Source organism: Anolis carolinensis, chromosome 1 (genome assembly GCF_035594765.1).
Source record: "Anolis carolinensis isolate JA03-04 chromosome 1, rAnoCar3.1.pri, whole genome shotgun sequence".
NCBI lineage: Eukaryota > Metazoa > Chordata > Lepidosauria > Squamata > Dactyloidae > Anolis > Anolis carolinensis.
In genome coordinates, this window is record NC_085841.1 from 120,258,017 (window position 1) to 120,330,105 (window position 72,089).

Sequence of the window (72,089 nt, forward strand, 5' to 3'; positions counted from 1 at the left end):
GTCCATTTCTGGGCACCACAATTTAAGGGAGATCTTGACAAGCTGGAAAGTGTCCAGAGGTGGGTGACTAAAATGATCAAGGGTCTGGAGAGCTTAAAGAGCTGGACATGTTTAGCCTGCAGAAGAGAAGGCTAAGAGGAAACATGATCTTCATGTATAAATATGTGAGGGGAAGTCATAGGGAGGAGGGAGCAAGCTTGTTTTCTGCTCCCTGGAGACTAGGATGCGGAACAATGGCTTCAAACTACAGGAAAGGAGATTCCACCTGAACATCAGGAAGAACTTCCTCACTGTGAGAGCTGTTCAGCAGTTGAACTCTCTTTCCCGGAGTGTGATAGAGGCTCCTTCTTTGGTGGCTTTTAAGCAGAGGCTGGATGGCCATCTGTTGGGGGTGCTTTGAATGAGATTTTCCTGCTTCTTGACAGGAGGTTGGACTGTATGGCCCATGGGGTCTCTTCCAACTCAATTATTCTATGATTCTATGATTCTATAATCATGGGCTCTCTCTTAAGCCTAGTTGAATTAAAATAGGACATAATAAAACTACCAAATAAATAAATTTCAAGCAAAGTAAGGGCCCTTCCACACAGTCCTCAATCCTAGGAGGAACTGGGGTATTATATCCCAGTTCCTCCCGGGATTGAGGCCTCACAGCCACACCAAACCCTGGGCTTTCCCTGAGAGGGAAGGGGTGGCCACATGTTCTCTTGCGTCAACCAGAAATCCCTCCTCTCCCCTCTCAACCTCCTAAGGAGTCATTTTGATGCTCCAGGAACTTTCCATGGAGGGGGCTGTTCATGCAACCTGATCCCCCATGTAAATTTTTGGGTGAAATGGGGGCTAGGAGGGATGGCCATCCCATTCTTTCGGGTTCCAGGAAAAGCAGTCCTGGGATTCAATCCCCAAAGGACCCACACCTGGAAACATCCAGACCTTACATTAAGGACTGGATCTTTCCATGTGTTTTATTAATTCGAAATAAATTGGGAAATCATTTGAATGCTCCAAGTAAACTCGGGACAGGTTCCACATTTTGGGCCTATCTGGATGGGCCCTAAGGTAAGTCTGGAGACAATGGGGCAAACAGTGTTGATGTGTATTGGAAAATACATCAACGCTGTATAATAGAACATGCTGTCTTAGAACTAGGACCCTTCCCCTGCACTCAACCTCAGAAAATAAAATACAGCTAGTTCTCAAGGTATGTGATCAATTTGGTATTCAAATATCCTATTACTCATAGTTAAATATTTGTTTGGAGAAGCTTCTGTCCAGCTGACTTTTTGACTCCATTCAGATTTGCAATGTGGAACCTTGCAATTTCCAGTAATAAATCTCCACCGGACAGACCCCAGCTCATTACTGAGTTGGTAATATCATCCTTGTGAAATCCTTATGTATCTTTATTAGCTTAGAGATACAAATAAATCCTGCAAAACTGGAGTAGCTTGCTGCTAACAATTGACAATTTTGGCCACTGAACTGATGCTGCTAATTTTTGTCAGCGCTGCAGTAAAGAAGGCAGTGGTCCTTGTGGATATTTTTAACCTTGAAAACCTTAATTTCAGAGGCAATCTGAAGGGAAGCATTGTTATTTTGGTTTGGAAATCAGTAGTGTTCTCTGAAGTGAGTTTTTCTTATGTCTCCATTTAAAGATCCTTCTGTTTTTAATATTTGCGGGGTGTCTAGTACTTTGAGATTGAAATGCTGATTTAGACTTGGAAAACTACAGTAATATCCCTTTCAGAAAACACAAAAGACAAATCCTGCAATGGAAAATGTGCCCAAGGTGCCCTACCATTTCTGATATTGCATTATGTGCACAACACCTTACAAAAGTATTTCAGCTCTGTCTAGAGACTGTGCAGATACCTGCAGTGTAAGTAAATATAATGTCTGCTTGCAGATTAGTTTGAAGCATGTAGAGAATGAAAAACGGCTATTTTAAACGTTTGGAAAAATAACTTGATCAATGAAATCGATCCTCTTTTTTGAGTGATTACCCCACCCAGGGAAACACTTTGAATAAAACCAATGCCAGATGTTTAGATAAAAATCCCAAAAGTACCTAAAAATTGGATGCCATTTCTGTACCAGCAGTGACCTTTTATTTCAGTTCAGTTGGAATACAGTACATTAGAAGGATTTAAAAATAAATAGGACACTTCACATGTCCACATGCAGTGTGGATCGCTATGGTGGAATGGAGCAAACACTGTATATGTGCCTTCAAGACACCTGAAACATACCCAGAGACAAGTGATCAAGATTATGAGAGGTCTGAAAACCAAGCATTATGAAAAATCACCCAGGGAGCTGGGTGTGTTTAGCTTAGAAAGTAGAAGCTGAGAAGAGATGTGATAGTCATCTTCAAATATCTGAAGGTATATCTCATGGAGGTTGGAGAAAGTTTTTTTTTTTTTTGCTGCTCCAGAGACTAGGGTAACACCTACATTGTAAAGTTAATGCAATTTGACACCACTTTGGGTGCCATGGCTATGGAACCCTGTGAACTGTTGTTTTACAAGGTCCTTAGCCTTCTCTGCCAAAGCATGTGGGTGCCTCACCAAATTTCAAGTCCCAGGATTCCATAACATTAAGCCATGGCTATTAAAGTGATGTCAAACTGCATTTATTCTACAGTATAGGTGCACCCTGAAACATGAACCAATGGATTCAAATAATGAAAATGAGGATTCCACCTAAACATTAGGAAGAACCTCTTTATTATTGGAATTATTTGATATTAACTGGTTCCCACATCCCCTTGATTATTGCAATATTTTCAATTTTATCTATATTATTCCATTTGCAATTTGTGATTTCTACATTTAACATATCAATTATATACTTATACCAATTCGTCAGAGTCCATTTTGTTTTATCTTTCCAACCGCTCACTAAAACAATTTGTGCACATGCTATTAATTTGTCAATCATTTTTTCTTTTTGTATATTCTTCACTTCTGTTATCCTTGCATGTAGTACATTTCTATTAACTATTACTATTTGTAGATTTAGCATTCTATTGATTTCTCCTTCAATCATTCTCCAGTATTCTTGCACCCGATCGCACTCCCATATCATATGATTGAACACCCCTCTTTGTTCACAACCGTGCCAACACCTATCTTTCATCCCTGGTAAAAACCGTGAAAGTTGTGCAGGAGTTCTGTACCATTTTTGTAAGATTTTCCTTCTTGCTTCCCTTAATACATTGTACTTTTCTTTTGCTATATTACTTATTTCCCTTTGTATATCTTCCCTCTCAATTTCCATGTCCATTCTCCATGTTTGGAAAATTTCCTCTACTATTTCTTCTTTTACCGTTATAATTTGTTCATACAGATCTCCTGCCACCTTCTTTTCCTCTCTCAAACATTTCCTAATCACCTTCTCAAATGGACTGTCCTGTTCTCTAATTTTTTCTCTCAATCTAAAAATTTCCTGTCTTATAGCCCAGCTTTGAATCCAATTCCCTGATCCTATCCAATTCTGAATTTCTTTTTGTTCTACAGGGTCTCCATCTATTGTGTACAAATCCTCCACTAACCTTTTCCCTCTACTTTCAATTGATCTCAATGTTCTGCCTATAATTTCGTTGTTATTGTAATTAATTTGCCATATAGTTGCCATCTTATTCTCATTGCCTGGACTTAGCTTCTTCTTTCTTTTTTTCCACACTTTTATTGTTCCTTTAAAAGGTTCCTTAAATTCTGCTTCTTCTCTCCTACTCCATTCCCTAAATATTATTTCTTTTTCTTTAGTATTATTTATTATCTTCTCCATATTTGCCCATTTTTTTTTAGTATACTGTATTTCCAATAATCTTTGGATTTGAAACGCATCGTGATAGACTTCTAAACTTGGAATCCCCCAGCCTCCCTCTTCCTCTTTTGCATTTAACCATTTGTCCCTTATTCTGGGCCTTTTTCCTCCGACTGCCCATTTTCTTATTCTCCTGTCCCATGTCTTTAGTGTCTTCCTATCTACTGTGTTCGGTAATGTTTGAAATAAATATGTCAATTTTGGTATTATAAACATTTTTAGTGCCCTTATTCTGTCCACTCTTGTTAATGTTTTTCCTTCCCAATTCTTAAACTGTTTCTCTATTACCTTCCATTTTTGTTTATAATTCCCCTTGACTATACTCTTTGGGTTTTTATATATCCATACTCCTAAGTATTTCAGCTTCTTTAATCCTAATCTTAACCCTGATATTTTCCTAATCTCCAGTTGTTCCCTTGGTGGGGTATTAAGACATAGTATCTCTGACTTTTTAATATTAACGAATAGTCCTGATATATTTTTAAATTCTTCCAGTTTTTTAATAATATCTTTTACCATAATTAACGGTTGACTTGTAATAATCATTGCATCATCGGCAAAGAAATTAAGCCTTATTTCTTCCTTTTGTCCTCCTTCCTTTTCTGTTTAGAGAACTATTTAGAGAATGTACTAAGATGTGGAGTGGAAAAATTAAGATTGAGATTGATATTTCAAATGTAACTTCTGTAGTTTGTTGTATAAAGTGTATGTACAAGGAGGGGAGGGTGGGAGGGTGGGAGTGGGATAAGATGACAAAACAACAATAAAAAAATTAAAAAAAAAAAGGAATTATTTGATATTGGATTAGACTACCTCTGGGGGTGACCTCTTCAAATAAAAGTTGGATTGGCATCATTCAGAAGTACAGTAGAGTCTCACTTATCCAACGTAAACGGGCCAGCAGAATGTTGGATAAGCGAATATGTTGGATAATAAGGAGAGATTAAGGAAAAGCCTATTAAACATCAAATTAGGTAATAATTTTACAAATTAAGCACCCAAACATCATGTTATACAACAAATTTTACAGAAAAAGTAGTTCAATACGCAGTAATGCTATGTAGTAATTACTGTATTTACGAATTTAGCACCAAAATATCATGATATATTGAAAACATTGACTACAAAAATGCGTTGGATAATCCAGAATGTTGGATAAGCGAGTGTTGGATAAGTGAGACTCTACTGTAATTTGAAAGGGTCTGAATTGGTTCAATTCATTTGGAATGTAGTGTTTGCATTTTTTGTCTGACTTTCATCTAGGTCTATTTGTGGCTGGGGGATTATGCCTCTGTGGCCAGGGCCAGGTTACTGGCATCTTTTTCTAGATAAGACAGACAAATTTAGCAAAGTTAGGCAGGTCTCTATTGTGCCGGGCTTTGGCTTCCACCATGACTATTCCAGACAAATCTGTGAGCCTGTGGCTACTACTTTTGTTTTGCTCCTTGTTTCACAAATTGGGAGCTTGAAAGCAACAGTCTCAGGCTCCTTTGTAGAGAAGTGGGAGCTTGACAGCATGAACTTGACAAATTAGGAGCTTGACAGCAAGCCAGGCCTGGCCAGACAGGCCTACATCCTGGGATTTGTCTCAGTTCTGCCACAGTATCCAGACAATGCTTCTGGTAAAACCAAATTAATTCTGAACAAACCAAGGTAAGGTAAGATCTGGATCTTACCAGGTGTGGGCTCTATGGAGATTGGACCCGAGGACTGTGTCATGTGGTTCCTTGCCCAATCCATACAGCCATCTTGGCACCCACCCCCTCCCCAAGCCCCAAATTTTCCTCTAAAGGTTAAGTAAAATATACCTGGCCACAAGAAGTTCCCTCCTTGTGTCCTCCTGGCATGAGGAAATGACACAACAGGATAGGGATGAGAAGGGATTTTCCTCCTCATGCCCCCCCCCCCCAAAGTATCCTGACACATTATTTCCTCACATCAGGAGGATGTGAGAAGATAAATTATGGAGTCCAGGTACATTTTACCTAATTTTAAAGGGGAAATTAGGGGGGCTTTGGGGGGGGAGGGGCTTCATGCCATCCTGATTTTAATTGGGTTTTGGGGGGCAGTGGGGACTGGAATCTGTGCCAAAGCAGGTTTTTAAAACCTGCTTTTGTGCAGGTTTTAGTCTGTTTGGAAGCACCCTCAGACTCTTTTGTAGAGATATATATGGACACTTTTGGCCAACCAAAGAGCGGGTTCATTAAATGTGTCCTTGTACTTCTCTATAAAAGATTCTGAGACTGTTGCTGTCAAGCTTTTGCTGTTGATCTCAGACCTAGGCTTTTGCCAACCCTCTCCTTGGGATGCTGATTATACATTGGGCAATGCCTTTTTATAATCCAGTCCCACCCTATTCTTGGCACCACTGTGATGTGCCACCATGGTTTGAGGGCCATGCTCTGTGTCCTATTTCTAAGGGATCTGCAAAGAAGAAGATTAGCCACCTAGGAAGGATTTAGATGGAGGAAGACAGATGCAAGATAAGACTTGGATCCTGTTTGTGGGTGAATGGTCTCCTTTTAATAAGTTTGTTACACCCTACTGGAAAAAGCATGCCCTCCGATACTTCCCAGAGGAAAACTGGGATGTATTTGGCCAAGCATCATCACAGTGTGATCAGGTTGGCAAAAGTTATTAATGAGGAAGGACACACGAGTTAGAGGAGTGTTCAGCAATTTGTTTTTACATGAGCTACTGTTATACAGAGTATAATGTTCCAGAAAACTAAGGAAGTATTTGTCTAGGGTCATATTTACAAGATTATTAGAAAACAGGATCATTCTTTTTATTCAGCCTCTGTCAGCAGCAGAGAAACTGTGTGTGGCAAGACATTGGAAAGAGAATGAGATCCCTGGGGTGAAATTCTCATTGAAAAGTCTCTGAGAGGTAGAATTAATGGAGAGAAAAATTATCTCTTCGACCAAGATAAGTAAAGCCAGAATTATAATGAATGCCTTTAGATCCCTGAAAAGACACTTTAGAACTTTCTGATGCTTTGGGTTTATAATTTTGGAAGCAGATATTTTTAAAAAGCATTTTTATTTTTGAACATTTTCATTGCATGTCACAAAATAATACTTTTTAAAAATCTGCTACCAAATTATAAAACCAAAAGCATGATTATGAAATGCTTATGTGGCATTCTAATAAATAAGAATATATATAAAAAAATCAAAACTAATAACAAATAGCCGATCTCTAACCAATAAGGTAAATTTGTGTTCCCTTAGTTAACTTCACTCTTCCCTCTCAGTTACTGTGTTATCAGGGCTCAACCAACATTATGTTCTGCATTCTGTAACTCTCTTCTACTAGAAATGTTTATTAAAAATAATAAATAAAGTTTATTATTATTATTATTAAATGTGGAGTCTTCATTAAGAACCTCATCATGTTGTAGATGACGGGAGAGATAACGCAAGAGAGATCCTTTGAGAGGCCAAAAAGTCCGGTTTATTATATTCAGCTGAGTCTCTGGAAGTGGAATCTCTTCCAAAAAGCAAACCAGAGCCTCGATCAAGGCATTGACTTGCTTTTTATACATTTTCAGACAAAGAACATGCTTCTACATACATCTCATCATCAGTACGTCACTTCACATGTTTACATACATGGGCATAAATATGCACAATTAGCATTTTTCTATTTTAAGCACTCTTAAAAGCTTGTAGCAAGTCACAGACAACAAAAAGAGAGATCCATCAAGAGGCCACTCCTGTCCTGTCAAAAGTCTGCTCTCCCTCTAAATGGAATGTATAGATAACTCTATAATAATTCTCCCAGCTTGTACATTTACACAGAGCCTTTGCACTTCCTTTGTGCCTGGTACAGAAAGAGCATGATTTTTTCTGCATTTCAGTGCTTCTAATGTGCATACAATATATGTCTAAAAATCTATATTTTTCAGTTCCTCATCAATCAAACATCCCATTTTGTTATCTTTTTCCAGCAATCAACCGCATTTCCTCCCTCCTTTCCCCATCACATGGGGGCATTGGGACAAGGCACATTGTGTCCCTGTCTCTATCAGATGAGGGAAAGGATGGCAATGCATGTTGTCCTTTCCCCCATCACATGGGAGACAAGCCCAAAAATGTGGGTAGCTCTGTAGGAGCTACCCAAAAGTCACTTAACTTACTGTCATTGGAGAGAAAGCTTCTTGCATCACTTCTTCGCTACTTCAGCCATGAGTGGGGTGGGCCAAGCCAGCATCATGTGTTGATGCTTGGTAGGTCCCATGGCCAAAGAGGAGCAAGGGGCCAAAAAACCCTTGTGTGATAAGGTGTTGAGTGCTCATTATCCCTAAGTAAGTGAGAAGGAATAACTTCACTATTTTACCTTGACATGGAAACACACCCTTAAGTTGAGACTTCTGTCTTATTTTCCAAACATGAAAATATGTTCTCTGTGTGTACACATACACATGTTTGAATAATAAACTGTGGCTAATTTCTTGACTTAATTACATAAACTTAATGATATCACAAAGAGTCTTCCCTAAGGTTTAGACTTTATCCCATAAGGCCTGAGGTGAGCTGAGATGTCAACCCTATTACAGACTGCATATCCCTTTTCCAGAATTCCAAAATCTAAAATGCTTCAAAATCCTGAACTGTCCACATTATTAACATTTTCAAAAATATAAAATAAAACTGACAATAAAACAACATAGGAAAAAACAGGAAAAGAAATAGTAAAGATAGATACAAAGAGAGAGAAAAACAGAACGAAAAATATAAAAGTGACTTCCAAAGTTCTCAGAAGTGGTTGATACTATATTAACATGGAAGAAAAACATTTTCAATGCTTTTCTAATACAATAAACCACCAATCTCTTTTCCTTAAGATATACTGATTGATAATCAGACTCAAAATCCAAATAATAATGTATGTAGAAAGACCATCAAACAGTTCTATAAATTAATTAAAATGATTAACGTTTAGTAATAATATTCAGTTATTTGTTATTAATTCCCAATCAAGTTTTCTATTTTCATTATTGTTCCGAGATTTCATTGGTTCTTCTGCTTTCCCCCATTTCATCCTTCAAATCCTCTGTAATGATATCCATCAAAGTAGAAGCCTAACTGTTTCTTTAAATACATTTTCAGCCATTTTACTTCTTTGTCATAACCTCATGCTAACGTAGGGAAGTATTGACTCACCAAATTCTCATTGATTCAGTCTGTGTACTGTCGTTGGGATGGACTTTAAATCCTATAGTCTCCTCAACTCCTGGGATTCTATTCAGATTTATTAATAAAAAGCTGAATAAAATTTAAAAATATTTGGGAGACTATTTTCCATGTAGTGTGGCTTGACAGTTCCTTTGCAGTTCTGAAAAGTCCATACAAAAATTCAGGGAATGAACTTAATCCCTCCTGCTTTTTTGAGTCCTTCAAATACCGATGGCACTGAGCAATCTGTTCCCTCCGTTTCTCAAAATATTTCCCCAATTTCAAGGATTACTCAGCACAAAATTGTTATTAACTGCTATGTATTTTGCTTTTCAGTTATCCCTGTTATATTAATCCATTCTTCCTTTCTTGAAATGGAAACTTTTTTTTTCATTTTGGTTTTCTTTATAATCCCCAAGGGTTCTTTATGCTTGTAGTATTACTTGGGAACTATATGCTTGTAAAAAAGGTATTTTTTTTCAGAGATTACTGCTTTAGATTGGATTTACCCATTTTATCCACTTATAATCTCATAACTGAATAGCATCAGCAATTTTAGAAGCAGTCTTCAGACACATCTAGGTCAGCCTCACCTTTTGTGAGACACACATTACTTCCAAAAGTTGCAGCAACTGCTCGACTTCTTATTTATATTCGCAACCTGCACTTCTGAATGTGGCTTTGAATGCCTATTATAAAGAAAACTGCCATGGAAATGAAAACAGCAAGCAGAGTTTGAAAAAGTTAAAGAGTATATATTCTAGAATCCAGGACGGCCAGTTTGAATAGCATATAGTGGATGGAAAAAAAGTAGCAATGAAATATTTTAGGAACATTTCGAGAGAATGCTGCATATAAAGGTGAAACCATTTCTGGGTATGAAATTCTTGTATAGAATTCTGTAGCTGCTCCTAACTATTTAATTTCTTAAACAAGTTACATTTTTTGGACAAGGGGCTTTTTATGATAAAAAAAACAAGACACTGCGTAGTTATCTTTTTCTTCTTAATAGATTTTTCTATTAAGAAGAAAAATGTAAGAAAAATGATTGAAGCATTACCTGTAAAACAAGGAGCGATTACAAGTAGAGAACAACACCATCTGATGAAGATCTTCATAAAATGCAGTGAGTGAAGCAAGGCGGTAGCATGCAAATATGTCATACAAATACAATCTCATCTGACCATCCTTGTAAGCAAATATGGCTGGATCCTTGGGGGCAGTGTGAAAATATAACAACCATGACAATAACTCCTTGCTTGCTATTAGAAAATTAAATGTTAGGTCAAAGGGTACACTACAGAAGAACAATGTTATTTCAGTATTTGAAAACAATAACAAAAGATTGACAAATAAAGAACTTGTACGTATCACATCTGGGGGTTGCCAGATTACAAACTGTAAAATTGTGGCATACTTTAGCTGTCTCAGTTTTAAAAAAGGATAAGAGTCACTATGGCATTATTAGAAAACCTAACATATTTATTTATTTCATTTCAAAAGCATTGCATAAATAAGTATAAAACTGATAAAAAATAAAGGGAACACAAGGGGCTAAATAAATTTTGATTAAAAATGGGCAACAGCGACTGCAGTCTGTAGTTTTCAACAATTCTTGCTCTGTACATTGGGTAGGGCATTGTGGGCAAGCATACAGATGCGGAGTTGTTTGTTCTGCCCCACAATCACACAAGGTGGAGGATTCTTCTAGGTAACGCTGTTTTGCCAAGTTGTCTTTTGGTCTGCCCACTCTGCTTCTGAGTCTGTTCAGGGACGGCCAAGTTGCCGATTCTTGGTTTGCTCCTGGAGGAAGACCCTTGTAAGGGGCCATCCATTTGGGATTTCCTGGTTTAGCTGCCCAGAGGGTTACTCTGCTGTTTCACCTAACATATGAAAAGAGAATAGCAAGAGGAAAAATAAATGTGGACAAAATGAAGAAATTTGAGGATCTTCATAATAATTAATAATATAATATGGCCCCTTATTCACGGATTCAGACACCATGGTTTCACTTACCCATGTTACAAAAAAATATTCCTTACTAGAAGTGATTGTGAACCTCTCTAGGTCCACTGGTGCTATTTTATGATATCTGGCTCAGATACAGTAAAAATATAGGGCTTCTTACTATCCACAGTTTCCTGGGTGGAGAGAGGAATCAAGGAATGTAACTTTTGCAGATACAGGGGTCAGACTGTACTTTTTTGAACCCTGAATTTTAAAAACCACCTGATCAAACTTTAGTCTGAAAAAGTGAATTTTGAATGCTAAGAACAATGTAGAACCCATCTCTTAGTACTCTGAAGATGAGTTAGATCTATGACTGTAGTCAAATATATATATATATATAAGTTTATTAAGATTTTTGAGGTCAGAGAAAGAGAGGGGAAATGAAAATTAATTAAAAATTTAATAAGATTTGTAATGAGAATGAAAAAATATGTCATGGTTTGCTCATTTTACAATTTGTTTTGCAGTCCTGCAAGCAGCCATGAACCCTGACACTTTTCTCTGTTTTGCCTTTCCCCAAACTATACCAAACTATATACAATGTCTCTATGAAGTCTCCAGCTAGCCAAATCTGATTGTCTATGTCTTACTATTATCAGCTATACAAATCAGGCTGAGAGCAACAATATTTTTTGCTACTGGTAAGATAAAAGAACTGTCTCCTACGCAAGAGTCATCAAATATAGCAAGGCTTCCTAATTTCCACAAACAGAGTAATGACGTGTGGTACCATTTGGAATATCGCTAATGAATTAACAATAGTTTCTGATTACCTCTTTTCAATTTTTATTCATTGTGTTAAGTTCAGCATTATGTTTTACATGGATAAGATATGATGCAGCCCAAGAAATCAATGGGCGTACCTTTGAACAACAGTCCAGTAATTGCTTCTGCAGAAAAGAATAAGGAATTGGCTGAAGTATTTCCTGGGACAATAAAATGTTGTTTACTCACTCTCAGAGAGATTTCTGAAGCATTGAAGCCTTTAAAAAAAGCTGCAATAAAGACACTATTAAGTGTAAAGTATAAAGTATATTATTAAGTGTAATTTTGATGTGGAATCTATTGTTCAATCTGGAAATTACATCTTCAATTGGTGTAATAAAGGCCCTTGTATATCAAAAACTGACCTCGTTTTCTTACTTCTCTGCTCACATTAATATAGATCCAGCAGGAGTGGCACTATTACTGCAATATGTGACAAAAGAGAAAGAAGCCTGGTAATGTGTTCATATGTGTGTAAAGTAAGTGTGAATGCGGCAACAAGCAGTTATTGTGTTTTATCATTTTAAAAGATTGGGAAATATGAGCTCTTTGGCACTGTGAAAGAACAGAAGAGGAAAGAATGCAGGCCTTTAAAAAGGGGGAAATATATAAAACAGAAGCATTTTATAAGTAGAGGGCTTAACCTTATTGACATTTGTCACACACGTTTTGTCAAGGGGCTAGATGGGTTGGTTCCATGTTGGAGAAGTGGTACGATGTCTATATATGGGATGAAGAACTTTCTGATTTCCAGGGTCTAATTGAGAAAATAATGGCTGAAATCCACAATGGTATTTATGAATGTGTAATCTTGAACTATGTACTCATGGTTGTTATGTATTCATGATCTTTATGTAGCACCTAATTCTGGGGCTATGTAGGGATTCTGAACACCTACCAATCCACAATTACCAGGCAGCAACTACTGTAGAACACAAGAGTCTATTCCCCTGTTCATCAGGTAACAGCTGGCTAGTAATCACCAGCAAGAGAAGGAATTGTGTCTGAAAGTCAACAGCAGTTTTTATTCAGCTGGTGGTTACTTAGGAGTTTCAGTCTTTGCTGAGCCCTCTTAGCCAACGTGGCTGTATGTGTGCCCCATGTCAGATCCTCTTTCACAGTGACACCCAGGAACCTAAAACTGGCCACCTGCTCCACTTGGTCTCCATTTATGAACAAGGGCTGAATGTGTGGTCTGTTCTTCCTATAATCCACTATGAGCTCCTTGGTTTTGTTGATGTTAAGAACCAGATTATTGTCCCTGCACCATGAGAGCAGCCAATATGTTCTGATGGAAATTTGAATCCTGGTTTCCAGAGTCCAGTACTAGTTCTCTGGCAGTAAAACTACCCCTTTTTATGCTAATAATTAGACCCATAATGTAACCAGATTGGCCCTGGGACATACACCCCCCCCCCCCCCCCCGCTGCTGTGGAAGTGGAAGGACATCCTGACTCTCCACCCTTACCATCCTTTCCATTCTTCTTGCTGCAGTGGTCTCTGGGCATGACATGGGTCCTGCCCATCACTTGTCACTTGGAGTGCCAATGGCTGAGATGCCAGAGCAACGGGAAGAAGATAAAGGAGCAATAGCCCCTCCTCTCCTCCTCCCTTCTCCGATCGTCTTCTCACTGGAGCCAATATCATTCCAGGTGATGCAACTGGGAGAACAGGAGGGGATTATGAGTGCCATGGCATGTTCCCAGGCTGCCTGAGCCCAAAGAAACATGAGATGGCCATGTAAATGGTTATGGTCAGTTCTGTCTCAGAACCAGCTCAAATGTTTACATTGACCCAGTTGTTCATATGGGCCCAGTAATGCAGCTTGCTTTGAATTCTGCCCCAGAATTTGGAGCAATCCATGACTTTGAGTAATGCGGGTCAAGGCTGTGTTAAAAATCTTTGTCCTGTGTTAAACCAGATAATCTCTGTACATAGTTTGATTCCCACAGAGCTGATTCGGGTACATTTTGCACTAAATGGTCAGTACAGATGTGCCTATGGTTATAACCTTTTTCTAGGACATTACTTCCCCTCTGTTGGAAATTCAGAGGATCTCTTTCAGTTAAAAAGTTATCACCTAAAAGATTATTTCAAATAAACAAACTGTTCATTGACCCTTTTTGTCTAGGCCTCAACACCAGGAAGAACTTTGACAGATTTCGATAGCTTGTCAGCATTCTGTAGTGGTTTCAGAACATCTAATGAATATAGATTACCAAAGATAGGCCAGCTGTCATTATCTGATAATGTCAAAGTCATGACAACTTTTAAAGTAGTTTGTGCCAGATAAATTATCCATGTTCCAAAATTGGGCTTCACTTTTAAAATTCTGAGAAAAAAGAGGAAACATGGAAATGTCCATGGAAACAGCTGCCTTAAGAGACTACATTTGTGTGCCAGGAATGTATGTGAAATTACTTTATAGAGTTATTTAAAAAGTTCTGGTTCTTCAAAACAGAATGGATATAGAGAAACCCTTGAACCTGCCTTTTGTGCTTTAGTTACAGAATCAAATTTCATAGTCTCATCTCTGCTTTCTTTTCTTTATTTGTGTCATGCTTACCTTCATGAGTACTACTCAAAAATTGAAAATACACATTTATACCACACATCAGAAATGGAACATTCATGACCCTCCAGGTATAGGGTACTTTCTACACTCTAGAATGTATGCAGTTTGACACCCATTTAAATTCCATATCTCAATGCTATGGAATCCTCGGATTTGTAGATTTACAAGAACTTCAGTCTTCTCTGCCAATGTGCTTGTGACTTCTCGAACTACAACTCCCTTGATTCCATAGCATTGAGACATGGCAGTTAAGGTAGTATCAATGCATTAATTCTACAGTATAGATGCACCCATAGTTAGACAGGAATTCCCATAAGCCCTAGTGAACATAACCAGTTGTCCTCATCTTCGATAACTAAAATATACTTACGTTATATATTTTAGTAGATTGATATGCCTTTAGCTGCCATGATTTCATAGCAAATTTGTAATTGGGTGTGGTACTTACAATTCTCTCTTAGAGCATTTTGATGCTCTAGTTCAGAGGAATGGGCTAGCTCTCTCAAAATACCTCTCTGAATGACAGATTCCAGGATTCTACAAGAGGGAGCTATGACGGTTTAAATGGCAGCAACCTGCTGTAACTGTGCAATGTAGATACCACTCAAATGCCATCCTGTTGTTTAATCCCAACTAGAGAGAACCCTTTCAATCTGTTGTTGAATGATGAGTCAGCATGTAGGCCAACCTCATTTTCAATGGGTATAATCTACAGGATTTAGGTTCCAAATTTTGTAAAAGATTTTGGAATAACAGCTTTGAGATCAATCTTTTCATATAAGCATCTTTAGTGAAGCCTGGCAGTTTTGCCCACCACCTCAGAACCATGAGTTACATGATATATATTTCTCCAGTTGAGTGCAGCTGTTTTGTGTTTCATTCTAGATAGATTCAGCCCTAGCTGCCCATTTGAAAGATCTCACATAACAGAACTGTGAAAATTCTGTATCTGGGATGCCAAAGAGCCTCCGCCAGTCAGAGTACACCAGAGATGGCTTTTCAGAGATTTTGGATTACAGCTCCCATGATTCCATGCTTTCTGGGAGCGGAAAGCATGGAATTATGGGAGCTGTAATCCAAAATCTCTAAAGAATCTCAGAAGTCCAAAATATTCAAAAAGCCAAAGATTACCTGCTTTTGCAGGAGACGATACTGGGCTGGGCTGATAATTTGACCTGGCACAGTTTGATCTGGTTCTTTCTAAAATGTTGTCAGTTGATTCCTATACCAATATTATCTAGCTCTCAGAGTGATGTCTGTGTAGGTAATAGAATAGGAAAATTGAATTTAAGCAAGATGCTATAACCTCCAGTGCCATGGCTGTAGTTTATGTGATCAAATGCAGTTGTAACAAAATAGAAACAAGAAAGATCTTTAGAAAATTGAGAACAGGGGGACCATGTCCCACACATATCGGTGAGTAGTATTTCATAATGATATGTTTAGTACTGTGTTCTCCTACAGTGAAGATAAAATATAGACTCATATAATATAGTTCAATACATTTAAACTGCATTATATGAGTCTACACTGACCATATAATGCAGTTCCAAACTGAGTTATATGGCAGAAAAAAGAAGAGTGGAGAGAGTTTTGCCTTTCCCAATAGACTCGGGGGGAAAAGCCAACTATTGTTACTTCTCCAAGCTTGTAGGTTCTTTCTTATTAATAGTTTTTGCCATCTTGAATATCCTGCTCATCCTGAGTGTGGTGGAGGGTCCTTCTTTGGAGGCTTTTAAACAGAGGCTGGATGGCCATCCTTGGGGGGTGCTTTGAATGTGATTTTCCTGCTTCTTAGCAGGGGTTTGGACTGGATGGCCCACTAGGTCACTTTCAACTCTGATTCTATGATTTTATGTTTAGCCACACACGTATCCTAATCTGCATCTGTGAAATGCTGGAGGGCATATTTTAAGTTCTTCATATTTTAAAGGACTAACAAAGTAAACATGGTATACTGCAATCTAAAAGATGTTTTTAAAGAATGTTTTCCTTTAAAGTCTTACACTTGGACTGGTTGTGCCTAATGGTATAAAATATTTTTACATGGGTTTCACACAGTTGTTATTACCATTCCCTTTTAATCGTTTGTTTTTGACATTAGTGCTCCATTTCTGCTTAGAAGTGCTTTTGATACTTTGGTAAATGTGAATAATAAAATTCCAATTTAGCAAACTGTCTGCAGAGTGTGTCCTAAGAAAACAGAGAGTGTTTCTATCATTACATTCATTTAAATCAATGTTAAAGGAGTGATTTATATTCTCTTGTAGTTCACGGAAGATTTGTAGATGGCAACAATACTCGGAAAGGCAAAATTGTTTCAAAGCTGCCACCAACTGTTACACTTGCAAATTGCAACGTAAAGAATTATTTCTGCTTTGAATGCCATATTGGCATACTTTTTAGCACTGCATACTTTTTGTCTTTTATTAAACTGCAAACTCACCCCCCTTTTTTTAGCAAGTTGGGTAGAGAAGCAAGGATAAAACTGTTTTGATGTTGTTCTAATGGAAACTGGTTATTTGCTTCTCTCTTCTTCCATTATAGGTTTAGGCAAAGGCAAAGGTTTTTCCCGACATTAAGTCCGGTCATGTCCAACTCTGGGGGCTGGTGCTCATCTCCATTTCTAAGCCTAACAGCCAGCGTTGTCCATAGATATCTCCAAGGTCATGTGGCTGGCATGACTGCATGGAGCACTGTTACCTTCCTGCCAGAGCAGTACCTAGTGATCTACTCACATTTGCTTGTTTTCAAACTGCTAGATTGGCATAAGCTAGGGCTAACAGCGGGAGCTCACAGTGCTTCCCGGATTCGAACTGCTGACCTTTCAGTCAGCAAGTTCAGCAGCTCAGCGGTTTAACTTGCTGCACCAATGGGGGCTCCATAAAAATATTAACCCTGTGTTCTATTCTACTTTCGTCAGAGCATAGAACACAGACCTATTTGACCTTGGATCAAGTGTATGTTATTCCTGGGTTAGGCTTTATTTTCTCTTATAATTAGTCTTGAATTGTTAGGTCAATTAATTTATAGCGGTTTCCATAAAGTTGTTTGGAATAATGTTTTTATTTCTTGCTTTCCCTGTAACACTGAAATATATGGGATCTGGAACTTTAGAACTTTGTTATACCTAGCAATCCTATTGCAGTATTTTCTGTTTTCTTTTTGGCTTGATTATCTCCTTAATGATCCAACTCATCTTCTGAATTTCTTTCAACACAGTTGTATTGTTTCACTCACAGGAAGGGTTGATAGAGCTGCTGTGTCCAGTTTAAAGGTGTGCTAAGGTTCACTTCAGATAAACAAGAGATCTGCGGCAATGCTTTCTGCATTTTACTTATTCAGACTGGATGTCAGGGTTGAATGCATGCCCATGGAAAACACAGATTTCTGTTTTGCATGCCAGAAACCTATAACACTTTCTCAGATATATGTTTTGTTTGTACTTTACATGTGTGCATATGCATGAGTGTACCCATATACATATAGAAAGAGCATGGAAACATTCAATCTCCCACTTGCTATCTGAAATGGTCCAAGAGATGAGCACCAGCAGTTTGTGTGAATTAAAACTGAAGGGACTTTAAATTATTCAGAAGAAATAGGAAATATTTTAAATTCATTTTCTTTTTCAAGGTTTTGCACATATTATTTGCTCTTGATGAAAAGGAATCCATGGCATATTTTAAAAATCTGTTTTAGGCTTGGCCTGTGTGGTTTGTGATCCTTCAATTTCAGGACAGTTCTACAGTCTACAGTCATGCTTGGTAAGCTTTCAAAGGCCAAATGTATTTTCTGGTTTAGACACTTTCATAGGTTGACTTGCTACAGAGTCGCTGGCAAGTGACAATATATGGTTAATGGGCTCCATTCAGCTTTGTGGATCAGAATTGCTTGTGCATGCCTGCTTTGGAAGGTTACTATTTCCCCCATAATTAATGACTGTTAATGCTTGAAGCTAGTAAAGGGAGTGCTGTCAGTATACCAGCTGAGACACTATGACTGTCCATAAAGGGCACTTCTACTACATGGCAAAATCAAAAAGTCTGCTTAGCGAATGAGAGGATGGCTGCTCATATACAGGACATATAAAAATGATATGCTGGATAAATCCATTTGATGAATGGATTTTATCAGACAGTTCTGCCAGTTAGGCTCAAGGATTTAGACTTTTACTTGGTACATAATAGGCATAAATTAAAAGTGTTTTAAAAGATTATCGTGTTTAGCTGGATGTTGTGTATTAAATCCTCTTTGATGTTTGATGCACAGGACAGCTGAACTGAAAGTTTTGAATTTAAACTGATCTTTAATTTATCCAATTCTGGAATTTCTATTCTTCAAATGAAGATCAAGCCTCCATTATATCCGGATATGTTCTCTTTTTGTATAAGTACAATGGATGTGATACCTCATTATAGCTATTTGTACCCAGCAACCCATTGGCTCCATTGAAGGGGATAGGGTTAAAGTTGCAGAAATATGAAATATAGCCACTGAATTCAGGAGTGCTAATTTTACAGAGGAGCCTCCGGTGGCTCAGTGTGTTAAAGCGCTGAGCTGCTGAACTTGCAGACCCAAAGGTCCCAGGTTCAAATCCGGGGAGCGGAGTGAGCGCCCGCTGTTAGCTCCAGATTCTGCCAACCTAGCAGTTCAAAAACATGCCAATGTGAGTAGATCAATATGTACCACTTCAGCGGGAAGGTAACGGTGCTCCATGCAGTCATGCCAGCCACATGACCTTGGAGGTGTCTACGGACAACGCTGGCTCTTTGGCTTAGAAATAGAGATGAGCACCAACCCCCAGAGTCAGACATGACTGGACTTAACGTCAGGGGAAACCTTTACCTTACTAACTTTACAGAAAATATGATCAAGCCTTAATAATAATAATAATAATAATAATTTTTCTTACCCACCTCTCCTCATGGCAGGTTACAACATTGCTAAAACACATAATCATTTAACATTACTCTGTAAAATACATATATTAAAACATGTTTCCCTAAAATACATATTAAAACACACACAAATTAGATATAGAACTGAAGTTTAAAATTCATCATTAAAACTATCCGGTTAGCCCTGCTGGAAGAGATAGGTCTACACTTCTGTCTTAAATTCCTACAGCTGATCTACCAGCAGGTTGTTCCACAGTCATGATGAAAAGGTCCTCTGGGTGGTGGTGGCCAGTTGGGTTCTGGCAGGGTGGAGCAGACCCCCCCCCCCCCCAAAGAGGATCTCAGTGTTTGTATGGGAGAAGGCAATCCTGTAGGTAACCTGGACCCAAACCATGTATTTATTTATTTTATTTATTACAGTATTTATATCCCGCCCTTCTCACCCAACAGGGGACTCAGGGTGGCTTACAATAAAACACATATATAAAAATTCTACAATACACTATAAAATAGTTTAAAATTATTAACTTACACTGGACATTCATAAAACACAGGGCTTTAAAGATCAATATCAACACCTTATACTTTTCCCAGAAACGAACTGGCAGCCAATGGAGTGACTTTAGGATAGGGGTGATATGCTCACTCCTGGATGTTTCTGTAACCAGTCTGGCTGCTGTATTTTGAACCAACTGGAGTTTTCAAACTTGGTACAAAGGTAGCCCAGTGTAAAGCACATTGCAGAAGTCCAACCTTGAGGTTACCAGCGCATGCACTAACATCTGGTCCTCCAAATCCAGGAAGGGAATCTAGGAAGGGGAGCAGCTGGTATATTAACTAAAGCTGATAGTAAGCATTCCTGACTGTTGCATCTACCTTGGTTGACATTTGGAGAGACAGATCCAGCAGCACCCCCAAGTTGCGAACACAGTCTTTCAGGGGGAGTGTAACCCCATCCAAGACTGGTTGACACAAATCCATTCCTAGATTAGGACCCTTGATGCCAAGCACCTCTGCTTTCTCTGGATTCAGTTCAATGTTTCTGTCCTCATGCAGCCCGTTGCCTCCTCCAGGCATTCATTCAGAGAAGACACACTATCCTTAGCTGAAGCTATTTTTGAAGGCATGGAGAAATAGATCTGGGTGTCATCAGCATGCTGATAATACCCTGCCCCATGCCTATGGGTGATCTTTCCCAGTGGCTTCATGTAAATATTAAAGAGCATTGGGGATAGAATGGCACCTTGTGGGACACCACCTCCTTCTTTGAGGAGCAGCTATCCCCAAGCACCACTATCTGGATCCTGCCTGGGAGGTACAACTAGAACCACTGCAGCACAGTGCCTCCAATTCCCAGCCCCTCCAGCCATTCTAGAAGTATCCCATGGTCGATGGTATTGAAGGCCACTGAGTGGTCTAGAAGCACCAACAGGCACATACTCCCCATATTGGTGTTGAGACAAAGATCACCCATTAAGGTGACCATGGCAGTCTCAACTCCATATCCTGCTCTGAAGCTGGTTTGAAATGGATCAAGGAAGTGTGTGTCATCCAAGACCACCTGGAGTTGAAGGGCAACAGCCTCCTCAATCGCCTTGCCCAAAAAAGGAAAGTTAGACCCTGTAATTATCCAGGGGATCCAGGGAAGGCTTCTTCAGCAGAGGTCTAACTACTGCTTCTTTCAAACAGGAAGGAAAGTTTCCCTCCCCGAGAGATGCATTAATAAATTTGTTGTATTTGAGATTGAATTGCCTCTCCTTCCTAGGCAGCCAGCCAAGAGGGACAGGAATCAGGAAAGCAGGTTGTCCTCCTTACCATTCCCAACAGATTGTCCACATCCATAGTTCTCACCAATTGAAACTGATCCAGTGTAGACCCACTCTGACCAGATTTCAGGTGATGTGTACAGCTGGAGTGGGTGGAGAAGTGGGAAGAACTTCCCATCAAGCTATCACATTAGATTAAATTTACTTTCTCCAGCTCAGCATGACTGTGGATGTAGTTCCATAACTCAATCCTAGCAAAATGCCATGCTTTGAATCATGGCAAAATATTGACAGTCCTGGGTGTTACAACTGTGCTAGTGTCTGGAAATCATTTGTGCACAAATGTGCTCTTCTCTCAGCCTTGAAATGGCATGGAAGGTATAAGACACACAGTTACCATTTTCTGTCCTTGCTGTTCTTGTGAACCAACTTGTTGGAGCAGTAGAAGCTGTTGCATGAAACACAAACTTGTGGGCTTGCAAGTTGATACCAGAAGTTGGAAAAGTTTCCTTTTTTATCACAAGCTGACAATGGTGGTTGACTGTGAATGTTTGTGAGCCCTAATTTATAAAAGTAACTTTTCAAGCTGTGGTTTATACCACTAAGGACCCCACAAAAGTGCCCAAGATACAATGTTCAGTCTCCCTTCCTTTTTCTTCTTCATTTCAATATAATATCCACTGGCATCATGAACAACTTACAATATGTTATGCTGTAGAACTATAATCCCATGGCAGTGCCCCATGGTCACAAACAAATCACCACTAGGCAACACATTTAACCATTAAATAGTCCTTTCTTTCTTTCTTTCTTTCTTTCTTTCTTTCTTTCTTTCTTTCTTTCTTTCTTTCTTTCTTTCTTTCTTTCTTTCTTTCTTTCTTTCCTTCCTTCCTTCCTTCCTTCCTTCCTTCCTTCCTTCCTTCCTTCCTTCCTTCTCTCTCTTTCTTCCTCTTCGTCTTCCTCTTCCTCCCCCTCCCCCTCCCCTTCCTTGTCCTCGTCCTCCTCCTCCTCCTCCTCCTCCTCTTCTTCTTCTTCTTCTTCTTCTTCTTCTTCTTCTTCTTCTTCTTCTTCTTCTTCTTCTTCTTCTTCAGACAATCTTTTTCTCTCCATGAGCTCTCTATATTTCTATCTTTCTTCCAAACATTTGAAGAGTCTTGGGGGGAGAGAGGACTTCCAGGTTTTGTAGAACTCAAGAAGTTTCCATTTTTCATTGAGCAGGTTTTTCAGATAACACAGTGCTCTAAATAATGTAGTTCCCTGTTGAACATCGTGAATAGATGAATGAGATTCTGTCCTGTGGTTTTTTTCAAAATGACATACACAGAAAATTTCTGCCACATTATTATCAGTCAACAGTGATGGGGAGATTTCAGCTGCAGTTTCACTGCCTAGTCATCCATCTGTAAAAGCTGCTTCCATAATTGCTTGGTTTTAGCAGATGAAAACAAAGGAGGTGGGTGGTGGGTCTTTGCAGATATTTTGTTTAGATGATGTTTACCTATTTTATCTTACCCTGCTTTCCATCTCTCCTTAATGCCACTAAGGATCTACACAAACTTGCTGTTGAATGAGCCTTGTGTCCCTACTGTATGGAAAATATTGCTCTATATCTATTGGCACTAAACAAGGGAGAGGAAGGAGTTTTATCAACAGCAAAAGAAAGGGTTATTCAAATCAGGTTATCCTATTTTACTGCCACATTAAGGGAGAAGGAAATCATTACTATCAAAATTAGTTAGGCCTCCACATGTTTCCATATTTTGGAAAAGGCTTTTCAGGAGACAGAACTTATTTATAGGTATTTCTGTCCTATATCCTGAATTAATATGTGTTTCAGCTTCCAACATATAAAGCTTAAATGTTTTTGAATAAGAAACTGGAAGCTAAAGTCTTCTACATGTTCTGTATGTCAGTCTCCTTCAATAAGTAGACATTTCAGCCATGTACTAACAATTGGAAAATCCCAAATCCAAACTGAATCTGCAGTTGATTAACCATTCAACAATTGATTCAGCACATCTATTCTGGTTGAGACTAACCAGTAGAAATGTAGTCTATTTGTTTTAAAGTATAACAAAATCTTGATAGACTCTTTAACTGATCGATGTAGAAATACTTGCTTTTGTTTGAGAGTTATAAGTTCCCAAATTGCTCTAGTAAAGTCAGTCAGTCTTACAATCTAAATTTCACTGTCTTACAGGCTAAAATGCACTAATCTCTGGTGGTGATGCTGGAAAAGACTGATTGCTGAGGACACAAAAGGGAAAGTAGAAAGTTAGTTGCTTTGAAGGTAGTACAGGTCAAGAAGAGTGTGGTCTGCAATAAAAGAGAAATCTCTTAAGGGGACCTGCATTAAAACTGAGAGTGAAATAGCAGACATAGCAAAGTAAAGGCTGCAGGATGCAAGATTTTGTTCAGATGTCTGGAGGAAACTTTCACAGGAAAAGCATTTGGCAAAAGATTATCTTCACACCCCCAAAATGTAATATAATTTTAAGAGTCCAACAGGGAGAGAATATAACAGGCTTCTCCTTGTGGTTATTGTTGTCTGTCTTCAAGTTGTTTCTGATTTATGGTGCCCTTAATGTGAATTTATTATAGGGTTTTCTGAGGCTACAGATGTTTGAAATTCCCAGAACCAACCAGTGGGCTTTCATGGCTGGGACAAGATAATAATAATAATAATAATAATAATAATAATAATAATAATAATAACTCAGCTGCTATCAGGACCTCAAGATTGAACTTCAAAGGCTCTGGCAGAAACCAGTGCAGGTGGTCCCAGTGGTGATGGACACACTGGGTGCCCTGCCAAAAGATCTCAGCCGGCATTTGGAAACAATAGACATTGACAAAATTACGATCTGTCAACTGCAAAAGGCCACCCTACTGGGATCTGCACGCATCATCCGAAAATACATCACACAGTCCTAGACATTTGGGAAGTGTTCGACTTGTGATTTTGTGATATGAAATCCAGCATATCTATCTTGTTTGCTGTGTCATACAATAAAATAATAATAATAATAATAATAATAATAATAATAATAATAATAATATAACAACAACTTTATTCTTATAACCTGCCTCCATCTCCACGAAGGGATTTGGGGCAGCTTAACATGGGGACCAAGCCCAAAAAACAAGATGTAAAACAAGATATAAAATAAAATGCATAACCACATTATAATTAAGAGCAATTAAAACACAGACTAAAAGCATCATAAAATCCATCAATGAGCATCAGAAGATCAAGATTAAAACCCTGTTCTCCAAAGTTTTAGTACAAAGCCCAGATTGTTACAACACACTGGCTCCTCACCAGACTTCATCAAGCCTTTACTTACAGCATTTGGCATTGCTCAGCACCATTTTTTCAGGTCTGTGTGTTATTTCTAGGAAACCATGGCACATTTTATTACAGTGATAACAAACATAAAAAAGGATACCTTACCTAAGTGAAAATGTGTACTGGGGCATCACCTATTGATCTTTTTCATTGGCAATTCTGATCATTGTTTCAGCCAAGAAAGAAGGCAATATGTCTGGGCTGTTTGCTTAGTCATCTGAATATAATTGTCTTCTTAAAGCATGAGGAAACTAGATAAAGGCATGTTTAGGTTATTTCACATCTCAAACAATATCTTCATTCATAAAAATGTGAAGCACCAAATTACCTCTTCATCAAAATGAAACATTTCAGGAGCTTCAGTGACTTTTCTTAATAAATGTAAAGCAAACACTGAAGATCATTTTTTTTTTATATTGACTAAAAAGTCTTTGCTGCCATTCTCTGTCTGGTCTAATGCATGAACATGCAATACAGGATTGTTAAAGCTACACTTGTATTTCTCCGGAGCTCTGATGTTAAGTTAGAACTGTTCTGCAACACTCCTCAAAAGACTGAACTGAACTGAGAGGGGTTTATATTACTTCAGGCTGTAAGAGAGGTTGGGTCATATTTTTAGAATGTTCCCCAGACGCAGACTACTTACACATGTGTAGGAGGACTGTGTGAAATTTTTTTCCCTAATGTGTCAATTGACTACATAGTAATGAGGATACAAAATACAGCTAAGATATTTTGCTGCTTATTGATTTCACAGGCAGGCACATGCCAAAACCCCACATCTGCAGTCTGAACAGGTTCAGTCTCTGTGTATAACATGTAGAACATTTCTTGGGATTCTTTGCCTTTAGGAAGAAAGATCATCCTGTGATTGGACCTTGGACCCACATCACTTCAAGACTGGGGCTCCTGATTCTTGCATCTGCAGCACAGAAATTAATAGACATTAGGCATGTGCGAGCGATAAAAAAAAGTTTCAAAAGCTATTATAAAATTAAGGGGCACTGGTGTTTCATGTCTAAAGTGTTTCTGAAGTATAGTTAGTAAAACCTTTGTTACTATAATGAGAGTAACAAAATTTTGTTACTTTTTCATGATAGTAATTGAACAAGTGGGAGAAATTCAGGGGCTCCTTTCTCCATAATTTTTACAGCTATTGGGGTGAAACTTGCTACAGTGGTAGAACACATTTACCACTGTTAGCCCACCAAATTTCAGAATATTTCACATATTCACATATTTGCGGATTTTTTTAAAAAAAACCCTACAAGAGCTATCTCCTTCAATTTTCTATACAATGACACTAGATAACAGGATAATTTTCCCCAACTTTCAGAAATATTCATACATCTACTGATTTTAGGTTTTTTAAAAAGAAGTTTTGACTTTTAAAGCTGTTTAAAAGAAGAAGCCACAACAGCTATTCCATTGAAAGTATCTCATATTAACCAATAGAACTTCCATTTAGGGATTTCTTCCCAGCCTAGTACAGAGATTTACTTACTAGAAGTATTAGTTAGTCTTCCTCTTTGAAGATTCAACAGTGCATTGGAACTCTGGCTGGTGGCTGCTACAGAGGGAAAATAGCTCTCCTGATTGGGGCTTTCTGATGCTGAGCAAAATTCTGGGAAATGTAGTTTAGGGCAGGGCCTTTTGAATTCTTTGGCATAGGGCTCCTTGCCTTCCCAAACTACATTTCCCAGAATTCTGTGCTTTCTCAGGGCACTTCCAGACAGCACTTAAATGTGTGCTGAAGAATGTTTAAGAAACTTGCTTAGGCATGCGTTTAAGTGCACACACCGCCTCCTAAAGGACACACTTTTCTCAGGAGGTGTCTCGATGCTCTCCCAGTACCTTTGCAAATGGAAGACATTAAACCGAAAGGAAGTACAATGGAATATAATGAAAGGATAAGCTTCTCATTCTGATTTTCCTTCAAAAGATCACAAAACTAACAGTGATAAGGGTAAGACATGCTATGATATTTTTCTTACTTTTAAGGTTTCTTTTAAAGATTCTGGAAAATTGTTTTTTTTTAGTTCTCTGATACAGAACCCTGGAGGCAAAATAATTTTTCTTTTATTTTCCTCTTCTTTCTTTATCTAACATTACACACCAAGAGACAAGAAGGGGGGGTGGGGTTAAAGAGTTATTTTCCTCCAGCTCCCATCTCTTGACATGTGATTTCTATGCACCAGGAGGACTCTGGCAGGATCTTAATGGTAGCCAGGTAAGTTCTTTTAATTTTAAAAGCCTTTTTGGGGGGGGGGGGGGAGTTGGTGCTTGAAAAGCCTGAGAGAGCTGTGTGGATTGGGCCTGGGGATCATGTGATGCGGTTCCCGAGCCTAATCCACACAGGGCCCATAGTCCATTAGACCTGTGTCTTTCACAAAGGTGTGGGTCTAAAGGGTCCGCAGAGTTCCTTCCAATTACAGCTGCCGGCTGTTGATAGCTCAAATGATTCCTTAATTGGGAGAGAAACTGGAAATATTACTCCCATAACTGAGCGAGATGTTCCGAGTTCCCCAGAGAAGGGAGTTTCTGCATCACCAGAGATCAGAAAAACAAGGGCTCTGAAGGAATAACCACTTGGCATCTCGAGGGGATAATGGATAGAAGATTCCGTTGGGAACCTCTGGGGAGTTTGGCTTCCCTTCGTTGTGATCAGATCTAAGTTCCATAAAAGTGTCTTGCACTGTGAACACTTTGCGGTGTCAACGTAGCTATTTCCTGAGAACAGTTCACCGACTCTAGCTCCTGATTCTACCAAGCCAAGTTTCCTGTTCCTGGCGGCCAAGCCGAGCCGTGACTCCCAAGTAGACCCGGAGTAAATCCTACTTCTTGCCTTGTTCCTGAATCAAGTTTGGTCTTAGCTTCGTCTTGTTCCTGCCTTGATATCAAAGACTTCCTAGTGACTTTGGACTTTGTTATTCAGTTTTGCTTCCTTGTTGTTCCCTGCTCAAGAACTTTCCAACAGTTTTGAGCGTGTTTCGGTTTCTGGACTTTGGACAATAATATTGGACATTTCTCTTCAACTCTTTGGACTAATTCATACCTTTTTACAAAGGACTATTATCCACTCATCCTTTCCACTTATTCATTCCTGAATTTATAATTGTTTTAATAAAGATATTACATGATTATTGGTTTCTGTCTGGTTTCCAGTGCTCACGCTGCCTTGGGGTGCAACAGGCTATCAAATTAATTCAGGACAAAGAAGGATTTTCCTGCTTTGTCTCAACTTAATTCAGTTTTACCGAAGACGTCATAAGGATGTCTCTGGTACAACTGCAGAAGTTCCTGCATTATGGACCCTGTCTGGATGGGCCCTAGGTCTCTTTCTCCCTGTTGCTTCCCTTTCCTCATGGTGAGAGGCCATTAATTTAAAAAGGAAAGGCAGCCTTTTTGGCTTTGCTTTGATTCCTTGTGCAGAAAATTAAACTGATTTTGTGTCAGGACCCAGGCTGCAGAGCACCAATAACCATGCGCAGAGACCAGAATCTATCTAATATCTTTATTAAAGGAATATATAAAGTCAATAAAAACAAGTGAAGAATAAAGTTCAGAAATAGACCTTTCAGGAAAGGTCAAATATAGTCCAGGAAAATAATGTCCAATAGAAGATATTAAGGTCCAAAGTTATAATCCAATAACCGAAACACACACTTTGCCGAGCAAAGTGTGGGGAAATGACAAGGTCCTTTAGTCCATTGGAGCTTGACAACAAGGCTGGAAAACAAACTAGATTCTTGGCAAACAAGACTTGATACGAGGCAACAAGAAGCAAGAACAAGGTCCGTGGCGAGGTCCGGGGAACAAGGCAGGCTTGGAACTAGAACAAGGTCCGTGGCGAGGTCCAGGGAACAAGGCAGGCTTGGAACTTGGTCCTGGAAACAAGGAACTGGAGTTGCGTAGTCCACACACGATCTCACTCCTCAAGCTGACGAATTGACTCCGCAAGGATCTCCTTGCGGTAAAACACCTATATAGGATCTTGTTTTACCGCCAAGGAACACTTTCCCTGGAGAACAAGAAGTGAAACCCAAACTGTGTCCAGATGCATGACTCCTTAGAATTTCCCAAGGGAAACAGGCTTAATCAGCTAATTGTCTGGCAGCGATTCTGAGAGAGCGGCGATTAGCCTCCCTCGCCCCTCTATCTCTATTATAATTGTCCTTTCGAGAAAACGGGGGAGAATTCTGCCCAAGGCTTGTTTGGCTGGATTCTTGAGGGCAAACATCCTGCAGGTGCAGGGGCTCCGTTTCTGGCTGAAACGGTGTAAATCCCATGTTTTCCTCTTCGTCTGCCACCATAGTACTAGGAACGGGACTACAAGGCCCATGAGACATCACATTTTGGGAGGCTTCTGAGATGTACAAAATGCAAATGAAAATACTGGGTTAGCTCAAAACACCTGGAAGGCAATACCTAGGAGAGATTGATTGAGTAATATGGATATCAGAGGCAGCTCTAGGTAATTTCACCTTGTAGGCGAACCTAATGGCTGCACCACCCCCCCAAAATTGCACCCCCCCCCCAGGCCCCACACATACTTTCAGCGGCGGCGGCAGCAGCGGGGACCATCGGCTCCCTCCTCGCCGAACGTGGAAGGCCTCAACTGAGGCCTAGCTCTTCTCGTGAGGTCTCGTGGGTCCTCGTAAGATCTTGCGAGAAGATGGTCCACAAGCAGGCGCTTACATTGGCCTCTATGTTGGGCTGGCTCTGACGGATACATTGTTTATTTTGAAAGACATCAAAATATTAGAAAGCAGGATTTATAGCTACTTTAAAAAAATGTTTTATTTACAATATTTCAAGACATCTGTGGTTTCAGAATAACCCAAGTAAAACATTACAAAGTAATAATTTAGAAACTTACACAAAAAAGCCACAACAAACATACACAACTAAATGTCTCACAAAGGAAAAAAGACTTTACCTATTGTCAAAAAAAAGTGAAGAAAAAAGAAAACTTTCTTTTCATGTAACAGGTACATATGCAGGCAATAAATCTTTAAAGGTCACTCATGTCCTGTCATAGAGGAATAATGAACGGTTTGCTATATGGATTAAACAAAGCCCTCAATTCTCTTTAGTCTGCTTTGCTCAGCAAAATCCCCAAACTGAAAACCTAAATGGTTTATATCTTAACAAGACTTTGGATAGAGAACTGAGAGGAAATAAAATGATTCTGCTGCTGCTGCCATCATGTTAAATAACATAAATTCTAAGACTTGTCATTGATATCTGAAGCCATGAGTAATAGCAAACATTGTTTTGACTATGCTTGGGCCGGAAGCTTGCCAATGGAAAACCCAGAGGCCCAGAAACACTTCTAATGGGGAGAAGAATATTTTATTTTTGGAGCATAGATAGGTAAGTGAAACCATGGATTTTGAACCCATGGATATGAGGGGCTGTACTGTAATTCTGTTCTTCTGAGAAAATTATCTCTTACTCTAGAAGCAAGAATTATGCTCTCCTTACAGTTGGTGAATGTGTTATATAGCTTAAGTAAACCAGCATACTGTAAACAATGGGGGTAGAGAAAATTAAAGATGGATGACTCAATTATTGTGAATAAATCTTGCAAAATGCCCTTATTTAATTGAATAAAACTCTGTGAAATCAATGTTTTTTAATGCTTAGAGATCTCTATGGTAAGCGCAATTACCTTGGTTTCCTAACAACCATTTGTTTCAGTATTTTTTCACAAAATATTATTTACCATCCTAGTCAATTGCCTGTGAAAATAACTAAGGCTTTGTGACTTTCACTGCTGGGTGCAGCTGAACTCTGCACATGGAAGCAAAGTGGAATATTATGGAACAACTGCAAAGTATCAATCAGCTACAGATTTTAACTCTGTGGCATATTATACCATCATAAGACTACTGAAGAAGAAGGCAGTAGCACATCTGTAAGCATGTCACTGCATACACATTGCAGACTGGTGATGCTTATGCTTATGTCATAGATGCCATCACATCTTTGCAACACTGCAATGCATATCTGAGATCTCACTGAACAGCATATTTTTATAGGAAATACTAGCTGTGATCAGCCACGTGTTGCTGTGGCAAAGTATGGTGATATGGGAATTGAGGAATTGGTGGTAGTTAGTATATATTATTTCCTAAAGCTTGTGAATATACAATATTTCTAGTTGTTCCTTTTTTTGTCTGTTGGAGACAAGTATGAATGCTGCAATTAGCCAGAATGATTAGCATGTAATGGCCTTTCAGCTTCAAAGCCTGGCTGCTTCCTCCCTGGGGGAGTCTTTTGTTGGGAGGTATTAGCTGGCCCTGATTGTTTCATGTCTGGAATTCCCGTTTTCAGCATGTTGTTCTTTATTTACTGTTCTGATTTTAGAGTTTTTTAAACACTTGGAACCAGATTGTGTTCATTTTCATGGTTCATAGCAACACAACAACAACAACAACAAAACAACAACAACAATAATGATTCTGATAATACACACTACTTTTCTCCCTACTCATCTTCCTGCCAGGGGGAATCCTTTGTTGGGAGGTGCTAGCTGGCCCTGATTGTTTCCTGTCCAGAATTCCCCTGATTTCAGAGTTTGGTTCTTTAATTACTGTCCTGATTTTTGAGATTATATGATTCTGTTTTATTATACCACAGTATTTTTATATATTATATTAATAATCTTATATTATTTGGTTTGAACTGGATTATATGAGGCCCCTTCTACACAATTGTAAAAAAAAATCCACATTGAACTGGATTATATGGCAGTGTGGACTCAAGATAATACAGTTAAAAGCAGATGCTGTGGATTATGTGCCTTGGCATTCTGGGTTATATAATTTTATTGAAGGGCCTTGAATCTACACTGCCATATAATCCAGTTCAAATCAGATAATCTGTATTTTGTAGGCAGTGTGGAAGAGGCTGCCATTTATTTTCCGGTCCCAATTCAAGGTGCAGACCATCACCTATAAAGCCCTAAATGGTTTGGGACCCACCTACCTTCGTGACCGTATCTCCTATCATAAACCTGCCCGATCCCTACGATCATCAGGGGAGGCTGTCCTGTCGCCACTGCCGATATCTCAGGCCCGCCTTGTGGGAACAAGGGAGAGGGCCTTCTCTGCTCTGGCCCCCCGATTGTGGAACTCACTGCCCGGTGAGATTAGGCAAGCCCCCACATTAGCAGCCTTTAAGAAAGACCTGAAAACATGGCTCTTCCGTTGTGCTTTTGGAGAGTAATCACTACATACATCCCTTTTGCTGCTCTCCTTCAATATCTGTCCTCCAGATTGCACCGCCACTTTATGACCCTGTCCTCTGTGGTTTTTACTCCTACTTCATTTCTCACCCCGAGTTTTAACCTAGTGTTCATGTGGCCCGCCCTTGGTTTTATTGTTCTTTTGATCTTGTTTAATGTAGTGTATATTTTCTTTTATTGTGTTGTTTAATGTGTTATGATTTGTTGTTCTATTATATTTTGTTATATTGTATTGTTCTGGGCATGGCCCCATGTAAGCCGCCCCGAGTCCCTGTTGGGGAGATGGTGGCGGGGTATAAATAAAGATGATGATGATGATGATGATTATTATTATTATTATTATTATTATTATTAAGAGAACCCTCAGCCATTATGGCTGAGAGGGTTGCTAGGACACGAAGTGAACGAGGTCTAAACGGGGCAGGGCCTACCCTTCTGACTTGCAGCCAGGGGGAGAATGGCTCTTCCTAATCCTCTGTAATTTGAACTTTATTTTTCTAGGTTTTTTTAATTGAAAGACATAGATTGGATGACTATGTCTTTTGTAGCCAAATTTGGTGTGATTTGGTTCAGTGGTTTTATTGTTTGCTCAATGGGAAAAACGCACATTAAATTTTTATATAAATAGAGATGGTGTACTCCTGAGATAGGGTTGCAAGATACACATGGCTACTTACCCACAGCTTTTGCTGGATCAGGGAGTCAATAACCATTGGAACTGGTCATAAGTCATTCCAAAGGCTGTCCATATACATTTCATAAGCATTAAGGTTAAGGTTTTCCCCTGACGATAAGTCCAGTCGTGACCGACTTTGGGGGTTGGTGCTCATCTCCATTTCTAAACCGAAGAGCTGGCATTGTTAGACACCTCCAAGGTCATGTGGCCGGCATGACTGCATGGAGCGCCATTACCTTCCCACCGGAGCAATACCTATTGATCTACTCACATTTGCATGTTTTCGAACTGCTAGGTTGGCAGGAGCTGGGGCTAACAGCGGGCGCTCATTCCACTCCTGGGATTTGAACCTGGGACCTTTTGGTCCGCAAGTTCAGCAGCTCAGCGCTTTAACGCACTGTGCCACCAGTATAAGAATTAGCCACCTATATTAAGAGTGGAATGTTTGTGCTTAAGAGCTATAACAATTCCCTGTGTAGAAAAGCCTGAAAAATAGCATTTTAGGAGGGATCTGATAACATTACTCATCCATCTGAGTTTTACATCTCCTCCTACTCTGCTTCTCAAAGTTGAAGTCGAAACCAGCTCCAGTTGTACTAAATAATTAATTTCCAGCACCTCTACCTAGGTGTTTTTATGTTGACAGGTGACTTAAAATGCTGACATTTAAACAGCTCCAGCTTTATTTCAAAATGAGCACTAGGGAACTTCACACACATACTGAAGTTTTTCTTCTGGCAAACCCAACAAAATACCAGTACATTGATTTACATAGTGAAGGTTATCCGAGCAAACTTAGAATTTCATTATTAAGAAAGTTAAAAGTGGAAGTCACACCAATGCAAGGGCACATGACTCTTAAAACTAAGTTGGAACTTTCTAAACTTTATCTCACAGGAGATTTGAGCAAACTAGCTATGGCAGTCCGTGGCTGGGTGGAGTCCTGGCATAGCTTGGTGCAGGCTATGACGGGCTTCTTTTCTTCTCTGTGAGGATAAGGAACAAGCTTGGCTGCAGAATCTGATTACCTTTTTTCAGAGTTGGTTGCTTTTCCTTTGGCTTTGAAATTGTGCATGGCTGTGCAATGTTTGGTGCTACTGCACTCAGTACATTTTACCGTTGACTTGCAATTCGTTGCAAAATGACTTTGGAAGCTACAACACTTGAAGCAAACCTTTGCTTTCTCCACTATCACAACCCTCTCTTCATAAGGTTTCTTAACAAACTTAATGCAGTCTGCAAGACTATGGGGCCTTTTGTGTAAAGGGCACAGAATCTTTTTGGTCTCTGGTGCACACTCAGGCCTTTGCTGTAAAACTTCTGTGGACTTAACAGCAAAGGCAGTTCTCTTAGTATCACTTAGCCGTTTCTTCTGAGCTTTGCTGCTGAAGGCCTTGATAAAGAGTAGGAAATCCAGTTTGAGGATCATTTCTCTCCTTTGCGGTTCTGGTTATGAATGCTACAAGGTGGATAAATGGTAGATATCTTTGCATGTTCTGCTCTTTGTAAGTGAAGACTTCTTTTCCCCAAGCTTCTTGGAGGAAAATGCAAAGCCAAGACTTCGCATGAGGATAGAATTATGTAGAAGTTGTCACAACTTGGTTTAATTTTCTACTCTCATTGTGGCTACATTCCTTGGTTGGATGATGTCTAAATCTGAATTTTGCCTCCTTTGTCACCCCACATGTTCTCCACTTTCTTGTGGGGAGGGGGATCACTCCACCTGCACCTTGGTGAGATTGGGCTAAAGAGGAGGGTTATGCTGGTAGAAGAGCATTCACAACAGAAAAAACATGCGAGACGAATCATAACCGCCTTTCTGCTATCTGATATTTCACTTAAGATTGTACAAAGGATGTAAACCTTCATAAATGTCATGCTCATTGACAAAACCCCTGGATATTCCTTGCCTAAGAAAACCCTATTAAATTCATAGGGTTGTTGTAAGTCGTCAGCCAACTAAGAATGCAGTATACAAATAACAGCCACCTAAAAAGCATCCTCCCCAGTGTGAGAAAATCTTCCAAAAATATTTTTCATCTTCAAAAAAAAATCTTTACAAGCAGAACAGAACAGTTTTCAAGGACTATTAGCTGTTAATTGTCAATTATTCTGTGCTATCTTTTGCACAGAAAACTTGGTTTCTGTGCAGACAATACAATTTTCACACAATAGAACTATATACAGTCCTGATTGTGCCTGTCAGGATTTCCTGATATCCAGAGACTTCCGTTTTTCATCCATTATTCAAATATGATAAATTTTATTTGTATCCCAAGATTGTACTTTACAGTATGCCCCCAATGCAACTCAGTGATCAGAATTTGGCCATAGAACTGTGTTACAGGACTTAGAGATTCCTAGAGAGTCTCTATAAATCAAAACTTCAAATAATCAGATCTGCAAAAGTTAAACCCACAAATGTGGAAGACTGATTGTATTTTACCAAAAAACAAATTTAAAGCTTAAGGAGAGAAAAATGGGTTCAATGAAATAGGATAAGGAAGCCAGGATCTTGATTGGACTTTTGAGCTAGAACAACCTGTGGATGCACTGACAGATTTTAAAAGTATTTCAAACAAGTTATCTCCAAGGATATCCATGAGATCATCATAAATTGCCAGGTGGCTTGCGGCACATACTCCCACAAACACAGGTATCTTATAATCTGTAGGTCAGTTTCTAAATATGTAGATTCAAAGGCACCTTCTGACATGAACTTAAATGGGTAATTAACCACGTTAAAGGTATTTATTGTACATTGGTGCTTTTTCTATTTATAATACTATCTGTAGTACTATATATTTTCCACATTATGTTGTTTTCATTAGCCAAATGAAAGCATATTGGTATCCCAAGGTGGATATTTCTATGAGAAATATATTAAAGAATCTAATGCTTCAGCCTAATTCAAAACCCGTGGTTGGCACATAAAAAAGCTTTTGGTTTTTTTTTTTAAAAAAAATAAAAGAACAAAACATGAGTTTGCAACTGATTTGGAATGGACCTTGAATAGATATTCCATAAATCCAGTGTCTAAACACTACTTTGTCACTACACAAAAACAAATTGTCCTAGTGATGCTAAATACATACAAAACTTTGCATAACTTCTAGAACAAGAAGAAGATATTGGTTCCAATGGTTGAAATTGTTGCACTGAAATGAATATATTAGGTCATTCTGAGATATTCACTCTAAAAGGACCATTCCAGAAGGCAATAATGGTAGAATGTACTTAAAATATGCCCAGTATTGGCACTGAGAGCTTTATAGGTCAGTAAACAGGCAGGCAGTACACTTTCTATGGAATCAGCTAGATGTGTTCACAGCTCCTATATTCTATTATTAGGAAGTACCAGATGCTTCTTGTAGTAGATGAAGTCACCATGCACTTTTCAGAGGTAGCCTTGAGCAGAGGATCCAGCTGTAATCAGCCCTAGAGATGACAATGTAGCATAGGCAAAATATCACCCTCCTCTCTTATCTCACACTTGCTCCAGAAAACTCAGTGTTTATGTATGATGGCTGCTCCCTTTATTCATACTTCGACCTTGTGGAATACCTTAAGCTAAAGGACAGAGTATGCCCACAACTCATTCTCTAGAGGGCACAGAAGGCTGAATATCCAGTAATTGTAGGCGGGTACTGTCTGAAATTCTGGAGAGTCTCTAGCATGGGAAAACTTCAACCCTCCAGGTATCTTGGACTTCAAGTCCCACAATTCCTAACAGCAGGTAGACTGTTAGGAATTGTGGCAGTTAAAGTCCAAAACACCTGGAGGGCTGAAGTTTGCCCATGCCTGCTCTAACCAGTCAGTGTAAATGAACTGGATTAGAAACATCAGTGGACTGACGATGCAAAACAGTGTCCTGTTTCGATACTGAACACATGTTATGAGGTTTCTGGCTGAATGAATATTCCTTTTTCCCAGATCTAACACACTGTCCTAGGCAGGGGGAGCAACAGTATTGTTCCTGCAATGACCAAAGTCTTCTGGAACATAGCTAATGTTCAAGGCCAATGAAAACAGTAGTCTAGCAAGTGTTGAAGAGAAACACTTTGTCCATGCCTACTCTGTATACTATGCAATACTGACACACTACATGGTAATATAAAAGCTTATCACTAATAAAAATTTGGGAAAATTATAAAAGTAGATTATGTCAAAGAACACCACAGTGGATATCCTCCATGGAAACTCAACAAAGAAGAGATTTAGGATAGAGTAATTGGCCAACATACAAGGATATTCTTGAAAAACAATTGGACACTTATACATTAAAGTCACAAGAGGAAATAAATTCTATATGTAAAAATGTCTCCTGGTTTCAATATATGCAATTAAAGGAATATTTCAAGAAAGATAAACAATTAGGTTTTTCAGATAAAGATACTATATGGGACAAAATACTAAAGACAAATACGATACTAATCACAAAAATATATAAAGCCCTGTTCCAATGGTCGGCAGAAACCGAGCAAGTACAAGATTGTATGGTCAAATGGGCCACCAACATTGGACATAATATAAAAATGGAAGAATGGGAAAAATGTTGGAATAAGAAATTAAGTTATACACACTACTATAATTTAAAGGAAAATTGGTACAAGATGCAGTACTGGTGGTATATGACACCAGACAAATTAGCGAAATGTTACAAAAACGTACAACCGAATTGTTGGAAATGCGAAAATCATATAGGCACTTTTTATCATATGCGGTGGACTTACAATGAAGCAAATAAGTTTTGGAGAAATATACATGAAAGAACAAAAAAATTAAAATTAAAGTTTCCAATGAAACCAGAATACTTTCTATTAGGTATAACAGGTTCAACTTTTAATAACCATCAAGATAAACTATTTACATACTTTACTACAGCAGCCAGATTAGAATATGCGAAAAAATGGAAAATTGAAGAGACACCAAACATGAAAGATTGGATTATAAAAGTTACAGATATTATGAATATGGATATTTTAACATTCCATCTAAAAAAATTATCAAGTTCATCCAATCAAAAAAACTGACTAAACATGTTTTAAAGACTAGATAAATTCAGAGAATAATAAATCATTCATTTGACAATGAAAAATTGTGAAGAGAGATTAGGTAAAGAAGGAAAACATTAAGGATACATCCCAAGAAGAAGAGATCAGAAGTCAACAAATACCCTTGTTTGTGTGATTCCTCGTGTTTTCTCTATTTTTTATTTTTTCCCCCTCTTTTTTTCTGTCTTCCCTTCCCCCTTTCCCTTTTTCTTTTCTTTATGCTTTTATTCCTACTATCCTGAAACCAAATTGTTCCACCACTTCTGGGTCTCTGGTGTGTTTAGTTAACTGTAATTTTCTTTATACCCTATATTTCTTGTTTAGAATAATTACTGAGGGAATAATTACTGAGGCCAAATAAATTCATCATGTTTTCCTAAAAGAGTTGGTGAAGATGCATCAGATACATCATTTACCTCTCCTGGCCGTATTTTGCAATTCCCCTTCCCCCAAAAAAGGAGAAAGGGAAGGACAGTTGTATTCTCCAAAGAGCTAAAACAAAAGATAGGTAGAAGTTATTGATAGACAAGCTGAGTAAAATTAGAGACTTAAAGAGACTGCAGGCAAGAAAGAAAAATCTGAATGCTGTACAATTGTAGCAGAAAATTTGCTATGCAAAACAATTCCAAGTGGAAGAAACCGGCTGCTGATGTTGCTGCTGCCTTATATAACCTCATCTTGTTAGATCAAGGTGAACAAAATGTATATCTCTTTATAAAATCCAAAACAAAATTATTATTTCACGAAAGGCCTTCCAGCACAACAGAGTAAACAAGCTGTATCTGTTTCTCATATTTGTGTTCTACTCTCTGAAGCCATTGTATCCCTTTGGATCCTACATAACAACACTGAGATGAGCTTGCTCAGTCAGAGAGCTCAAGGTCACCAAGTGATACACCATGATACTTTCATCCATAGGAACTCAATGTCCTGTCCTCACATAAAGAAATAGAGGAGGAAAAATGTTTTGCTGTAAGGGCATGTAATCATTGGGGCTAAAGGGCTATTCTCCTTGCAGCAAAGTATCATTCTTTGTAAATTAAGCAGGCAAGAGATGTGCAGTGCAGTGTGGAACAGAAGGGAGTGGCCAAGATTTTTTTTTTGTAAGGGATCTATTTGAAAGAAGCTAAAAATTAAGGGCCCCTCCACACAGCTATTTAACCCAAAGTATCAAGGCAGAAAATCCCACAGTATCTTTGAACTGGTTATCTGAGTCCACATTGCCATATATTCCAGTTCAAAGCAGAAAATGTGGGATTTTATTGAGCTGTGTGGAAGCGGCCTCAGTATCTTGAGGTGGTAGGCTATCCCTTCAAAGATAAAACAACAGCTTTGCAGTTGGTGGCTGCTGGTTTGTATATATCGTCTATCATTTTCCTATCTATATCTGTTTAGTGAGTATTAAGATTGCTGCATTTGAACTGGAATAGCACAGAATTTTGTGAATGTTTATAAAATAAACTAGCTGGTAGAAGTAATACTCTAGGTTCACTTATGATTGGAGTTCTCGTTCCACTCACTATTTGTGCATTTATTATACAATAAAGCAGTCATTTAGCAAGGCACACAGATGGGGAAGTAACTATAAAGGAAAAGGATTCTGTCATGTTAAATGTGAGGCACTTCTCCTATTGAGATCACTGTGATAAAAATTAATTGGCATGAAGTAAAGATGTCTGTTTCTGTCTTCTACAACCACTGTTTACCCAAAGTGTGTATGGCTACTCAGTGGGGAGAAACGGTTGCTTTTATACCTACCATGTTAAGGCTGTTTCATGTTTGTTCATGCTCCATAAAGCCATGAAATTGGAAGCTAGGAGTGATGCCTTTAGTTTTGTGATATAACCTGTGTTTGGAAATGATGTTGTACAATATCACAGGTAGTGTTTGTTTATAATTCTCCTCAATACTTAGTCTTGTTCTTTCAGGCCCAAACCTAGTTAGGAATGATAGAGTGCCTGGGAAATAGCAAAGATGAGAGGTGGGATAATCTAATGGAGATGGAAGATGGGAGTGTAATGATTGCCTGATATGGTGTAATGATGAGAAATGGGTAGGTCTGGTGTTGCAGCCAAAAAAAGGCCAATTCAATGGTAGGATTCAACAGAAATTAAAGACTGGTGCTTGTAGTTTGCTGTAGAAAAATGTTATCATAAGCAATAGCCAACACTGAGGGCTTTCCCTCACATTTCAGGTGTTCTATCTGAGGAATATTTTGTTGTAGAAAACTATTATACAAATAGCAGTCTTTATGCAGTAAACAGCCAAATGTAGAATACTGGCTGACTCCAACTGAATAAGAAGAGGAGAAAGAAAGGGGGCACTCTCTTCAGAACCAGCTCCAAGGGAAGCACCTTGACCTGTGGAAACTCTTATCAACCAGTCATACTGCATATATCAATTGCATGTGTAGGTGGTATGTGCATTTGCCATATCTACCATAGACATCTATTTCATCACCCACAATCAAATGCTTCCTCCACTCCATTACCCCCCCTTTTTTTATCATAGCTAAGATAATGATGGAAGATGAGATAACCCTGCATCCTTCAAGATACCAAGTTGGACTCTATAAATAACCCTGAAGTCCTTATGTTCCATGCTCATTGTACCATCTTTACTTGCTATACATCCATTGTGCAGAGCACTCAAACCACAAAAGAGCTCTTTGCTTTTCCAAAAATGCAAAGCAGCAGCACTGGACGAAGGGATCAAAGTATTCTCCCCAAGACCTAAACCTAAGCTTTGAATATAGAGTGGGACTAGCTCTGTAACCTAAACATATAACCCATTGCGTACTGAGTCTGTTTACCTCACTGTTGTTATTTATAGAGTGCAATCAAACAGCCTTCAGTGCTTCCTCATTATTAAGCTAATGAGGCAGAGGTCTTTTAGCATCTTCCTATGATTACTCTAGCTTCTCAGTTACAATTCTACACAGTGAAAAGAGATACATTGACACACACACACAACTGCAAAGGGCTCTACTCACCATCTCTGAGCTTGTATGTGAGTAATTTCACTGGGTTATATAAGAAATGAAGAAAATATGTTTTAAGTGATGACAGTACTCAAAGGCCTCTTAAGTCAAAAGTGTTTTATGGTGATCAGAATGTCAATTCACCTCCCAGTCTGTATTACTGAAGCCCTGGTCATTATTATGTGCCTGGAAACACATCTAAAATATCAGTTCCTCTTTTAATTTGAGGATTTTTTTCTCATCTTGCGGTTAATATTGATCAGCTCTCCTCACTCATGAACATGTATATCTATCCTCATGGGCTTGATTTTTCACTATGCAAATGTCAGCTGAGAACTGCTATATCTTTTCAGATAAACAATCACTATGATAATATACAGTAACATATCAGAATTTATTAGATCAAAAAGAGACAGTGAGCATTTATTTCTCTATGTACATTCTATCTTGTTTTAATTATACTAAGATATTTATTACAGATTAACAAATTGCTATCTATGAAAACTTCCTTCTTCTTGCAAATTTAGGAACTCAATAAACCTCTGCTAGAGCTTATTATCAAAGTAAAATAAGGCCAAAAACAGCTAAAGATTTCTAAATTGTGTAGTGATAGAAACTGCATATTTTGAAGTTTATTCTGGATATCTGGAGAGTCAAATGAACATTTAATTTTATATGTCTAGAAAATATATTCTTTCAATTAAAATGTTATTGGGCCAGAAATAGGATAAATTTGACTATGCTTTTCAAATCTTAGACAATTTTGCTAGTGTCATATACCAATGATACATCATTTTATAAATGTTCTCCTTAAGTTCTCATGACACAGAGTAAATTTCAAACTTTCTGACCACATTCTTTCACACTGCTCCATTTGTATATTTTAGTATGTCCAAAATTTCTAGCCCATTTTATCATACAATCCTTCACATATTCATCTTCCACCTTATATATTAACAAAATCTTCTAAATGTTACCAATTACTTGTTCATCGTTCACACATAATTGAGCTTCAAATTAAATGTTGCCATAGGGGTTTTTTTTACATAAATATGAAAAACATTTAAATTCATATCATTCCTCAATAGATGTCCTTTTGCTTTAATAATGATTTTTTCTTGACAATTCTCCAACATTAACACTGTACTTTTAGTTGTCAGGTATTGCAATTCTATATAAAAAAGCTTATTGTGTTGAGACCATAATACTATAATCTGGGTTTGAATCTCATCCATATTCTCAATAGGGCACGCCTCACAGAATGATAATTTTTAAAACACATTCACTTTAATCTTATTGTACCATAAAAACCTGTGCTTTCCAGAACTTAAGTCATACTGTTTTCATTTCTCAGCAATATCTATTCCTTTAACCAGAATGAACAACATGCAGAAAAATATGATCTCAAATTTGGAATTTCTGTAATTATGAGGTATCTCATTTTATATCTCAAGTTTTAAACTTCTCAACTGTTTTAGATTGATAACTTTAATATGATTGCTTACTTAATTTTTAAGCTTTTGCATTATTCATTGTTTCAGGCTTAGCTATGGGACAGAAATAGCTTTGACTGCCTTGGTGGATGACATATTCAGGGAACTGGGCAAAGGAAATGTGTCCCTCCCTATTGGTTCTGCTGGACTTCTCAGCAGCTTTCGATACCATTGGCCCTGGGTCACCTCACTACCATGGAACTTGAAGGCACTTTTCTTCAGAAGGGACAAACCCAGATGGTGGTGATGACAGATTCCTATTCACCCCCTTGGCTATTGGTCTGTAGGGTTCCTCGGGGCTTTGTTTTGTCCCCTGTGCTATTTAACCATGGGAGAAATCATCTAGAGCAGGCATGGGAAAACTTTGGCCCTCCAGGTGTTTTGGACTTCAACTCCCACAATTCCTAACAGCCTACCAGCTGTTATCAATATGTGGATGACACACAACTATACTACTTCTTTTCACTCCAAGAAAAGGAGGTTGTCCTGGTCCTAAACAAGAGCCTGGCATCATTAATGGACTGGATGAAGGCAAACAATCTTAAATCAGACAAGACGTAGTTGCTCCTGAGCATTAGAATGGGACAGAGATTCAGGCTGTGAAAGACTCTTTCTGAAGACAAAGGCTCACAGTTTAGGGCTATTCCTGAACTCAGTGTTGAACCTGGAGGCCCAGGTTTCTGTGGTGACCAGAAGTTCCTCTGCACATTTAAAGCTTAAGTGCTAATTGTGGCTGTTTTTTGAGATGCCAGATCTAGTCATGGCTGTACATGCCTTAGTTTGGATTACTATAACGTGCTCTACTTGGAGCTACCTTTGAAGAGCATTCAGATCTTCTGTTGGTTCAAAGAACTACAGCCAGATAGTTAATTGGGGTTAGCTCCCTCATTGCAACAACTCCACTGACTTCCAGTGTGTTTCTGGGCACAATTCAAAGTTCTGGTTATGACATATATAGCTCAGGTCCTGGCTATTTGGCAGAGCACACCTACCTGTATGAGTCCCCCCCCCCCCCAGGTCTTGAGATGCTCAGGAGAAACTCTCCTCTCTGTCCCACCACCATTGCAAGCAAACTTGGTGGGAAGAAGATAGAGGGCCTTCTTGGTGGCTGCCCCTTGCCTGGAACTCCCCAGGGAGGCCAGAATGCCCCCCTCCTTGTTATCCTTTCAGAGGCAAGCTAAAACCTTTTTAACTGGATAGGCTTTTAAAACAGAAACAGGGCAGGGAGTGCTATATTGTTTGAGAAGAATTGTTTTTAATAATTCTTTATTTTATAATTGTTTTTAACTGGATTGTTTTAATAATTGAATTAGTTTAATTATGTTTTGATATTTACTTTTTATCTGTTTTAACTCTATTGTTTTTTAAATTGCTAGCTCCTTTGGGTCTTCGTGCTGGGGGACAAAGCAGAGCATAAATCATCAAGATTAGCATCTTATATTGTGAAACACCTTAGGTACCATATGGGGAGAAAAGTGGGAAATAATTCAAATATATTGAATTATTTATGGCAGTTGTGATGAACTGGATGAGGGCTAACAAGCTGAAGCTTAATCCAGACAAAGCAGAGGTCCTCCTGGTTAGTTGTGGGGACGATTGGGGTATAGGGTGGCTACCTGTGCTCAATAGGGTTACACTCCCTCTGAGGAATCAGGTCCACAGTCTAGGGACTCTCCTGGACTCAGCGCTGACACTTGGAGCTCAGGTGTCAGTGGTGGCTGGGAGGGCCTTCGCACAGTTGAAGCTTGTGCGCCAGCTGAAATCATACCTCGAAAAGCCTGATTTGGCCATGGTGGTCCATGCCTTAGTTACATCTAGACTGGATTACTGCAATGCACTCTACATGGGGATGTCTTTGAAGATGGCTCAAAAACTGCGACTAGTGCAAAGAATGGCAGCCAGGTTACTAACTGGTGCTAGCTATGGGGAGCACACAATGCCCCTACTAAAGCAGCTCCATTAGCTCCTGATATGTTTCCAGTCCCAATTCAAAGTGCAGGTTATTATCTACAAAGCCCTAAATGGTTCATGTCCTGCCTATCTTCATGACAGCATCACCCCATGAACTGCCGCTGGCTCTAATATTGACTGGGTGGGTGGGTGGGGGGGCTCCTCTCTGTCCTACCACCATCACAAGTGCAGTTGGTGGGGATGAGTGAAAGGCCTTCTCAGTGGTGGCCCCCAGTTTTGGAACATCCTCCCCAGGGAGAGTAGGCAGGCCCCCACACTGTCCTCCTTCTGTAGGGACCTTAAGACCTAGCTATTCAAACAAGTTTTTGGGAATGCCTAGTCCCTAGCTGATCTACGAAATTGTTATGCAACCTTGCACTACATCCCATGCCATTGTCGCATGGTTACAACTTTGCACTTATTCCCATTCCTTTACCCCATTGTTTACAGCCTGGCCATGTTTACATTGGCCACCATTGATGGATGTGTGCTGTTTTAATCTCAGTTTTAAGTTGTTATTTTACATGTTTATATGTTTTATTCAATTGTATTTGATATTGTGTTTATTTTATGTTCTGCTTCTTAGGCACCTTGTTTTCTTGTGTAAGCTGCCCAAGTCCCTTCGGGGAGATCATGGCGAGATACAAGAATAGTGTTATTATTAATAAATTAATAAATAATATAGAACATGTATTCATAAAGTCAGAGAAAAGACATTTTTGCTGCTCCCCAGGACAAAGCATACCCAAGTTAACCCAGTTTGTATAGTGAGGGAGTTACAGAAGTACTGTCACTTTCTAAACTTGAGGAAGATATATACTTATTTATGTAATTTCCACTTCACCTTTTCCACTTAAAATATTACTCAAAGTAGCTGATGCCATTGCTTTAAAGAGAAAAAAACCCCTAAAGAATAAAGCCGTGAATGCAGTCACTAAAAACAAGGTAGGCATGATATCTATTAAAATTAACCATCAGTAGACATCAGTACTGAGATGGTTCCTCTCACAGATAGAGATCTGCATCTTTTTCTGGAAAAAAAGATAGGGTTCGCGTGTGGCACTGACTAGCCTCTCTTGGATTCCTCAGAAGACAATGGCTCAAAAGCAGCATTGCATCTTTCAGGAGGTCGAAATGCTGGACAGCTCCACTTAACATTACCAAGCCACGGAGCACTATGGAAAGAACTTGATCTTTAGTCTTCCTTTTGAAATACAAGAGAGCAGGAAGAAAAGGGATCCTCTTTGGGACCCAGATCTTTCGCCCACTTCTCTTCATGAAGGGTATCATTCTTATTCTGGCTTTGCTACACATGGTTTTGGCCTTTCTGATGAAAGGAGGGTTTCGCTCAATGCAAACTTTTTTTTTTACTCCTGTGGGCACTGATACCTTAGCTCTGAGCTACATCTAGAATTAATGCAGTTTGGCACCACTTTGACTGGTTTTGCTCAATGCTATGGAATCGTGGCGTTTTTTTATTTTTATTTTTACAAGGTCTTCCGCTTTCTCTGGCGAGGAGTACAAACTACAGCTCCCACGACTCCCTAGCATTGAGCTATGGCAGTTAAAGAGGTGTCAAACTGCATCAATTTTACAATGTGTATGCACCCCCTCGTTTCACATTCCAGAAGGATCGACTTTCCAGTCAGCCTGCCATAAACGCAGGCAGGGGCCGCTTGGTCTTCCATCAGAGCTGCGAGTTTCCCTGAAATTAGTAAGACGTGTTGAGAGTTGTGGATATCGCTTGGAAACAGATTCTGACAGGGAACATTTGTAAGTGCCGGTGGAACCAGTGATTCAGCGACTGAAAGGATTTAGATAAGTTGGAAGGAAAGGCAGTCACTGCGTTTAAGCAGGAGTCGGGGAAGCAAGGACAAAGTTAAAGGTCCTTCCCTTGGCAGGCTTTTAGGCGTAAGGAAACCATGCTATAAAAATACCGCCCTAAAGAAGATCGCAGGCTGCATTTCAGAGGCCAAACCTCCTCTGAGGCTTCCTTGCCTGAGACGGCAGGCACCCAAACACAAGCCGGAAGCCCTCGATTCATGGGAGTTGTCACTTTACAAAGCCTGTAGCCTTCTCTACCGAAGAGGGTTAGTGCCTGACCAAACTACAACTCACAGCCAGATCTTGAAGCTGCCAGGACAGTCAATGTTAATCAAGGTGGCCAATTGAAACATTCACACTTATCACAAACAAGTTGGCCACCTTGATTAGCATTGAAAAGCCTTAAAACTTCAAAGCCTGGCTGATTCCTTGCCTCCAACAGACAAGAGTTCTTTGTCCCAACCTGGGCTTTCCACAGATATATAAACCCCACTTGCCTAGTTTCCAACAGACCTCACAACCTCTGAGGATGCCTGCCACAAATGTGGGCAAAACGCTTCTGGAACATGGCAATACACCCCGGAAAACTCACAGCAACCTGACAACTCCCACGGTTGTTGCCCCCGCAAGAGGTTTTGCAGCGGCGGCTTTAAAGGGAGAAGAGGAAGAAGAAAAATTGCATTTCAGTTGTAAATCGCCCTGGAAGCCGCTGGAGCTGAAAGGCAACCTAGGCATAAATCAAAGTAAATTATTAAATAGATAAAGATCTGAACTGACTTTTTAGCAAAAGCGATGGCTCTGCTCTCTCTCCCAGGCGACATGCCACGTCCGGAACCATAAGCAGGGAGGAAGGCGAAGCGGGTTGACTCCGAAATAAGACGCACCGGCGCCTTATTGAGGCCTCTCACTCGTCTTGGGACAGGAGGGGAAAGCCCCCCCCCCCCCCACGTTTCTCAAGGGCACATTTAAACTGCAGAAGGAATGCAGTTTGGCACCACTTTAACTGCAGTGACTCAATGCCACGGAATCCCGGGAGTTGTACTTTGGGAAGGCACCAGCATTATTTGGCAGAGAAGGCTAAAGACTGGGTTGCTGTGAATTTTCCGGGCTGTATGGCCATGTTCCAGAAGCATTGTCTCCTGACGTTTCGCCCACATCTATGGCAGGCATCCTCGAGGTTGTGAGGTCTGTTGGAAACTAGGCAAATGGGGTTTTACTCCCACCCTGGACCTTCCACAGATATGTAAACCCTCCCTTGCCTAGTTTCCAACAGAGCTCACAACCTCGAGGATGCCTGCCATAGATGCAGGACAAACGTCAGGAGAGAATGCTTCCAGAGCATGGCCATGCAGCCTGGAAAATTCACAGCAACCCAGTGATTCCGGCCATGAAAGCCTTCGACAACACAATGCTAAGGACATTGTGAAATTACAATTCCCTTGATTGCATAGCACTGAGCCAGGGAAAGTGATGTCAAACTGCATTAATTCTACAATATAGATTCACCTTTGGGTAATTCTCCCTATAGTAATGGCCACATCCAGGGGCAGGAAATTCTGCAGGCTTTAACACTAACACTTTAACCCCCCCCCCCTTCTCGATTTCGCTGTCGAAGGCATCCAGCAGCAATCACGAACAAGGACGAACCCAACAAAGTGGACCCCCCCCCCCCACACACACACAAGGCCATCTTCTTTGCCTTTTGTGTCACGTCTTAGACTGCAAACCAGAAGTCTGGGCACTGTGCTGTTGCCCTTTTACGTCTAAAGCGCCATGTACAAGGATGGGGCTGTTCTGTATATAATAAATAGTACTTCAAAGGCACTGGTCTTGAAAGCTAAGAAGGATCAGCTCTGGCTAGTGCTTGGAGGGGAGACGGCCAACGAATCTACAAGCATGTGGACAATTTTAACAGTAAGGAAGAAGCCATGAAAATGAACAATATCTGGCTACCAGTATTAAAAAACACCAGAATAAAGACAGCAAATAAAGAACAACACTCTGAAAACATGGGAATTCCAGACATGAAACAATCAGGGCTAGTTAACACCTCCCAACAAAGGATTCTCCGGGGCAGGAAACAGGCAGGCCTTGAAGCTGCAAGGTTATTCAATGCTGATCAACTGCAACATTCACACATGCCTCCAACAGACAAGAGTTCTTTCTCCCAGCCTGGACCTTCCAGATATATATAAACCTCGCTGGACTAGTTTCCAATATACCTCACAACCTCTAAAGATGCCTGCCACAGATAGAGGCGAAAGTCAGGAGAAAATGCTTCTGGAACATGCCCATACAGCCCGGAAAAATCACAGCAACCCAGAATCTTAACTGCTATAGGCCATCTTTAAGAGAAGGGAAACTGGCTAAACTACCTCTTAGGATTGCTGTGAGTTTTCCGGGCTGTACGGTCATGTTTCATAAGCATTTTTTCCTGACGTTTCGCCTGCATCTATGGCAGGCATCCTCAGAGGTTGTGAGGTATGCTGGAGCCTAGGCAAGTGGGATTTTATATACATCCTACATATATATAAACATCCCACAGATACATAAACAGATATATAACCCCCCCTTGCCTAGTTTCCAACAGACCTCACAGCCTCTGAGGATGTCTTCCATAGATGCGGGCGAAACGTCAGGAGAGAATGCTTCCGGAGAATGGCCATAGAGCCCGGAAAACTCACAGTAGCCCAGTGATTCCGGCCATGAAACCTTTCGACAACACACCTCTGAGGATTCCTTGTCTGAGAAAACCCTATGAAATCCACGCGATCGCAATAAGTCTTGAAGGTACACCAAGACTTGGAGGCACCCAAACAGTGATAGTAATAATAATAATATTGCTGATGGTTCAAAGGAGTAGTTCAAGAAGAAACCTGGATCCGCTCGTTGGAATGACAGCATGAAATCAGGATGGGAGGTGGAGGAGAGGAGGTTGTGGGGGGCAAAGCTGTTTCCCCCATCGGTGCTAGGACCCAGCGGAATCCTCCAGAGGCAGGCGGAGGGGCGGGGCGGTGGTTTATAGGGGGAGGGGGGGGGAGAGAGAGAGATCCGAGAGAGTGGCCACGAGTTGCCTGGCGGGTCTCGCGCAGAAGGGAGTGGGAGCTCGAGAGAAAGAGAAGCAGAGGCAGAGGCGAAAGAAACGCGCCTTTCACTCCGCTTTCTCCAAGAGCGCAGCTGGCGGTCACTTCGAGGCTGAGAAAACGGGGAGGCTTTGGCACCCAGGGCTCCGGAGGCATCCTACCTCTCCTGAGAAAGTTCTGGGACTGGGCGGCTTGAGGAGACAGAGAGAGAAGAAGAGTGGAACTCAGGGCTTCACTCTCGCCCGCCTTCCGCCCGTCGGTGCTCTAGACCTCCACTCCTTGACTGCCTTTTCCCTCCCAGCCGCCCTCAACTTCCCTCCAAACACAGCGGGAGAGATGCACCGTCGGAGAAAGGGCTCCTTCCTCCTTCGCCGCCTTGCTCTGAGGCGAACTGACAGGGAAAGGCGCACCTGTTGAAGCGCCGGAGGGGGGTCTTCAGTGGCGCGCGCCATGGCCCACCCGGGCGCGGGAGGCGTCCCGATTGGCTGAGCCCGTCGCACGTGCGCGCTCTCTCCCGTTCTCGCGCCGCCCTCTCCCTCTTATTTGCCTCCTCCTCCTGTAGAGATGTGAGGGCGCTGCCCCATTGGGGTCTCTGCGCCAGACGTTGTCCGGCTTCGCTTCAGAGGGCATGGAGCAGTCCAGCCCTCTCTGCCAAGCAGACCAAGCCAACTTGGAGGTCTTCCCCCACCAGCCCTTCAATGCCTCCTCCTCTCCCTCCTCCCCGAACTGCAGCTGGCAAGAAAGCCCCGTCTACCAAGATGGCACCCCACTCTCCTGGAAGGTGGTCCTCGCCGCCCTCTTGGCCCTCATCACCTTGGCCACCATGCTCTCCAATGCCTTCGTCATCGCCACCGTCTACCAGAGCCGCAAGCTCCACTCGCCTGCTAACTATCTCATCGCCTCCTTGGCCGTCACCGACCTCCTGGTGTCCATTTTGGTCATGCCCATCAGCACCATGTACACTGTGACCGGGAAGTGGACCTTGGGCCAAGTGGTCTGCGACATCTGGCTCTCATCAGACATCACTTGTTGCACGGCGTCCATCCTCCACTTGTGCGTCATTGCCCTGGACAGGTACTGGGCCATCACCGACGCGGTTGAGTACTCCACCAAAAGAACTCCCAAACGAGCCGCCATCATGATTGCTCTGGTGTGGGTCTTCTCCATCTCCATCTCCATGCCCCCGTTCTTCTGGCGCCAGTCCAAAGCTGAAGAGATGGGCGACTGCATGGTGAACACCGACCACATCTTGTACACGGTCTACTCCACGGTGGGCGCTTTCTACTTGCCTACCTTGCTGCTGATCATCCTCTATGGGAGGATCTACGTCGAAGCCAGGTCTAGAATCCTGAAACAGACGCCAAAGAAGATGGGCAAAAGGTTGACCCGAGCTCACTTGATAACGGATTCCCCCGGTTCGACCTCCTCGGTCACCTCCATAAACTGCAAGGCCTCTGAAGCTTCCAGTGAGACAGGGTCTCCGGTGTACATGAACCAGGTCAAAGTAAAGGTATCGGATGCCTTGCTGGAAAAGAAGAAGCTGACAGCTGCCAGAGAGCGGAAAGCTACCAAAACTCTAGGGATTATTTTAGGAGCCTTCATCGTGTGCTGGCTGCCCTTCTTCATCATCACCTTGGTATTGCCTATTTGTAAAGATGCTTGCTGGTTCCACATGGCCATCTCAGATTTTTTCACGTGGCTGGGATATCTTAATTCATTGATCAACCCCATCATCTACACCATGTCCAATGAAGACTTCAAGCAGGCTTTTCATAAATTGGTACGGTTTCGATGCACAAGCTGAATTCTGAAGGCTTAAATGCATTCCAAGCCTTCAAAGTCGAGAGCAGGAGGCTTGAATGCATTTTGTGTGTCTGATTCTGCAGGTAGGTGGATCATTCTTACCTGTGTTACTGTCTCTCTGGAAAGCAATATCTGGAATGGCACAATGGAATTCAGTGCAGGGGAGAAGCATGCAAACATAGTGTAGCTTCTCCTTCAGTGTTGAAGTAGCTATAAAACCTCTGAGCCTTGGTTAGAGATGCTGACACCACTTAACGATACTCCCTCTTGCTGAAGAAAGTTATTTAGGCCATAAAAAGATGATTTCTTCTGGATTGTTAGAGCCATTGTGGTAGGAGTTGGAGAGCTTTTGGACAACTTCTTTGGAGACACCTCCTTCACCCAGCGTGACTTGAACTAAAAGTTTGTCATCTGATCTCCTCTGCCAGGAGATTGTTGCCTCTCAGCCATCTGTGTTTGAAAGCCCTTTGCCAATGTTTCACTCCTTTTTTCCTGCTAGCTTGCTTAATTAAAGACTATGCAGAGTGGACTGTAAGTGAATTGTGCATGCTGCTCAAAACCTTAGTAGTCATACAGAGCAGAAAGACCTTGAAGAATTGGCTCTGGTAATCAGAAAAAGCTAAGCACTCCCTTACTTATAGTTTAAAAGGCTTGGGGAAGAGTAAGGAAATGAATCAAATATTGAATAGCCCAGCATGAGAAAAGCAACTCATTCTTATTTGTAGTTTTTGTACTGGTGTCGTCATCTTTTCTGTTTAATGACTTGTCAAATTGTAACCAAGAAATCAAATAGTGTGTATGTGTATATGTTTGTGTGAGTTCAAGTCTGTACACTTGAGAGCCAAAGCCAGCAAGCAGCTTTGTTATTATTTTTATTAGTACCTACCTATATGTTCCTAACATCTTGTTGATGACTCACGTACAAAGCTTCTGTTAATTCACATATTAATATTAATACATAGAGACCAGTTAATTCCAAACCTTCCTTTCTTAATGCTGTCTTTGCTCACAAGCTCAACATTGTTAGTCTGTCTTTGAAAAGAAAATCTGGTGTTTATTCCCTATGTTGATGCTAATCAAACTGCAGCTATCAAGATTAAAATGACACATTAAATGAGCCTCATTATTTCTTTTAGAAAAAGAGCCTTCCCACCCCAGTGCAAAGCAATTTTCCCTTGCTCTGATTTTATAAGCATATTCCTTCCACTTCAGCTCTCCATGTCATATTAAGCACCTTAAGGGACCTGCTCTCTTTTCCAGAAATACTTTTCCAGAAATCTCTTTTCCAGTAACACTCTCTAGTGAAGAACTCATGCAGTTTAAAATTCCTTCATCATTGTACTCTCTTCTTCTTACACGTCTATCCCAATCAATTCTTCAGTCTTTTACAAAACTGGAGGAAAGATTTTAACCACATGGCCTAACCAGCCATATTATTCACCTGGTAAAGCAGTAAGAAAAAACAGCTCTACCAGTTCCAGTGCTTAGAGCACTGTAAAGTTCCCCTTACATTTGTTGTGGTGCAAAAGATCATATTTGTACAGTACTTACTGCTTTGACTGAGCATGGTATTTAGAAAATCATGTTACATCCTTCCTGTATTCTGTAATTCATGTATGGGAGACTGCTGATTTCACACATCCCCAGCCTTCAAGTTAGTGCACTTATTTAAGTAGCTTATATTTGGCAGAACCTAAAATCCTCTGTATTACACTTGTCTCTCCTGTCCCTCCCCCTGCCACAGATTTCAGTTCTGTCCATAGCTGGAAAATGACCATATCTGCCCATTACACACTGTTGGTCACAAAAACATGAAAGGCTTTGCCTAGAATGTTACTGTTTGTCAGAAAACTATGTTGCTTGTCTTCATGATGCCCCAAAGCAGAAATATTTTGGGTTTAATGACAACACATTGGATAGATTTTGCTTTGTCTATCTGTGAGGATTAGTCAGGAAATCAAAGTAAGGCGCCCTGTTATCTGCTTTTCCCTTTATATAAGGACATTATTTGAAAATAAATAACCATTATTCCTCCAGCGACAACTTGCATGTATGTGTGTGTGTAAGGGTGACCTTCTATATAGAGGGTCTAGAGAGTTCGAGAGATGTTACCCTTCTGAGTGCAACATCTTTCTTCTGCCCCATCTAATGTTAAACTAATGGCATCCGGTAGAACCATGTCATTGAGATGGTGAATAATATACTCTATATTTTCACCTAAATTATAAGAAGCTATCCAAGGCATTGAGATTATTTTGATGGTAGACTATACAGAGAACTCCTTTAAAGTTTAGACTGGAATCTGGAATGGATTTATCTCCCCAATGACATGGAACTATGAGCTACTATTCTGTTGGAAGAACCACCTGAAGAGGCACTACTACAGCTCTGCTATTCCAGAAGAATGAAATTTCCTTGCCATTTCCCCACAGAAACATAATGGCTAACAGAATATCATAAGCAAAAACCCTGTTCCCGAACCTAACAAATCCTTGTTCCAAGGGGATTAAAGTCTAAGTGCTATCAGAGAGGAGGCAAAGGCAAGGATAATAGATGGAGGAAAAGAGAGAGAAAGCAAGGGATGATAGAATGAATATGAAGAAATGCAAAAATATGTTCTTGTCATTTGTATTGAATCAAAATGCAGTTGAAAGTGGGTTGGATTTTAAAGAAACGTCATTCAGTTCTATTCACCTGAGATGGAGGAAAAAGAGAACAAATGCTATATTGATTTTTCAAGCACTTTTTCTACAGTATTTCTGATTTATGTGGATTTATGTACAAAGTTCAGTGTCTGTGTGTATGTATTACAATGTCTGGAGTCAATTCATTTCCCTCTTTTTTAATGGAAAGAGTTGCTGATCTCATTCTGAAGGGCCAGAAGTATCAAACTTTGCACTTAAATGAACCATGCATGAAACAGTGCAGCTACTCCAAATTGGCTGTTTGTGAAAAGCAGAAAATTGTTCAAGAAATGCATATATATTAAAAACAGCAGATCTGAGTACTGTAACAATGAGATCTATAATTCAGCCAGAATGTTTCACATACATGGCTGAATCTGACACAGGGAATGAATTGCTTATCTCATAAAAATTGGTATTGTTTGCACTATTACAGTCTCCTTCGTAGCACCTTGCGATCCTGTTTTAGGAACACAGGAGGAGAAACATGGAAGTCTTATCCTTACATCTTCTTAATTAATTGGGAATAAAAGAACAGCCATTTGATGTTGTGACTATATAGCGTAGTTCATATCTGTATCACTGATACCTCATCAAACACTAAGGATCTAAAATCATCTGAAACACTGACTGTTTGGTGTTGTGATCCCACAGGATGCTAAAGAAGTGGGGGTTTTTCCTACTATATCATCTGCAAAATATATGTCTAACCCAAATCTGAAAAAAACTGATGCTACTGAAGATTTATCCTACTTCATTATATATTTTTACTCATTATTTTTCTAAGGTTATAGATAGGTAATCTCTACATAATAAGCCCAGCAGTCAAAATGAAAAAAAAAAATCAGAATATATTTCATCTGCTTTGATGGGATTGCTTTGTGAGTGTCCATTCTAACTGTAACAGAAAATCAAACAATAAAAAGCTTTACTGTCTTCTGAAGAGCATTTGACAGAAATTGTTTTACTAATGATGTAATTATTTGATGGTTTACTTAGGGCATCATATTGTCTTTTACAGGTAAGACTTATCTGATGATGAGCCACAAGAATAAGGTGGTCAATAATAACTGAAATTGCTCACTGCAGCCAGCAACCAGATTGTTGAATAAAACAACAAAATCCTTTGACACCTTAAAAACTACTGAATTTATTATATCATAAACCGTTATGGTGCCCAAACCAACCTTATCAGGTGCATGGGATGCTAGGATTGCCTCTGCATCTGATGAAGTGAGATTGAGTCCATTAAAGTTTGCTGTTGTTCAATTATTTTAAACATTTCACCCCTAATTGTCTTCCATTGTGGAACTCATGGCAGCAGATACAAGTTTCCCCATTTAGTCTCCCATCTGGACACTGACCAGACATAAATCTGCCTCGTTTCTGCAATGTGGTTTGCAAAATTCTCTTTCTTCCATGCTTCCTTAGACATCCCCCCCTTTTTTTTGAGAGATGTAATTACAGTACATACTTTCTCTTCAACCTATAATATAGTTAGATAGCCAAGTCCAAATATTTAAAAGAGTTGAGAATAAAATGATTAATTTAATAATACACATGCAGATTGATAACATGCACTCCATTTAGCTTGAAATTGTTGCTTATCTCTGGAAAGATTGACAGCTATGGGCATACATTTAATGTAGCATCAATGTATATCAGTTCAGTTACAACAAATCCCATGACTGTTCAAGCGATGCACAACAGAGACCACGGTCTAGAGCTCACCAGTTTCATAGAAGTCAAATAGAACTCTGCCTACCAAGTGAGAAATGGGCTTTGCGTGTGTACTTGTGAAATGATCATGCACAACCTCATACACAATTATTGTGGAATTAGCATTATGTCCAAAAAAGTTTCCATTCTACGAGAATAATTTTCTTTTTCCTAAAAGTTTCATCTATGGAAATAACAGGTTTTGCCTAGAGATGAGAATACTTTAAGCAATATTGATCGATGTGCTGTACTTGCCAGCCCAATGAGAAATTGAGCCGTCATTCCTAATGCACTTAAGGTTCCTGTTAACTGCTTTTGAAGTAGTGTCATAGAAAATAGAAAGATTGGAAGTCCTCTTGATGTTGTGAATGCTGCCAACTGGCAATGTGTTCAGAGTTTTGAGTATGGCATTCTAAGTATTGAAATAGTACTTCCCACATTATAGTCCTTTTCAGTAGAAAACAGTTATGTTTAAGATCTCAACAGGTCCAGATCCCATTGGGAACAGTGCTCATATGAGGCATTTGCACGTAGGTTGTTTGTTACTTATAACTTGGAAAAACATGTGGACTCTGATTGGAAGGGGGGAGTACTTGCACGCATAATGCAGATATACAGAATGAGGGAAGTGTCCACTAAGTAATGATTAATTTCTAAAATATTTTACATGGCAAGGATTTGTATATATTCTAATACAATGGATTCAAAAGTGGTTAAACCACATTTATATTCCCTTTGCAAGAGGTAATCAGGGTTGCTTTCTTAGAATTGGTGTTACTTTAATGTTATTCACATAGAAGATCTTAGTTAATGTGATCCTGGTCTCCTTCTTTTCCAGATGTATGACTATTAAAACACCTTGGATACTCCTCTTTATAGGCAGGTGTATATTCTAGTTGCTTGTTCATGGTGATGCCAGGAGTTTTGTAGGGTCTCCTTAGACAAGCAATATTCACAGATGGTTTTCCTATTCCCTTCCTCTGAAATGTAACCTACAGGACATGGTAATGTCCCATTAGAGGATTAACCAAGACTTCTTAGTTTCCAAAATCAGACAGTACATGGTACAGTAGAGTCTCGCTTATCCAACCTTCGCTTATCCAGCATTCTGTATTATCCAATTATACAGTTTGCCTTTTGCTAGTCAATGTTTTTGTAGTCAATGTTTTCAATACTTTGTAATGTTTTGGTGCTAAATTCATAAATACAGTAATTACTACATAACATTACTATGTATTGAACTGCTTTTTCTGTTGATTTGTTGTAAATCTTGAATTTTTGGTGCTTAATTTGTAAAATCATAACGTAATTTGACATTTAATAGGCTTTTCCTTAATCCCTCATTATCCAACATTTTCGCTTATCCAATGTTCATGTTGGATAAGTGAGACTCTACTGTACCTTTAGGCTATTTAGGCCTTGTGCTCCTCCATACCACTCATATAAAGGACTTTATACCATATAAAAGTTAAAATTGCTTCCTTCTTTTAAGCTAAACAGTAATATATAAATCCAATTCATAAATAATATATTTGAAAGTTTGCTTTTTGGACTTCATTTAATAATTGTTGAATATTTGTTCTGAAATTTTTCTGATAGGTATACTTGATTTCTCATACATTTTTATTAAGACAATAGAAGTGTGTGGACAATAAATTGAAATTAAGTATGTAAATTACATTGCCAAACATATTTTTGTCCCCATTGGCCAGGTTCTGCATTATTTGCTGCAAGAAACAAAGTCATCATTCAAATTGGTGTCTAGTTCTAGATTAACATTTATCTCATTTATTTCTTTAAGGGAAACATAAATTATGGATATGGAAATGTTTGTTTTAATCTATTTGCCACAACAATAGCCTTTAAAAATTGCACAGTTTATGTATTGTTACTTAATTTAGACAACCTGTTTTGTTCCTAACTGAATGCTGATGCTTAGGATGGTCCAGATGACCACAGAGAAGTCCATATGGCAATGCTGTCTTGGAATCATATAAACATTTGCAAAAGCCTTGCTGCGTATGTTTGAAATAATATTCACAATTTATCATCTGTTGTCTATGTCTGCGCCTTGGCGAAGGGGAGTAAAAGCTTCCAGTCTTTTGTGGGGGCTGGTCTGTAATATATTTCAGTCTATATGATTTTATTGTGATTCTCCTCATTTTAATTAAGCATTCTACTCTGTCTGAAGTACTGAGATGCAACAAATAGGACTACTCCTGCTTAAAAGAGGGGAATTTGGCAGATGAAGCTTTTCTGGGCTTTTAAACCATAACAGCATGATAAAATACATAGAAATGACTTCTGTACAAGCTTTAAAAATGCATGAACACTGTCTTGTGATGCATTGGGACCCCCTACTAGTGCAACAAGTTTATGAAATACTGACTGTGCTACTTTCTGGAAGTTGCAAATGCTGCAGAGTGCCTTGTTCATCAGAATCCTACACCTAGTTAACCATATAGATCGATATTTGGATCTTCAGTTCTGTGTCTATTGCTTTTACAGCATAACTTTGGTAGAATTAGGCCAAACTTCTGTCTTAGACAAGCATTTTTTTTTTAAATTGGCAGTTTGACAGATAAAGCACATAAATCCATAATAGTTTTTGGTGTTGGGAACATAAAGAAAAATAAGTATTTTTATGAGATGAGATAGTGCATTATTATCTGCAATAGATATTTCTAGGAAACGTTCCCCATTGGACTTTGAAACAGATATTTGGAAGAATTGTTGACTTTATTTTCCACAGTTTTTTTTTTAAAACAACAACATAGATGCAACAATCACAATTAGAAGAGGATTTTTTTTTGGGGGGTGGAGTAAAAATAAGAATGAGATGTTCAAGTCATAATATTAATCTGGATATTGGAGAATTACAGAGACAAACTATAGTATTGCCACTGTATAGTTGAAATTGATATTCTATATGTTGTTTGATTTATCTCCAACTTAACTTATTCAATGAAAGCCCTTCTGCACAAGCTGCATCATATTCTCAGTACTTCCATCATTCATCGCATTGAAAATAATAGGGTTCAGTATTATCCAAAGTTTCACTATTTGTGCAACGTCTGGGAAAGTATCCCCTATGGATATGGGGGTTGTATTATATAAAGCACTGTAATATGATGTATAGAGGTTTCCTGGTTTGGTTTCTTGCTGGTGCTCATCAGAAGAATATAGGAAGATTTCACATACCAAGTTGGATTGTTGGTTCATCCATTAAGTAATACCTGATCAGGAGAGAGTCTTTAGTCCTACCTGGCGATGTTGGAAATAGAAACTAGGATGTTATGCAGATGAACTGTTCATGCTGCCACTGAGCTATACTGTCCCTCCTCAGTCTTGCACAAGTCAATTTTCCCATTTAGGAGTTGAGAAAGCAGAAGTAGGAGTTCATTTTAGCTCTGCTTTCTCTGCATCGAGGTGTGTACTAGAAACTATCTCTGTTTCTTTGAGCACTAAAAGCAGAAAGGGGGAGATGTGTCTAAGTGGTTTAGTTTTACTTTCTTTTCTTTGTGAAGGCCGACCTAGATCATATCCCAGTTAGCCTCACAGAGAGTAAACTTAGAAAGGATGCTAAGAATGCTGTCCCATGTATCTTAGGAGTAAGTCCTATCTAGTTTAGTAGGACTTAGTAGGACTTTACATTTTGAGAAAATTTAGCAGGTTGACATTCATTGTTTCTCAGAATCTTACTGACCTTCACACTTTGCCCAAAACCTGGATTTGGTTGTGAAACCCCCAACTCTTTCTTAAGTATATGAATTTCATTCTGAATTTTCCTTGTGTGTACATTACCACACAATGACTAAAGCATGTTTGTGTAACTCCTCTGCCCCCATATATACATTTAAACATTTGTGAAAACTTGCCACTTATCTTGTAAGAAGTTGAAATAAAGAAATGAATATACTGCAGGTTTGTGATTGCCTCAAAAGAGCAAGAAACCAAAAAAATAATAATACAATAGTCCTTTTGTTAATGGCTTCACAAGCTAGATAGATTTTTTTTAAATCAGGAAATGCAAATTTGTTTACCATTCACTAGCTTCAAAATTCTTTGCATTCTGAAAAATTTCATTAGAGAACTCTGAAAATAGTTGCTACTACAGCCCACCCTTTACTCATTTCAATTAGATTACCATTTTCATTTTCCATGGCAAAAACGAAAGGAAGCTGCAAACACTTGTGTTTGGTACTTACTGTTAAAACTTTCCACTTCCTATCATGTTACCAGTACTACTACTACTTCTTCTTTTGTTTGTTGTAAAAAGCAAGTTATGTTATAGGGTTTGAAAACAGCTCATTTCCTACAGAGAAAGAGATAGACTTTCTAGGGTATGTTTTATGAAAGAAAAGACAGCACAAAATGCAAACAACGAATAATAATTTCTTCCTTTTTCATCAGAATGTGGTTAACAAAATCATATGAGATAATTATAGTTCTTATTACTAAGAAGTGCATATGTTGTAAGGCAGGGATGGGCTGATTTCAGTTTTGTGAGGTCTAGTCACCTTAGACATAGTTTGAGATGATAGGAAAGTTTGAAGCTATACAATATGAGTTATAGCAACCTGGCATGTCAGAAACTTGAATCTGGGGAAGCTTTAAAACAAGAATGAACTGTACAAACATTGCATTGCTTGGGGTGAGCAACCTAAAGTGGACTGGAATGTGATATTTTATTTATTTATTTATTTACTTACTACATTTATATCCCGCTCTTCTCACCCCGAAGGGGACTCAGAGCGGCTTACAAATCAAATGAACATATTTATTTTATTTATTTATTACAATATTTTGGGTGAGATACTCACACAGTATTTTACTTAGGAAATCTAAGCTGGCTGGAGTACAGGAGGAAACTGATCACACAGCCCCCAAAAAGTATTTTGTTAATAATAGGCCATTTTTGACACAAAAAATAAGAAATAGAGCAGAATTAAAGATTGTTGGAGAATTTGGCTTAGGATCAAGAAATGTGGCAGAGAAGAAACTGGATATCACCTGATAGCCAATATCAGCAGGAGATGGGGAAGTTCAATTTTCTGAAAAAACAAAACAAAACTATAAGCAGATTGTGGCAAAAACTGCTTATAGCATGAACTCTAATACTAAAACTAAGAGTGAAGCTAAAGAAGAATACTAAATCAACCATTGTGCTAACTTGAAGAACTTCGCTGTACCCACAACTTTTGAGCAGGGATAAAGACAACTACTATAACAATCAATGCAGATAAATAGAAGAAGACAACAACAAAACTAGAACAAGAAATTTCTTTCACGAAATCCAAGAAATCAAAGGGAAATTAAATCAACAATGGGAATGCTATCCTATCAATAAGTGAAAATGTTGCATGATCAGGGCAATGATATGGGCAATGGAAATAATACACTGAATAACTTTATAAAAGACTAGCTGTGCCCGGCCACGCGTTGCTGTGGCGAAGTATGGTGGTATGGAAAATAAAGTATTGAGGAATTGGTGGTAGTTAAGATAAAGGGTAAAGGTTTTCCCCTGACATTAAGTCTAGTCGTGTCTGACTTTGGGAGTTGGTGTTTATCTCCATTTCTAAGCCGAAGAGCTGGCGTTGTCCGTAGACTCCTCCAAGGTCATGTGGCATGACTGCATGGAACAATGTTAACTTCCCGCCAGAGGAGTACCTATTCATCTAGTCTCATTTGAATGTTTTTGAACTTTAGGGTTGGGAGAAGCTGGGGCTAACAGTGGGGGCTCTCTCCGCTCCCCCAATTCAAACCTGCGACCTTTCAGTCCAGAAGTTCAGCAGCTCAGTGCTTTAACACGCTGCACCATAAGGGGATATTATTTTCTAAAGCTTGTGAATATACAATATTTCTGATTTTTTTGTATGTTGGAGGCAAGTATGAATGCTGCAGTTAGGCAAAATGATTAGCATGTAATGGCCTTGCAGCCTTAAAGCCTGGCTGCTTCCTCCCTGAGTGATTTTTTTGTTGGGAGGTGTTAGCTGGCCCTGATTGTTTCCTGTCTGGAATTCCCTTGTTTTCAGAGTGGTGGTCTTTGCGATATTTTATGTGCTTCTACTGTCTGTGGCCCTCAGAAAACAGGATTTGCAAGACTTTGGTGATGGGAATACTTTGTTGGGAGGTGTTAGCTGGCCCTGATAGTTTCCTGTGTTGTTTTCAGAGTGTTGTTCTTTATTTAGTGTTCTGATTTTAGAAATTGTATTGTTCTATTTTATTATTCCACAGTAATTTTTATATATTCTGATTTTAGTGTTTTTGAGTACTTGGAGCCATATTGTATTCATTTTCACGGTTCACAGCAACACAATAATAATAATAATAATAATAATAATAATAATAATAATAATAATAATAATAATGACTTTGGTAATACACACTGTTTCAGTCCATTCTCAGCTTCCTTTCTGGATGAATAATTTCTTGGGAAGTGTTAGCTGGCCCTGATTGTTTCCTTTGTGGAATTCCCAATTTCCCTGCTTTCAGAGTGTTGCTCTTTATTTACTGTCTTGGTTTTAGAGATTATATTGTTCTGTATTATTCTACCACAGTAATTATTTCATATTACAGTAGAATCTCAGTTATCCAATATTCACTTATCCAATGTTCTGGATTATCCAACACAGTCTGCCTTTTTGTAATCAGTGTTTTAAATTCATTGTGATATGTTAGTGGTAAATTTGTAAATACAGTAATTACTACATAGCATTACTGCACATGGAACTACTTTTTCTGTCAAATTTGTTGTATAACATGATGTTTTGGTGCTTAATTTGTATAATAATTACCTAATTTGATGTTTAATCGGCTTTTCCTGAATCCCTTCTTATTATCCAATATATTCACTTATCCAACGTTCAGCCGGCCAGTATGTTGGATAAGTGAGACTGTACTGTATAGTTATAATCTTATATTATCTGCTTAGAACTGGATTATATGAGGCCCCTTCTACACAGCTGTATAAAACGCACACTGAAGTGGATTATATGGCAGTGTGGAGTGAAGATAATCCAGTTCAAAGCAGATAATATAAGATGCTAAATGGGTTATATAGCTGTGTGGAAGGGCCTTGAGTCTACACTGCCATATAATCCAGTTAAAATCAGATAATCTGTATCTTATAGGCAGTGGGGAAGAGGCCTAAGTGAGGACTAACTCTGCCTGTCCCCTGGGCTGAGTGGGTTGCTAGGAGATGAAGTGGGCAGAGCTTAGCCTTCTAACTGGCAGCAATTGGATAAAAACAATTATTCCTCTCCCTCTAATTAGGACTTTATTTTTCTTTTTTTTTTTGTTGTATGAACGTAGAGGCATGGATGAGGGGTTGTTTTGCCAAGTTTAGTGTTTCTGGGATGTGTAGTTTTGTTGTTTTGTCCTAGGCCGAAATTTCATTACCCTTTTATATATATAGACTAGCTGTGCCCGGCCACGCGTTGCTGTGGCGAAGTCTGGTGGTATGGGAAATAAAGTATTGAGGAATTGGTGGTAGTTAAGGTCAAGGGTAAAGGTTTTCCCCTGACATTAAGTCCAGTCGTGTCTGACTCTGGAGGTTGGTGCTCATCTCCATTTCTAAGCCGAAGAGCCGGCGTTGTCCGTAGACTCCTCCAAGGTCATGTGGGATGACTACATGGAGCGGCGTTACCTTCCCGCCGGAGTAGTACCTATTGATGCACTCACATTTGCATGTTTTTGAACTTCTGGGTTGGGAGAAGCTGGGGCTAACAGTGGGGGCTCTCTCCGCTCCCCCAATTCAAACCTGTGGCCTTTCAGTCCAGAAATTCAGCAGCTCAGCGCTTTAACACGCTGCGCCATCAGGGGATATTATTTCCTAAAGATTGTGAATATACAATATTTCTGATTGGTTTTTGTTTGTTTGTTGGAGGCAAGTATGAATGCTGCAATTAGGAAAAATGATTAGGATGTAATGGCCTTGCAGCTTTAAAGCCTGGCTGTTTCCTCCCTGAGTGAATTTTTTGTTGGGAAGTGTTAGCTGGCCCTGATTGTTTCCTGTCTGGAATTCCCTTGTTTTCAGAGTGGTGTTGTTTGCGATATTTTATGTGCTTCTACTGTCTGTGGCCCTGAGAAAACAGGATTTGCCAGACTTTGATGATGGGAATACTTTGTTGGGAGGTGTTAGCTGGCCCCGGTTGTTTCCTGTGTGGAATTCCCCTGTTTATTTACTGTCCTGGTTTTAGAGATTGTATTGTTCTGCATTATTCTATCCCAGTATTATTTCATATTAAAGAAGAATCTCACTTATCCAACATTCGCTTATACAATGTTCTGGATTATCCAACGCAGTCTGCCTTTTCATAATCAATGTTTTTGTAGTCAGTGTTTTAAATTCATTGTGATATTTTAGTGGTAAATTTGTAAATACAGTACAGTAGAGTCTCACTTATCCAACATAAACGGGCCGGCAGAACGTTGGATAAGCGAATATGTTGGATAATGAGGAATTAAGGATAACCCTATTAAACATCAAATTAAGTTATGATTTTACAAATTAAGCACCAAAACATCATGTTAGACAACAAATTTGTCAGAAAAAGTAGTTCAGTACACAGTAATGCTATATAGTAATTACTGTATTTATGAATTTAGCACCAAAATATCACGATATATTGAAAGCATTGACTACAAAAATGCGTTGGATAATCCAGAACGTTGGATAAGCGAGTGTTGGATAAGTGAGACTCTACTGTAAATACTACATAGCATTACTGCGCATGGAACTACTTTTTCTGTCAAATTTGTTGTATAATATGATGTTTTGGTGCTTAATTTGTATAACTATTACCTAATTTGATGTTTAATTGGCTTTTCCTGAATCTCTTCTTATTATCCAACATATTCACTTATCCTACCGGCCTGTTTACGTTGGATAAGTGAGACTCTACTGTATATTGATAATCTTATATTATCTGCTTAGAACTGGATTATATGAGGCCCCTTCTTCACAGCTATATAAAATGCACACTGAAGTGGATTATATGGCAGTGTGGAGTCAAGATAATCCAGTGCAAAGCAGATAATATAAGATTATAAATGGGTTATATAGCTGTGTGGAAGGGCCTTGAGTCTACACTGCCATATAATCCAGTGCAAATTAGATAATCTGTGGAAGAAGTCTAAGTGAGGCCTAAATCTGCCTGTCCCCTAACTGAAACCTGGCTGTCCCTTGGTTGCTAGGCAACCAAGTGGGCAGAGATTAGCCCTCTAAACTGGCAGCAATTGGATAAAAAAATTATTGCTCTCCCTCTAATTAGGAGTTTATTTTTCTTTTCTTTTTGTTGTATCAACCTTGAGGCGTGGATGATGGGTTGTGTTGTCAAATTTTGAGGTTGGGGGGCCTGTACTTTTGTTGTTTTGTGAATTGCCGTGATGCCATCACTCTTTTATATATATAGATATAAAAGGAGCATCACTTGGGGGGAATAAATCACCAGGAACAGATAGTATACTGATGCTGCTGCTTCAAGCTACAGAGACAGAATCCATTGAAATATTAACCAACATCTTTCAACAAATAGGGAAACAAAAATGGCCCATAGATTGGAAACATCAGCTTTTTATTTCAGTCCCAGGAAAGATGACACTGGGAATTACAGTAACCAGAAGACCTTTGCATTAATTTCACATTTGAGTAAAATGCTTAAAGTTCTACATCAACTCTTACTATATATGGATGGAGAAATTCCAGATGTCCAAACTGAGTTTAGAAGAGGTAGAGACATGAGGTATAGTGTACGCATATATTGGATAATGAAATGCACTAAAACAAAATCTCAGAAGAAAATTGGTCTGTAATTTATAAACTATAACAAAGCGTTTGATTGTGGAGATCATGAAAAATTATGAATTGCTTTTAAAGAAATGGGTGTACTGCAATATCAGAATAGGAGGCCACCGAATATGGAGAAACAATAGTTTCAGAATGGTCCGTGCTATCATGTTCCTAATTTCTATGTATGATTGTGAAAACTGGACAGTGATGAAGGTTAATAGAAAAAGAATCCCCTCATTTGAAATGTGATGCCTTGAAAGAGTTTTCTGGATATCCCGGGCTGCCAATCAATCAATCAATCAATCAATCAATGAGTCTCAGAGTAAATGAAGCCTGAACTTTCTCTAGAAGCCAAGATGATTAAACCGAGACTGCCATGCTTTGGATATACACTAAGAGAGAAAAAGCTAAGTCCAGCACTAATCAATAGTAAATATGTGTCTATACACAGCTCCAAGGACTCTAGCCTAATTAACCTAATTTTCCAAATTAAAATGGAGGGAATCTGTGCTTTATATTCTGATGAACTTGTATTCTATTTGATGACACTAAATGGTTGCTCTTTTTGTTTACATGTCAGTTATGATTGTATATTCCAAATTCAAGGGGTGTTAAGCCTCATATTGTGATTCTTCTCAGGTTATCATCATCATCATCATCATCTGATTGTTTTCTTTCATTGGAAACTGGCTGAATTAGGTCATTATCTTCTAATATAAAATCTATGCAGGAAAAGCTCGATTAATTTTAGATCCATTTGTTATATATTGTAAAGGCATTATAAAGTTGTTTACAATTAATAATAGTAGGAAAATAATTGCATTTCTGTATATAGATTCATGTTTACTATATTGTTTAGTACCAGACTTTCCTACTGATGCTTTAATGTTATTGCAGTTTAGAGACGTATTGTGTAAGGTCTTCATACTGTAATTTCCTTTTAGTACTTTGGATATATCTTGAGAAAAGATGACTCACTAGAAAAGACAATAAAGATAGGGAGGGTAGAAGGCAGTAGAAAAAGAGGAAGACCGCATTCCAGATGGATAGATTAAGTAAAGACGTTTGGAAGACACTCTTGATGAATGACGTAGAGGTCTGTTCCCTTTCTCCAACTATTTGCTTCCTTTTATATTTGCATCCATCTTTTTGACCCTTCCAGTTCAAATTCTAATAACCTAGCTAATTGACATGCTTAATAGTATATTCCTAAAGAAAGCCCTCCCCATCCACCCAAATGCCAAAAAAATTATGCTGAAATGTGTTTGCAATGGGACACTCGTATTGCTGAAATGATGCAGACAAAATTTCAGAGGCATAGTTTCTGAGTTACTACACATAATTAGGAGTGTATTTGGGGAATAGTTTTGAAAATGAGTAATGCTGTGAATCAGTAGTACCTGGGAGACATATTCTCTGACATGAAAATTTTGTTCCTTAATTCAGTATGTGGGTGGGTGCAGGATATACTTACTCAGATATTACAGATTTACAGGGTCTCAAGGAACTATTTTTTAAAAACATTTTTTCATCCACCTCTGGTATGATGAGGCCCTTCTATATTTTTGCTTCTTTTTTCCCTAAGCTATGATTTGCAGTGACTACTCCCTAAAATCTTCAAGAAGAGCAACCATTTAAGAAATCTAGTTTTCAAAGATGCAAAAGACAAACATAGCCAACAAGTATAGTTAGTAATATTTTCCTTATTTAATAACAGCGCTTAGATCAGGGAAAATATGTATCTCATATGTATCTGTGAAACAATCTATTATGTGTTACTGTTTTTCCCCTTAGCAAGAACCAGCTGAGAGAATTGTAATGATCACAAAAAACAAAACAACAACCAAAAATTCATGATGAATGTTAAGGTTCTGTTTCTCCCCTGGAGTTCATACTAGCATAATATAATTGCAGTTCTATGTTCAACAGAAGCAACACCACATCAGTATTCATAAAAGTAAACCCACACTCACAGAAAGAAATATCATATAACGCTAAATAAATATATCAATTTCAATTTCTCTCAGCATATTTTACAGTCTTAAGTTTGGTTCATCCCAGAATTTGAGAATTTTTCCTTTTTAAAAAAAACCCTTTTTAAAAGTTTATATGAAAAGTCATGCACATTTCTGTCCACATGTCAGTTAAGAGTAACTTTTTGTATGCTATTTTGGTTAATATGCCTCTTCTGCAAACACTTTTCATAATGTAATGACGGTTATTTTTATGTGTTACTTTGCTGTCTGTCACATACTGCTTTTTGCACAAAGGATCTCTTGTTTTAGTGTACGTGACAGACAGCAAAATAACAAGTATAGCTTTCCTCTTCACTGCAATTAACGTTGTTGCTGCTAGTTTTCAGTCAAATCCTCTAAAAAATGAAGGAATACTTGCCTTCTCCCTCTTTGATTCATGCCCTATTACCCACAGTGGGGTCAACCCTGATTGGTCACTTCCCCTAGTGGAGCCAATCTTGATTGGTCACCTCCTCTGGTGATGGTAACCTTAGTAGTGGCCACTTTACTTGTGGTTTGCTCCTGTTGGAGAAGACAATGTGATCATTAGGGCAGTGTGCATCTATCTCAATTGCAATATAATTCTGCCTCCAGTATACAGAAGCCTTGGCTCATATCTGGCATGGAAGAATGCTAGATATGGCAGTAGTAACAAAAGACGGAATAGTGTGTTGAGTATTTAGAGACAAGCAAAAGCATTCAGGAGTTCTCTCACTGCATTTTCTCTCTCTTTCCTGACCGCTATAAGCTGGTGGTGACTAAGCAGTATCCAAACCTCCCTATACTAACAAAACTAGTGGCAAGAATCCTATGTTCACTAAAGTACAGGTATACAGAAATTATTCTTAAACACAATACTTTATGAAAGTGTATATTTGCTGCTGGCATCAAAGGGAATGAAAAACAATGGTGGTTTGGAGTGTGGAGGGATGGGTGTGTTGTTTTGTGATGTGTGCTGAGGAAAGCATTTAATTTCATTGTACAATGTATAATATTCTATTATAATAATACTAGTAAAACAAAGTGTGAACTGGTTATTACAAGAAGTCGAATAAAGCAAGGATTCAGTTAAGTGGGTCCTTGATATCTGCTAGGTTTGGTTCCAGGACTGCCTCTGTGGATACCAAAACCCATGGATACTCAAATCCCGTTATACATTATATAATGATATAGTAAAATGGTGTCCGTTATATAAAATGCCAAAATCAAGATTTGACTTTTGGAATTTTGGGAACATTTTTATGCCATGGATGGTTGAATCTATTGATGGAGAATCTATGAATAAGGAGAGCTGACTGTATTAACTATAAACATACATTAAATATAATATTTTCTCTAATTTATAACATATCTCTCTTAACACAAAGAGGCTTGACAAATCTTCTGGCTGGAAAGGTAGTGTTGACCTCATTTTCAAGAATACTATTAAGAAAACCAAGAGTAGCTTAGTCCACTGGAGGCTCAGATTTATTAATTCCAAATTCCGCCTGTTTGGACAGTAATTAGGTCTACTGTGGCATCCAGTATTACTGGCATCTCTTCACATCTGGTGTTCCTCTAATTTCATACATAGTTAGGTGGTATTAGGACAACAGAGGTTTCATCTTGGTTGGTCAGGTTTTAATTGATTAACAAAATTGAGAGTCAACTTTATATCTTCTTGTCTTGGCATGGGTGTTCCCCTTTGTTACATATGAGATTAATTCTGGGTTATGAGGTGGAATAATAATTATGAGATTAAGTATATAGAGAATCTGTTCCATGTCATATATTCTCTTGGACAAGCAAGGACCTTTGATTGTCCATTAATATTTTCTGTCAGCATTTGCTGAGATCTTATAAACGAAATTCCAACTCAGGGATCTAGTCCTGAGAGGAGGTCGGGGGTTAAATCACTTGCAACAGCTGCCAAATTGTCTGTGACAACTCTTGAGTGTAACTGCTGTTCTTTTATCCACCATGTCAACAGCTTGACTGTGATTCATTAAGTATTTTAGTGTAGAGCAATAGTCCAAAGTATTCACTTTGCGTATAATCTCATGTTTAAGTGCCAGTGTCTTCAAACAGAGATGGGGAAAAATTCTACTTGAGCTAATGCCAATCAGAATGAACAGTACTAGGTAGGGGAACCAGTGAATTGATTCAATATAAAGCATCTTCTGATGTTTCTATTCAAATTTGTGGTGCATTACTCAGGCAGAAGACTGCAATGTAAATGAATGTTGCTAATGCCATAGGGTTTTTTGGGCTTTCTTTCATACTCTTATAATAAAAATAATTCCAGTAGATGCAGAGTCAAAATCCTTTTATTGGATCATACATGTTAATAACCATTGGAATTGAGTTGCTACTCATTGAATTAATTGCTAAGTGGTAGATCAATGTTTATCTAAATCCCATTGGTTCAATTGGGATTTAGTTAAATGTTGATTTACCATATGCATTCAACTGTTGAGTTGATTGGTGTAATCTACTTAGGACTAGCAATTGGATTTTTGCCTTGTGTCCTGATTGTGCAGTTCAAATGATTACTGAAGTTCCTGGTCATCCTGGTATTACACTAATTTTGTATTACTGTACCAATATGATCATAAATGTGTTTGTATTAAGTCATTATTATCATTATTATTTTATTTATTTATGGCCTGTTTTATTTCTTCTGCAGGAGACTCAAAATGGCTTAACATAAAAGCATCAACATACAATTTACATTTTAAAAATATGCAAATGTTAAAACAGGATTAAATATGAACAGTCTTAAAAAATTCACAGTTAAAAACCGTTAAAATATATTCAAAGTTAAAAACCATGGCACTCCCAGACTTGATCCTAAAAACCATTTTTAAAAGCCTGCCTGAATAAAAAGGTTTTAGGCCGCTGTCTGAAGGACAGCAGGGACGGGCCCATTCTGACTTCCCTGGGCAGGGAGTTCCAGAGTTGCAGGGCAGCCACCAAGAAGGAAGGCCCACTTTCTCATTCCCACCAACTGGGCTTGCAATGGAGGTGGGACTGAGAGAAGGTATCAGGGCCCAGGCAGGTTTGTACAAGGGTTTGTACAATCAGGCAAATAGCCTGGACATGAACTGTCTAGGGCTTTAAAGGTCATGGTTCCTGTTAGTTGAACTTTTTCATTAACTTGGGTAGAGAGGGAGAGATGAACATACTCTGTTGTAGGAAACAGCATACCCTATATATACTCATGTATAACCCTCAAAATTTTAGACAAAAAACATCAACCCCAAAATCCTGGGTCAATGTAATGATGTGTATATAATGCTGTACCTTTACTCTTATTTTTTTTTTTAAAAAGGAATCCACCCTTTCCTCTGGTAACAAGTAAAGGTTTCCCCCTGACTTAATGTCCAGTCGTGTCCCACTCTGGGGGTTGGTGCTCATCTCCATTTCTAAGCCAAAGAGCCGACATTGTCCGTAGACACCTCCAAGGCCATGTGGCTGGCATGACTGTATGGAGCACCATTACCTTCCTGCTGGAGCGGTATCTATTGATCTACTCACATTTGCATGTTTTCGAACTGCTAGTTTGACAGAAGCTGGGGCTAACAGCAGGTGCTCACTCCCCTCACCAGATTCGAACCTGCAACCTTTCAGTCCACAAGTTCAGCAGCTCAGTGCTTTAACATGCTGCATCACCAGGGGTTCAGTGGCAAAAGGTTTCTCTTAAACCTGGTAGAACTTAAAAGAAGCACTGACCCCCTTTTACTCTCTTCACCTTGGGGCTGCTTCTAACCTTTGTGGGGAAATGGTGGTGGTAGTCAGGAGTGGCTGGCCCCCTGAGTCATCACTGGTGCTTTCCCCTCTCCACGGAACGACCCTTGACTTACCCATATCAAATTCCATAATTTTTGGCCCAGAACCTGCCTTTGACTTATATATGGTAATTAATCAATTTATCAAAAATTGAAAGGAGAGTGGGCTATTTTCAACCTAAATACAGATATCTGCAAGAACCACAGTTTATTTTTTTTAATCATAACATTATGCAGACATAAGTAGATTATGGGGAAATTGTGTGTGGGTTGGGGACAATTGGGCAGAAACACCAGTCTTCATTACAAAGGGAAGAAAAAAATGTTGCTCCAAGGTAACTGAAAACTTTGCAAAGGCAGAAAAGGGTGACAGAAGGCTGAACCCTTATGAAATCGTAGTTCTTCTCTCGGTGAAAAGGCAAATAATTGAATCCAGACAAGGGAGCTGCCAAAACATATTTTGCAGTTGTGTTAGATCATAATAAGAGTCAATATAATATATGGTTGCTAAAGTATAATGGACACAAAAAGGGTGGTAAAGTATGGAAAGATAATAACAATAAAGGAGACAGCGGGAGGCAGCTAGAATTCCTCAACAATAATATAAATGCAGGAAAGTGGAGTAGATTACTGTACTGCAATGATGGCTCTATACTGAGTGCTGCAGAGCAAAGATGACAAAGAACAGCCTTGAATGAATAAGAAAAACAAAACAAAAACAAGAACAGAACACATTAGCAGATATAAAGAACACTAAATATATGGAGCACACACAATGTTATTCTGACCAGTCCAGCCAATAAAAGGAATTATACTTTTAAAATTTACAAGATTGGGGCAAATAATTGCAGACACAAAGGGTTTGGCTTTATTTGAGATGTGTTTGTAGGGGTGTATGTGTGGGTAAATGTCAGTGTTCTTGGCACCTTCCTTTGAGGGTAAAATTCAAGGTTTCAATAATGACCACAGTTGGCACAGCTAGTACTAGGAAGTGAGTTTTGCAGATCAGAGAAGATGACTGAAGACATCATTTCTTCTTAGATATTATTCCCTGGAAAGGGAAAATTGTTCACTGTAAAGCTCATTGCACTAGCAAATGTTGTGACTCAAACAATTCTCCTCTCATGTTAGTTGCTTTAGGGTAGATGATATAAAAACACAAGGGAGAAGCAACAGCAGTGCCTAAGAATCTTTTTTAAAAGGTGGGAATTTTGATTCTGGTTTGGAAACTCTTATCAAATGATTTATGCCATAACAAACACTGAATGTGTCACTGTATGAAAAAGCTTAATGTTGGCTTTAATAAAAATACAAAGTAACAGGAATAGGGACTCAACTGTTGTCACCAAACCTCTTGTGAATAATGGCTTCTTTCAAGAAGAAGAGTTGACAGCTCTGATGTTGGAGCCAAAAAGAAGACATTCCCACAGAAATTGATCTTTTCATCATGATTCCGCTCTGTGTTGAAGACTCCATTCTCCAAGTCTTTCAGTGCATGGAATTTTAAGAGCACTGTTGTTATTTAACGCTGAGGACATATTAAAATTAAAATTTACAGATATATTCCTTCAACTTCAGAGCTGCCATCTTATACAAGTAAATGATCCAAGGTAATAATTTCT

At 39.1% G+C, this 72,089-nt stretch overlaps 1 protein-coding gene and 1 long non-coding RNA gene across 2 annotated transcripts; one reads left to right on the forward strand and one right to left on the reverse strand.

The window, feature by feature from the left end:
• Window positions 1-24,076: 24,076 nt before the first annotated feature.
• On the reverse strand, window positions 24,077-48,025 carry LOC103281137 (uncharacterized). The gene is made up of 3 exons (XR_507584.2): window positions 46,381-48,025; window positions 28,928-29,096; window positions 24,077-25,296 (listed from the first exon to the last, which is right to left on the reverse strand). It is a non-coding gene; the product is annotated as an uncharacterized LOC103281137 (long non-coding RNA).
• Window positions 48,026-49,308: 1,283 nt separating this feature from the next.
• htr1b (5-hydroxytryptamine receptor 1B) lies at window positions 49,309-54,116 on the forward strand. The gene has a single exon (XM_008121995.2). The coding sequence runs from the start codon at window positions 49,315-49,317 to the stop codon at window positions 50,488-50,490; it is 1,176 nt and encodes a 391-aa protein (XP_008120202.1). The 5' UTR covers window positions 49,309-49,314; the 3' UTR covers window positions 50,491-54,116.
• Window positions 54,117-72,089: the final 17,973 nt, after the last annotated feature.

What these genes read in the sequence shown, in the direction of transcription:
- htr1b (XM_008121995.2), top strand. Translation starts at nt 49,315, where the DNA reads ATGGAGCAGTCCAGCCCTCTCTGCCAAGCAGACCAAGCCAACTTGGAG.